At 39.6% G+C, this 72,089-nt stretch overlaps 1 protein-coding gene across 1 annotated transcript; it reads right to left on the bottom strand.

Annotated features, from left to right (window-relative positions):
• Positions 1-1,007: 1,007 nt before the first annotated feature.
• LOC139290266 (lysophosphatidylcholine acyltransferase 1) lies at positions 1,008-23,656 on the bottom strand. The gene is made up of 14 exons (XM_070911991.1): positions 23,534-23,656; positions 17,881-18,020; positions 16,765-16,979; positions 13,206-13,318; positions 12,570-12,630; positions 11,384-11,442; positions 5,882-5,916; positions 4,658-4,712; positions 4,388-4,470; positions 3,510-3,635; positions 2,724-2,877; positions 2,156-2,254; positions 1,455-1,596; positions 1,008-1,237 (listed from the first exon to the last, which is right to left on the bottom strand). Exons 1-14 carry the CDS (start codon positions 23,654-23,656, stop codon positions 1,008-1,010), a joined length of 1,635 nt encoding a protein of 544 aa, XP_070768092.1.
• Between the last annotated feature and the right edge of the window lie 48,433 nt (positions 23,657-72,089).

A 72,089-nucleotide genomic window follows, 5' to 3' on the forward strand; every position in this document is an offset into this window, starting at 1 on the left:
TCAACAATAAAAAAAAAAGACACTTGAATTTGCCGACCTGAAAGAAATAACATTGATGAAGTTAATGTGAATGCGGAATAACTGGGCAAAAGAGTACTGACTTAAGAAACAAAACAAAAAACATGCACATAACCCAGTGAGCGTCAAAAATGATGACATCATACAAGTTAAATTTTTCATTTTTGTCACTGAACCCTGAGCTAAATCAAATATATCATTGTGTGTGTGTGTATATATATATATATATATATATATATATAGGCTCATAGCAATTATGACTGTCAACTCACAGAGACCTGAGTTTACCTCAAATGTGGCTACTGTAGCTAAACACATCAAGTAGTCACACAATTGTCACTGGTACCCTCAGGCCTTCCTTCTTTAGATAAATAATCCTCAATACTGCTCAAAATGACATGAGCCCATGCATTCTGCACTTTCAGTTAAAAAGGCAGCTACCATTAAAGAGAGGAAATAGACAAAAGTTACAAATAAAAAGTTACAAATAAAAAGAGAATCTAACACTGATTTCACTAAGAATTAAGTATCTTCACTGTCCAGGGCTTGTGATTTTTCTTGCTTCCCTCATGTTGAAAACATGCACAGTTAGCACTATGTTGTAGGGAAAAGAACAAAAATAATAAAATTAACATTTGCCCCAGGACTTCTTATAAGTGCTTGCCCTTCAAGTATTCAAGCATTGTATCTGAAACAGCCATTGGTTGGCATTTGACGATCCTTGCTATGAAAAAAAAAAAAAGAGGAATTTATAACAAAATAAACTGTTACCAGACTGAAAATAACCTGGGACAAAATATGGACATATGGACAAAATACTAATAAAAAAGGGTAAGGTAAACTTCTTCATTTTTGTAGTTGTGGTTACTGAAATGTAGTCCCTTACTGTTTGAACAAGTTGCTAACTAACAACTACCCCCCACCCCCCCAGACAACAGCCTCTCACCAGGAGAGGTGTTAGTTTTCTCCCACTACATTTTGAAACCCTTTTAGTTGTGTTTCTTGAGGAGTCCATCTATTGTGCCGTGGTCGTTGGGGCTGAAGTCGGGGCAGATACCGTTGGCTGTTTTGGTGGTGGCAGTGCCTTGCAGGTTCGGGGAAGACAGGCTCGGCTTTGTTTGGTGGCCATGGCAGGGGGCGCTGTGGAGGCCCGTGTTTTCTGTGTACAGGTACTCGTCTGCAAAGTCTGGGTGCTGCTCCACAAAGCTTCTGAACTTGTCTGCGGAAAGACCACAGGAGGGCGCCAGAGACAAAGGCTTAAAAATTGCCCAGAGACATTCTGCACTTAAACTGAAGTGGCCCAGTTGTTGAATCTACTGCTCCTCATGAGAGGGTGAAAGAAGACTACTACTGTGATGAACAAGCAAAATTCAAAACAAAGATTAAATTCAGAGATATTTAAGTCAATCAGAGGTTTATTTTATTCGGTCTCTTACCAAATGTGATCTTCCCTGTGTCTCCAGCGTCGATGGCAGTAAACAGACGGGACACGCTGAGGTGAGTCACTCCTAAAGCCGTCTTCAGGATAACTGCCAACTCCATCTCTGTGATGGCACCGTCCTCCTCTGCCTCGAACATCTGGAAAAGATACAAAGAGAAAGAAATGCAGATGTCATCTCTTTCATTTGCCTTTCGGCATTCCACTCTGACAAGGTTGTCAGGTCAGGAGCCTGTTAAACTGTTAAGTGGGTGTTCTTTTCTCGAAAATAATTGGAGGTATTACAAATAAGAAATATGTGCTCAAAGGGTTTCAGGAGCCCTAAGGTAACAGAACTTGCTCAACTTTAAGAATTGAGAAGCAATTCAAGTGAAAACATGAAGATGACTCAAGCTTTAGCTATTTGGTTTTCATGCAACCACAACGTCAAGATTGGTTGCAATGATAACCCATGAATGCACATTGCATCTGATATTATGAAATGCAGATCTGAGCATGGACAATTGTGTAAACACGTGTCAGTACACTACGCACTAACGATGGAAAGAATTATTTCATTACTCTGCTATGCAAGACACAAGACATGGACACAAGTGGCATTTTAACGTAGCAAATGTCATGCTGATCCTGAACAAGCACAAACAACTCTCTCCTGCCTGGTGGTTAGATAAGCGTAGAAAAGCTTGAAACAGAACATACCTTGAAGGCCAATTTCATCGTTTCCAGAGTTTTGGCAGGTCTGCATACAACAGATAAGGCTATCACGTATTCTCTGATATCCATGCAGTTATCTTCATGCTGGAAAAGCGAGAGAACAACAACACGTTACGAAAGATGAAGACAGTGGATGTGAGCAAGACTACTTATGTATTTCACAGAAGTAGCTGCGGGTGATTGTTGTTTAGGTCATGAACACATTGCTGCAATAAAACCCTTATTGTTTGTTTGGGTACTACACTGTAAATGTATCCCCAAATGAAAAGCAAGGTGCTGTGATTAGTTTCAAAAGCATCTGGTGTTCAATCCAGCTTCCAGTCTTAACAGTGTTTTTATAGAAGCACTTTGTCAACTGAGCACTTGGAGTTTATTCATGCCCTAAACTGAAGCACATATTGCTTACTACACATATATCTCATCTCCAGTTATATATATATATATATATATATTATAGTATTGCAGCTCTACATTTGCAGTTATTTAGTAGTGGACACTGAGGAAGACTGTAGAGCTATCTTGGTTGTGAGTGAAAAATCTCCACAGTCTTTACCTCATCAAAAAGAGCAAACATGTCTCGCAGCATGTCTGAAACTGGCACATCGAGGAACTGAGCAAAGTCATCCAAGTCCAGCTTCTGTCCCTCCAGCTTCCTGGCTCTGTTCCCATACTCCTGCAGAACCTTCTCAGTGTTCCGGGGTTTCAACCTGACGACAGCAAGGGGATGAAACTTTATGTTAATTAATAACTTGTCCGTGGTGTGAAAAAGGAAATTTAGAAAAGCCACAATCAAAAAGAAAGAACAAAAAAAGAATTAAAACAATACAGTCAGTACAGCAGATACACTGTTTCTGTGTTAATCGTTGTATGATGTTGTTAGGCTGCATTATATTGAATAGTTTGCATTTGTTTTCTATCCTTCTCCTCCTTTTCTCTCCCCTGCACTGGCAGTGGGGAGGGAGGAGACACATGACTGTCTCCTCCAATACACACAGTGCTGCCAGTTACTTCTTTTCACCTGCCAGAGAGGACTTTCACCAAGAAACCGTACCGTGTGTGGAGATCGCACTGTCCCCCTCCAGGTCCCCTCCTGTGCAGGGCACCTGACCAACTAGTGTCACTAGAGTCACTAGCAAGGACACGATCCCCGACTGCCTTCCCACTCGTGCACATTACCAGTTTGCTGGAATGCGGAATCATGCCGAAGATACCACAGCCAAAAATTGATCCTGGGTCCCTGCGGTGTTTGGTGAGTATTTTAACCCCTCGTCTCACCCTTTTGCCCCTTACTTGGTTCTCTTTGATGGGAGCATTGCATTGGAAGGTTTAAGTGACTCACCCCAGTCTCCTGACGAGCTTGGCATACTCCAGCAGACAGGTGTCGACTGGCAGTCTCAGTTGGCCTTCTGCCATGGCCAGCTGGCAGTCTTCAAATGAATAGTCTGTGATGGGTACCCCCAGGGCTCTGAGCACAGAACAGAGGAGACCATGACGGGAAATCAGTATGTGCAAATCGATACAAACTTTGCTTAAGGATTGAAAGGCCAACGTAGTAGCCGATACGGCTACTTGGATGTTGAGAACAAGGTGTACATTTTTTTTGTCCATCTGCAGAACTTAAATTTCCCACCCCGGCCTTAAAGTAGTGAAGCACAGAGTGTGGGAGTGTATGAGATCACAGATAGTAAGTATAGCCTGTGTAACCTGCATAAGAGAGTTTATATAGATATTGCAGTACAGAATGTGAATAATGGTTGAGGTGTCATCCTCAAAGCAGGATGACATTTATGATCTCACACATGATTAATACTCATGCAGAGGAAACAATCAAGGAAATTAAACTGTTTATAAAAAAGTTTACATCAAATATTTTCTTATTGAACCATGATGAAACAAGACTGTGTCACTCATATCTGCCTTTATAACCCGTAAAACCCTGGCACCATCTTGTTCCCAGGTCAAATAACAGGATCTGACTTTGTTGACACAACAGCAAACACAGGCCTTCCCCTGCTTGTTGCTCTATGTGAAAGAGGTTTAAAAAAAGTCTATGCAGGTGATGAGCTCTATGTCCCCTCTAATTGCTGAGACAGACTGTATGTTGTGTTTGTTGTTTATAAGCAAATAACAAGCAAAATAAATTAGTCAACTTTGCTTTTTGTACATTTAAAAAGGATGAACAGCCACATATCATATGAACAACACATTTTAACTTACTTGGCCATGACACGTCTCACATTGATAGCAAAGAGAGCAGGGTTCTTTTTCTCCTCCTCTGAGGGTGTGTAGATAGGAAGGAACTGCAGAGAGAGACGACAAATACGAATTAGTCAAATCTCAGACGTCATAATAGACAGGAGCTTCCTTTCACATAGCAAACATTTAATAATTTGGAATACTGTAAGTGCAGTGGTCATCATGGGTAAATAGGACATGATCTACAGTCATATTAATACATGCAGTATGGAGCAATAGTTTCATGCTTACCTCGATCACAAACTCGTTGTGCAACTGGCAGAGGGTCAGCCACAAGATTTCAAACCTGGATAGTAACAAGACAGTGACGATCGTCAACAATGATACACAAAGAGCCTCGAGTGGGTGGGGTAAATGATAACACTGAGAATATACACTTTCGACACAAATGTTTGCATATTACAGTATTTACAGTTTACATAAAGCATAATTACTCAGATCTTTAATTTATTACTTTTAAAACTAAAACTGCAAGCGTTTATATGCACCACTCTTTTAGGGTATGATGCTCACAGCGATGCACACCTGGATGTGAACAGAGATCTCCAGGTATTTTCAATCAAGAACAAGACGCATCTAAGCTTAATTTAGAGCAACAGAGCAAAAGGTATACATATGTAAATGTGTTATTGCTATTAAACCAGTTTAACTGTAACATGTTTGGAAGGAAATGTCTCTTTATACTTGTGCATATGCTTGAGTTTGTGTCTTTTAGAGATTTAGTCAAATAGGGTATGGTTCTGTTCAGTTGAGCTGGGAAGCCAACCAACTGCATTCAAAGACCCACTATAATGATGGAAGGCGAACCAAAACAGGACATAGTATTCTGAGGACACCACAGAGACAGATAACAAGGGCAGTCTCTCTCCTCCAGCCATAACTAATCTGCTTCCAGTCTATTTGAGATCTCATTGTGGGGATTCTGGTTCAGACCACAATGTTCATTTTCGAAATGGTAGCCTGCACTTGAGCTGCAGAACGTAATCAATGACAACCTTTTACTCTGATACATGATAGTGGGTGTAAATTAAGAATCACACATTGTGCTTTGGCTAAAAAAATAAATACATTTAGGAGAAAAAAAAATATTGTTCATTTTCTTGAGAAGAACAGACACAGACACTATCACTAAGCCCACAAAAAAAGCCTATTTTTTTCATTTATATTCAATTTGTATTTTAGTCAGTATTGTTAAAGCCAAAAATGTTTAATGTTTTCGCGAATGATTTATCACCATTCATTATTTATCATATCATTATTTATCAGTAATTACTACATAATATTATGTTTGGACATTCTCTGTATATTTGAGCTTACGTAGGGGTTTATTTATTAACAGTTTTTACTTTTACTTAAAAAAATCCCACAGAATACAGATACATTTTTTTACTGTATCTTAACAGCAAGTACAAGCTGAAGCACACCATATATGAAATGAAGGAATTGTGTACTTACGCTCCAGGCCCTTGCCACGTCCATGTGATTGTGTCCTGTAAAAAGTACATGAAGTCAAGACATTATTAGACAGCCTGAAATAAAAACTAAGTCTGAGCCCGCTAGTCAAGATACTTCTATTTCGCATTTGTTTCAAATGTAATACTTTTTTTTCCCATTACAAATGATATCAGTTTAACAATTTCAGTGAAGAGTTGAATCTTTGAAAAATGTACAGGAATTTCTGAAAATCTTATCTCCTTGGTCTTGGCAAACCAACTGGTATAGCAAGTCTCTGAAGAATGGAGTGGTACTTCTCCTTGGTCAGGGTGTAGTCGGTTCAGTGCAGGTGTCCAACTCCAGAGTCAGACACCTGCACCGAATATTGAATATTCCCACCACCATGTTTCACTGTTGGTTTGATACACTGCAGTATCATTCTCTGTCCTATTCATCTCCTTACATACACCCTTCTGTTACTGCCATAAATCTCAAACTTGGATTCATCCGTAAATAGGAAAACACTGGTATTTCTTAGCCCATCCCAAGTGTTTGGCCATGTTTCTCCTTCTGAGAAGTGGTTTAGAAACTGCTACTCGTCCTCTGAGACCACTACAAGACAGCCTGCGTTCCTTAATTAGTTAATTCTGTATCTGTGATGAAGTTGCTTTTCTATCTATCAGGGAACTAAGCTTGATGTATTGATCTTCTGATGGTGTGGTCACTTTTGGTCTGCCTGATCGTGCTCTGGATACAACTGATCCCGTTTCTGCAAAGTGTTTTAGAGTTCCATGCACTGCCCCCTTAGAAACCTTTAGTCTAGCCATGATTTGACACTGAGAAAGCCCCTCTTTGCTTAGCATAACAGTTTGACTTCTGAAACTTTCACTTAGTTCTGATGCCATGTTTCCCACCATCACAATGCTACTTAGTAAGCAATGATCTGCTGGTGAACACTGGCTGCAATCTGAGTTAATAGAACGAGCCTCCGATGAAATCCGCGAGTGTCATCTGAACGCATGCTTCAATGGAAGGGATACAACTCAAAGAAATCAGACCTTTTGTAAGAAGGAGTTAAGTTGGCCCATGCCAATTTGATTGCGGACCTAAAAATAGTGCAGAATCAAAATATTTCTTCTTCATTTTACATGTCATAACTTCTTGTGTTTTTAAATGTTTCTGAATCCTCAAGCTGGAAATATTTGAGATTTTCAATGTAGCCTCAAACTTTTAGACCCCACTGTATATGAAGGGTGGTTGCATTTTTAGGCAAATTGTTAACGTCCTTCCTGCAGCTGTTTCATGCTTATTTGCACACCAAAAAACTGATTACTGTGTAGTAGGTCACCTAACCCTGTACTGCCTTAGACTGACTACTTAAAAACAGTAGTTTACATGCAGTTTGGATAATTAGATTCCTCAGCTACCTCCTATAAAAAAATGATTCCATTGTTTACATATTTTATATATTATTATTATTATTATTATTATTATAATAACACAAATGTGGACATTTAAAGTCCCAGCTCAGGACTCAGGAAATGTACTTGTTCTTTTAAAGGTCCCATATTGTAGAAAGTGATATTTCCATGTATTTTTTTTATTATAAAGCAGGTCTAGGTGCTACATATATACAGTGAAAGTATCAAAATGTTCAATCCACAGAGAAATGTACACAGCCCGTATTCAGAAACTGTGCGAGCCATCAGGACTTCCATAAGGCTGTAAGGCTGCATAAAGGCCCAGTATAAGACAAATAAGGAATGATGTGAATAATGCAAAGTTACTCTAGTGCAGGGGTATTCAACTAAAATTCAAAAGAGGTACAGTTAGAGAAAATGTCCTCAAGCAAAGGTCCGGAACAACATAATGTCTAACTTTGTGTTGTGATTTAGTGTGATATATACTGAAGTAGCCTAGCAGTTGTATCAACGTCTGCATGTAATCAACAACTGACTGTCAAATCAAATACAGAAAGTACAATTAAAAAACATTTTGACAATATCTATTGTCACTTAACATTGAAGTATACAGATATATAATACTGTAGATATGTATAATGTTCTTCTCTCATTAAGTAAAAGGGCTGCATTTAAAAATAAAAGTGAAAATAAATAAAATAGCTTTTGAAAAATTGTGCATCTTAAATTAAAGTGCTTAATTTTAGAAAAACAAAATAAAGTGTAGCAGCAGCTTGAGTTTCCCTTTTTCTTTGTTAACTGTTTCACAACTTGACTTAACAGTCTCAACCAATTTCACAATAAATAAATCTCAACACATTGTAACAATTGAACAGTTTTACAGTTTCTCTTTCTTTCCCTCTTATATCCCACTCCCCCACTTTCTGTTGTTCAGTGAGAGGATCGAGCTTGTCTCTCTTTCTCTCTCCCTGTGTCGTTCACTCGTCTTATCATCTGTCACTCGCCTCTCACCTCTCTCGTCTGTCTGTATTCAGAGTCGCAATGTTTATCGCCTGGAATGCACAGATTTGATTGGCTGAGTAGCATCACGTGGGCTGGCGTAACTCGTATGCAATTGGTCTGTGAGTTTCCTGAGCCGCTAAACCAGTGCCGTAAAGACCAGAAAAGCTGTGCCAGTTAAAATAGAAGCGCCCCGTCAAAATTTAAAATCCCTTAATATTTTATTGATTATAGGTCCAGTTCCGTATAGGACGGTGTCTGGGTCCGGACTTAGACTGCGGTCCGCCTGTTAGTGACCTATGCTCTAGTGGAATCCCAGAATAAAAATATAGAGCTTGTACTTTTTAAATTTAAAAAGTACAACCTGCATTCCTGTTTACATAGACATTTCTGAAATCAGGCTACTGCAAAAAGTGCAGAACACTAGAGTCAATAAAGTGCATGTAAACACACCAACTTAGCAAAATCATTTTTTATATTCAAAATGTGTGAAACAGTGACTCCACTGATTTCAACAGCCTAACCACCGTTTCAACTGACTTCAAATGTTTCAGAACATATAAGTTCTACCTCCTTCAGTAGAAGACGGTACAGGTTTGCTGGATTTATAAGGTCCTCGAACAATTCCTTCTCTCAGTGTCCTCAGTTAAAGTTGGTTTACACAACAAGCCTGAGCATTGCCTTGGACACTCTGAGTCATATCATGATTAGCCAGATTCCCAGTCAGGCTATCAGAAAGTTGCACGCTTCACTGGATTCTTCTCATAACCAGACTTAAACGACTTCAACTAAATCAGCCTCTTTGGCCTGCCAGGAGATGTATACTGGACCAAGAGTCCATCATACTACACAGAATATCAGGCACAAATGAGTGTAGCTGACAAACTCGACCTCATCCGAGCATCCAGAATTTGTGGCCTTTGTCTTGCACAAAGTTGCTGAAACTTGAACTGGGCAAACTCAATTAAAGCTTTAACTACATATAATTATTGCCATGAGCTGCTTTGGGAGCACAATGGGAAATACATTTGAATCAAATTAAACAAACAGATGTAAATGATTGATTCATGAATAAAACAAAATAATACAGTCGCTAAAACTGCTGCCGTGGCCATGTGAGTCCCATATGCCCGCAGAATGCATACTTGACTGCTGCAATGGAGAGGTGAGCAGGCAAAGGCCATCACTGAGCAAAGCACCCTGCAGAAAGTTCGAGTGTCACTTATGATCGCCCTGATTTTGCTTTTACAGACTAATTATTTTCATTTTATACCTTAACTGTTAATTATTAAGGCACTTATTTTAGTTTTTAAATTTAGATTCAGCCTATTTACCAATAGCCACTGTTTTTGTCCCATCACCCGACCATAGGTAGCAAAACCCTTTATTGTACCATTCCCTGCATATGGATAACCACTCGTGCTTGCCACACAGGCTCCGATCAGTGTTGCTAACATTATGCAATATGTATTGTTTTATGTCCAGGTGCTGAAAGAAGGGAGCCTGGGCTTGAACTCTCTCAAGCTCTAATTTTTAATTTGTTTCACAATTATTTCTGTCACTTTTCATGCGAACAACCAAACGCTACAATATGAATGCCTTCCAGGAGAGTCTGAAAATGTGCACCTTCATGCCCATATTTAAACAACATGGCGTCTCCCCTCTCTCTATGACGGTAAGCTTTTCACTCTGCCTTTGAGTATGCCGCCCGAAATAGGTATGAACACTTTTGATTCCAGACAAGGTCAACACATTCATTCCATTTGAACAGAACCCGACCCTCAGAGCAGAAATTACACAATATGACCACGACACCAAGTGGTGACTGAAGGAGGATCTCACAGTACCGTATGGGATTCTGTTGAGTTTGCAAAATGCTTCTGCATTACTCAGAACATTTTCTCCTTCATGGATACTATATATAACTGCAGTATATTTCTTTCCACCATGTGACTGGCAGAATCTTTACCTACCCACTGAGAGAGACTTTGGTAAGATGCCAAGCAGGCTACAGAGCATGCATAGTATACATACAGACACAGACTATAAAGCTCATGCAAAAGGCTCACAGAACTAACAGAGTGCTCACATTTTATTATTGCTGAAATTAGGTTTTGACTTGATACTTGATACTACTGCATAACATGCACCTGTAGAATGTTACATGCTCTTAGTCCTCTTCAGTGTTCAGTTTGTATCATATGTATTATGCTCTTAAATGTGCCACTGTCCAGGCTCAAAATAAAGGGGGACTGTGCTTTTACCAGTTTAACTCCAACACTATGGAATTGCCTCCCCCTCACTGTCAGGGCAGCTGAGTCTGTATCTCATTTAAAAAAAAAAAAAGAGAAAATTTTACAAACCCACCTGTACAGGCTGGCGTGTCTGCTTGTAATTCCATTGGTTTTATTTATCTTTTAATTTTGTAATTTTGTTTTATTTGTTCTTCTGCTTTTATTGTTGAGCATCATACATATATATATACATATATACATATATGTGTGTGTGTGTGTGTGTGTGTGTGTATATACACACATATACATACATACACACACAGTATTTATTGTATTTGTTACTGTTTTATGAATACTATTATGCATTGCTTTTATTGTTATATTGCTTTTATTATTGATCATCCATTATTGATCATAAATTGTATTTTACTGCTACCTTTCAGGCTGTATAGTATGATACATTTTATATTTGAACTGTGAAGCACTTTGGAACTGCTGTTTTGAAAAGTGCTATACAAATAAAGCTGCTTATTACTATTACTATTACTATTATTATTATTATTATTATTAAGCTACTATCTGCTAAATGAAAGTAAGAACAGACTATAGAAGATTGTTGATGGGCAGGTGTTGGGCCACTGATTCATCTTTACAAAAAACAGTGTCTGAATAATGGAATTTGTCACACAGTTAACCTGTGAATAAGGAGATATGTGTGGAGTCACTCCCAATCTATCCCCTATCTGTTAGATCTTACAAAGTAAGATTACTTGATTGATTGCGTAAAAAAAAAAAAAAAAAAAAAGATAGTGATTTTTCTACAAATAATTTTGCCATTAAGCTGTACTAGCATGTACTAACAGTCTTACCAGTTTATTAGGGTAACGAATCACCACAGGCTGCACTGGGACAGTTGGGATGAAGGCCCCTGCAAGAATAAGAAAGACATAAAAGATGCATTTCAATTTTTGACATACATGCATAAAATATACATTGTGTTGAGAACAATAGCACATAAATTTGAATATTAATTGCATGTTTGAAACAGTGCACCCAATAATGATATTTTACAGTCAGCCAAAAACACCAGTGTAATAAATTCAGAAATATAAATGCACTTATTTGGTGATTTAAACATCTGCCAAATAAAGTCCATCAGCCATAGATACAGCCAATCACGTAACCTTATTCCATACCTATTTATTATTTGTATGCCAGAGGTATGTCACAAGTCACAGTCTCAATGTCAGGTTAAACTTAGATTTAAATTTAAATAAATTCACATCATAATTCAAAACTTGGGAATGCCAACAATGATTATAGTTCTACTTCCTCAACAATTAAGACCACACTTTAAGGTAAATTGGACATTAATTCAGTGTGTAATTCAATTTAAGTAATACGTCAATATGCCCACTAGGTTGAGAATGAAATATCAGTGTATGCTATGAATAAACAGCTGGCAGCATGACTTCATCCGCCAAGTCAAGTTGTAGTTTACATCCATGTCTCTTTTTCTCTATATTGATGATACATATGTATGATTCCTGTGAATATACATTGTTTAACTGATAAATAAAGGATTATCATAGATAATCAGGTACACGTTTGATTACTATGTAAAGATGGATCCTTATAGAGTATAGCTCCACAAAATGTGGTGCTTTTGTTTTCTCCTGGAATTTTCAGATATGAAACCTCCCTATGAGCTGCAGTTGAAACTCACTCACTTACTCACAGGATCACGATTAGCTAGGCGCGCTCCATTATGTTGTTTGGAATATGATTCTGATGACGCTCGAAATTCAGAATGAGGCAGGAAGTGAGAGGCAGAATGGACGAGATGGAGAGAAGCCCGTACTGTGGTAGTTATTGTTTACTCATTGTGTCGCGCCAGTCAACGTGTGTGAAATCTGGAATCACTCGATTTGAAAGAAATTCCTTCCAGGCATTCCTGAGATATCGCATTCACAAGATTGTACGGACGGACGGATGGACAACCCAAAAGGATAATGTGTCTGCCCACTGCTAAAAATGATGATGGAAGAGCTTTACCTGGCTTAAAGGTGATTAGGCAGGATCTATTGGTGCATGTTCCCTCTGGAAAAATCATGATCTGTAGGAAAGAAGGAATTTACATTTAAAAAAAAACAAAACAGTGGCCATATCCAGTAAGGACAGCCTTTTCAAAATGTTACACAGCATAAATATGTTTTAACTCGCATTATATTGTTAGTGGCTATAAGTCAGATGTGCAGTTGTAAACAATGTTTTCTGCAACACTGGATTTTACTGGTAAAATGTCCATTTGTCTGGTCTGTAGCTTTGTCCTTTTCAGGGATGTCAAGCTCTTTGTCAAGCGTTTGCTCGGAATCTCACTATAGGGAATGCCTCCCCTCATACCTCACTCATGTTATCTGAGAACCGGGGTTACAGTTGTAACATTACTAATAAAATAGGTTATATAATAGTTTATCAATTTACTTTGTTTCATAACAACATGTCAGTACATAAACGTTAAATAATGTCTAAGATTATTGTTGGTTGTTATTATTGTGCTATTTGTCATAGATGTTGGAAAAAATCATGAAATGAAGTTAGTTAACGTTAAAATTGGGTGCTGCTGTGTGTATGTATGCCCACAAGTGGCTTTTTTTGTGTGTGTGTGCAGAAGAATTTCCATCCATTTACCTGAGGCCATTCCCCTCCAGAGTGGGCTCTGCGTTTGATCTCCTCCACAGTCTTCTTTCTGGAGTCCTGGTCTGACCGTGATACAAACACTGGCCTGATGTACTTAATCAAAGCTAGAAGCAAAAGAGAAGGCAGAGAAAATTCATATGAATACAAAAACGGTTATTATTTTTATTTCTTTTGACAGCTAAGCAACTAAGGATTCTCTGCATAGTCTGTATCTACTGTATTTACTGGTTCAGTGGAGTGGGAGGAGGGAACTCTAACTCAGACCTTTACAGGCAATGTCTGTATTGCCTCAAACAATAAATATTTTTACAATAAACATGATCATAACTTTAAAACAATGTAATACATTCAGTGGCATAAACACTTCACTGTGTAAGAAAAGCCGGCCAGGGAAGAGAGCAAAGCACCTCTTTATATCAACCACCTCTTTATATCAACCACCACTCGAATGGTGTCCTTAAACAACGCGCTTAAATCCAAATCACCCAGCAACGGAGCTTCACAGAGGTGAAGAGTGGAAGAATGTGGTTGTACTGAAACATTCTTGTGGTAATGTGACATTGATATAACTGTAAAGCACTGTTGAATAAAGAGCTTGTTATTTGGATACATACCAGAAAATACTGTTGTAAAGGCAAAACATTAGCCAAAAATATCTACGTATCAGCTTCAATACAACTTCTTTTTATTTTTTAATACTGGGTATCGCAAAGTAAGAGGGGATAACAGGCTATGTTTTATTACGGAAATTGTATAGGGTAGCTTAAAACAAAAATATATATCTTCCCATAAAGACTTGAAGCAGGGGTAAGCAGTCAACCAAACCCCTTCATATGTGGAAAAAAGTCATCAAAATGGTCTTATTTAGATGCTGTATCTTCTGTATTTAACACATGGTCATGGGTTCCTTGACGCTGGTTGCGTGAGTCAGATGAGTCTCACATGTTGATCACAAATACAAGAAAGGTCTGGCTTCCCTCTCTGATTACAGGCTGAGAAAATAAGGTAGATTCGGCTACAATGTTGACAATCCGGTCAGGGTTTTGGAGGCCAACGGGGTGATTTAAGAAATCCAAGTAATAAAAGCAAAAGGTATCAAAAGGATGTGATTGTGTGATGTTATTGTTGTACAAAATCTAACTATATGACCAATGTAATGCATTTTTCATACATTTGCAATACAATGATTGATGCTGATACAAGATAAAAATATTATCTATATTGATTTAAGTCACCGCCCAGTCAAACTGCATTTGCCTCACAAGTCAGACCAGAACATTTCACAACAAAAACACAATTGCAACAACCTGATTTCTAACTCAGAGTGTTTGAAATAACCTAACACACAATAGTCCTCTCACCACTATACAACTTCCATTTTTCTTAAGAGCAGTACGTTAGCCTGACCAAAAGTTCTCTCACTGAAGTGACACCAGTGCTATTAATTTCACTTCCCATAGCATAGCCACTTGATCATCTCAGACTAAGAAAAAGGGTCAGACTGAGAGTAATGCAATGAACACAAAGTTAACGCATTATGAGAGGAGACCTAAGCTCAATGATATTTGCATAGTGTGCAATCCGCAGGGCAAAGATTGAGGGTGTCTCTATCATTTGAGACCTATTAAGCATAGCTGAACTACAAAGGAAAAATGTCCAAGGAAATGAAAAGGGAACTGTGATCAGACAAAGACTAGGCTTAAATATTCTAGGTTAGATTTGCAGGGTTTTTATAGATGCTGGAAGTATTTTGCTGTACATCCCATCTTTATCGACACAGAAAAATTAGCAAAAATAATGTTTCTGGAGGCACTGAGACAGAGAGTCAAAAAGAAAGAGAGAGACACAACAAGTTAAGGAGAGTGAAGGTAACATAAGATGAAGAAAGAAGAGAGTGAGGACATGAGAAGAAGAAATTGATTCCAACTGTGAGCTGTCTGCCGACAGGAAGGGATTAGGGCTCTAGCTAGTACCCTGAGAGACACTCTACACACGTCACTGTGGCTGATCAGGTCTTAATGCTTATTCTGGATTCCATTTGCTTGGCAAGGCATTGATGCCTGGTTCCTACTGCAAGTCCAACAGGACTAGTCAAACTAAAGTTGAACAGGCACATTTTCAGCCCAACAATCCCTAAAATAAAATGAATCCTGAAATTGCCATGGAGTTTACAACAATGACAATCTGTCAATGACAAAATGGCTCTCAATCCTGCAATACAAGCAAGTGAGGCTGCAGTAACTTGGCAAGCTTCACTCAGCCTGGAGTTAACAAAGTGGCTAATTACTGACTTAGTAGGCAGAGCAGGAGGAGGAGAAAGAAAGGTTAAAATAACTTTTTACTGTATGTCCTGCTGCCAGGAGCATAAGAACAAATGCCTAAACTGGCAACTACAAAAGGTAACTGAACTTACAAGCCAGTTAATAGGATCTGCTGTTACACTAGTGTTGTGTACCGACTGCAACCGAGCAAGGCCTAGTTGACCTATGTATGTGGCTTTGGGTGGTGCACAGACAATAGTTCCAGTTAGCTATCTGAATGGTCCTACTGCTTGGTGGGATCCATCAGTGATAAAGTCCTTTTATAGTTCAGAGACAACAACGGCAGGTGGGTGATTTAATTTGGGTTACCACTTTCTGTAACATTATAAACCGATTGGCAGGAGTCAGAGGTGCAGGTTGAAACAAGATATGCAGAAACCGTGAGATTCAGGTATGATTTCAGTTCCCATGCTCTCATTTTCAACTTTTTTTCCTCCAGACATTAAAAATCAGTCATGGTTATCATTGGCAATTATGTCTGATAGGCTAACCTTTAATCTTAAAAAACAATTTTAAAGATGTTATAAGCTACTATTGAGTTATTTTCCTTTCCCAGTCTGAGTGTGATCATGTATCCAGAGGAGAATATTTGACTTCTTCTTCCTCATGTCATGGATGGTTTCATGAGTTAAACGTCATCAAGACTATGTAACAACACTGCAGAACTGAACTTTGAAAAATCGACCTAATGCGCCGAGTCAATGCTGACAAATCAGTGGTTTTATTTTTGAAAGTAACTTCTGCTTCCACTACAGCAAGGCATATGTATTTGTTTGTGTGTTTACACATTTCCTGGTACATATTACTGCTGGAAACATTTGCCAAGCTGTACTTGGCTTCAACTCATGTAAAAAAAAAAAATAATAATAATAAAATAATCTACAAAGTGGATTGGGCAATCCCCTCTCCTTACTGATGCAGCAGCAAAATCAGAGAAACTGTTCTGACCTGCTCTTCACAAAGTGGCTTTGCCTGCCTCAGAGCACATCTCAACACAAGGCGCATACTGTATATACTTAACTTTCCCTGGAACCAACACGTGGCTGAACAAGTTTGGGTAATAACTGCGCCTTTGCATATAGATTGTCAAATAGATTTCGCAATGCTGTCATGAAGAATCAGATCACTTTTTTTCAGATTGGAGTCACCTGTTTTCTACCTCACAATATAGGTCATAGTCATAAAAAGGTAACAGTGACAATCATATATCCTTGTATGCGTTTACTTACTGCCCCAGAGAGGTATATCCTTGCTCTCAGCCTTCATGACAATTGAAGCCATTGTCATTGTGACTGGGATGGCATCAAAATACGAAGAGTGGGGTGCCAGGGTGAGGATGGGTGCTTCTGCAGGTAATGCCCTTCGCCCTTTCACAGTCATCCAATGGAAACCTCCCGCAAACCACATGACCCGCATGATGATCTTGAGAATGATGTCCACCAGTCTGAAAACAAGATAAAGTATGTGTGAGGGGCATTTTTCATTTAAACTGCAGACATGGTAATATGATGGATGCATAGATACACGTGTGGGATTGTAATTGAGTAGATTAAACTATTCATACTCATAGCCACATCTTGGTTGCTAACCACTTGTGTCCTTTTCTGCATTTCACCTACTTGCTTTTTTCTTCCCTACTTGACCTGGACTCTCACCAACCTACCCACACATTTAAATTACAAGCATCATCTACACCCAAGTCTCCTATAAAGAATATGACATTATTCATGTTCATTAACCTTTCAGGTGGTGTTTTTAGTCTTTCGTATGAGACAAGTGCTCAAGACGAGGAGACCTGTAGCTGCTTTGGGAGTTTCTTGGACAGACTATTACACAATCAGGGAGTATGGAGCGCAAGACTGAGACAAACAACTGAACTACCAAAGCTCAAGAATGACTCTGAATAAAATGAGATAGGTAACATTATATTGTGATTTGTTAAACCTAAAACTGGACCTGTGACATGTTAGACATGTTAGCTCCCTTGTCAAAGCAGCATTCTTACAACCACCAGGTGTAACAGACTACTATAAAAAGTGTTACAATGAATGTATCAACTTATCAGTAAGCGGCCCATTGCACAAAATAGCCTTATCACAAAATCCTACAATACAGTGTTAGTGTTTGAAGTCAGAAAACATGTATGTGAAGTAGCATTTTTGAGCCATGTGATTTTCTGTGCATACTGAAATCAGCATTGTTGATTGTATGGCTAATTGCCCATAGCATTCTACCATTGCTGGTGTCAAATGTCGATATATTACTTGTAAGAATTACAGTGCTTCCTCAAATACAAAATTCACCTTTAAAGAAACAGACGCACATATGCATAACAAAGCACCCACCTCCTCCAGAGGCACTGGGGTTCGACGGTGGTCTCTGAGCGCCCAACTGAGGCCAGGAAGGCAAAAGGCCAAGCCAGCAGCATCATGAATGCAGCTATGAGTAGACGGATGGGGAACAGTGTGACAGTCATTAATGCAATCTGTAAGAGATTGAGGAAAAGAGAAAAGGAAAAGGGTTAAAGGAATAGATACAACAATACACATTTTGTCAGTCATTGAGGTACTGTTACAGTCTCAGTTTGACTTTAATCTATGCACTGTTAAACAGTTATTGACACTAACTCAACTTTTTCATTTACTAAACAATACATGCTTTTTAATGTGAAACCAAAAATCATCAAATATACCAAAAGTTTACTCACTTTTACTTACGAAAAATAGACTGACTTGTTTGATACTTTTTGTCAGGAGGAAAGTTGCAAGAACATACAGCAGCTGATTTTATTAAAGCACAATAAAAGAAAGCCAGTCGATAAACAATGATGGCTTCACCTTATGAAAAGCAATGACCTATTAGCAATTGGTGTAAAGAAAAGAAAAACAGCACACGTAGTTTAACTTCCTACATGTAATGAAGCCGGGAGAGGCATTTTCCCTTATGTATCTGCCCTCATGTCACAATATGGTCAATGTATATGTGCACTTCTTATAGCCACATTCGATAACATTATCATGTAAATGTTGCACATAGTATATCTTCCTAATTCTTGAAGGCTCTAACGAAGCCTGGCACTTCATTGTCTGGATCCAGTGGTGACTGTTTACTTTACAGCTTTTTGTGACTTCCTGATAGCAGCTCTTATCTTCTGTCAATATTTGTCTTGATAGCAACTCACTACTGGTGAGCAGGGAGTCTATCTGCACTATCTTATCAAGGGAGAGTTCTTGTCTGACCGTATGGTAAATGGTAAATCAATCAATTTAAAGCTTGCTTTTTAAACTACTGACAAACAATAAGCAGCAAACCCATTTTGGAAATGTAGCTGGAGAGTAGTTAATCTTCTTTTACACCCCCCCCCCCCCCCCCCCCAAAAAAAAAAAAAAACATACCCCTGGTCTTTGAAACAACCATGTCTACATTATGATGGTATAATCTACATTATAGATGTGTCTAGTTGGGTATGAGGTGAGGGAGTCGCAAAATTACATGCTTGCTGGAGAGCCACTGTATAATGCATTTGTTAAAAGATTTATTCAGACCCAAAGCATGATAATGTATGAATGTCACTAAGAATTAAAATAACGGCAATGCTACAAAAACAGAGAGAACTCAGGCATTGTACTAAAAGGCATCTTTAAATTCATGCAATAAGGCTTGTCACAGTCTTGAAAGTGAAAGAAAGAGAAAACAAAATAAACATTCATCTGGACTGAGGAAACTTTTTCAGGAATTGTATTGTCGCTGCCAACATAGGGCCTGTATTGCAACATTACTGTAAATGTACAAAATTAACTTGGCTGCTTGGTATCAAAATCACAGGCACAGACTCTAAAACAGCACAACTCCATGTTGACAGTGTAGACGTTTGTAGGCACTACTAACAAAATGCAAACCAACAACTGAAGTCAATTGTGAACCAAATGTACCCAGTCTGCTGTTATTATCTCTGCACTGATGAAAAAGGTCAAAACCAGTCTGCGTTTTTAACCATTAATAAAAAGGTTAGGAGAGTAGACCCTGTGTGTGTGTGAAAACAAGAGTCTCTTTCAGTGGCAGTTTCACACTAACCTCCAAGTAGACTACAGGTGTATTCTTTAATTATGAATGCATTGTTACACCAAGAGGACAATTCAATGCCTGTGGCCCATCATGTAACTATTAGCCATTTCTACTACTTTTTTTCCTGTTTTTCTTTTAACTGTGTAACCAGATCTATAGGTTGATATGTTTTTCAAATGAAAAACACACAAGCATGGTCACAAAACATGCTTTCCGTGAGACTTTATTGACTTTTCTTGACTACATCCACACTGAAATGGTGTGCTTTATTTAGCTCAACTTCCTGATTCAAACTGACAAGCGGTTAAACTCTTTGGTAGTAGAGACATGTGTATGAGCTTTGTATGTTTTCAAAACGCAGATCATTCCTTGTTGGACTGAGTTTAAAGTCAGGTAGTAGCTGCAGCAGAGTGTTTAGTTTCTTAAACTCATTGGACTCTGATGAATATGTATTCCTACTCTTTCGAGGAACATTTCAGTTGCCCACTTCTGATTCCAATGCACAGAAATACTGATCTATGTAGTGTGGGAATAAGCTATTGACTCATTGCAGCTTTGGCAGGATCAAAACAGATTTAGGTCCTTGTGGGGTTCCCCAATAAATCACACAAGGAATGTAAATTAGGCTTGTCAAAGCTGAGCTGGGAATTAAATCAACTTTAACATCAGCAGCTTGCCCTCTGACACCTTTCCAACTTTTAGGGTTTAGCGCTGGATTGGGACTGGAATGTTTGCTGATACGCGTAAATCTGTAACAAAAACACTGCAATCTGTTCTCACATTAGGTTTATGCCAATCAGCTCTGTAGATCAATTAATTAGCTCATCAAGGTGCAAAACTTCAAGAGCATCTTTATATGGATTGAAAGGTCGGGTTACTGAATTATAGTATAGCCTACTAATGAATTTGTGCAAGTCCCTGCAGCTGATCCCAGATTTGGGGCTATTACTCAGAAATATCCACCATATTAACCATTTTCTAGGCAGCAACCCCCTATGTCGCAAAAACAACTAATGGTCACAGGTTAGCAAAGAAGTGAAAGGTCTCCAGTTCCTCTAAATTGTATGGTCTACTGCACAGACTTGCACTTGATGTTGCAGAGCAACAATGTCAATTTGGCTTGTTACAAAGTGGATAGTTTGTGATTCAGCCTATTTGCTTTCAGGCCAGTAATGTAGCTTTATGTTCTAACACCAAGCATACTCTCATGGCCTGGGTTAATCTTATCCATCTCTGGCCGACCAACCCCCAAAACCTATGCCTAGGTTTCATTACAGTAATTGTAACACAGTTGAGACAATCCTGTGTCATCTCATTCAGTTCAATTCGTTTTTATTTTTATAGCGCCAAATCATAACAGAAGTTATCTCAGTGGACTTTTCATATAGAGCAGGTCCAGACCACACTCTTTATAATATTATTTACGACAGTCTGTCACTTAGCACCCTACTTTTACAATAGACCCAGGGCACATACTACAATCCCTTTTCTATTCGAACCCATAAACTGATTCTGTGGGGTCATCTGTCTGTTGTCTAGTCATCTGGTAGACAGACAGACAGAACTATCACTTTTTGCTCCAGTCTTCAGGGTTTCAGTTCAGATTGCGTCTTCCTCATGTTGCTTTGGATGTGAAAGCAAGAGCAGCAAAACATGCTGAAAACAGTCGTTATCAGTTACATCAGAACAAATGGGAAACTCAATTCAGTCACTTCATGACCCACTTTTGGTTCAGCACTTAGTGTTAACAAGAAACGGTTTAACGCGCCTAGCCTCTCTGACTTCTTAAATGCAAAGTTACAACAAGTGTATGCGTACAAAAATGGAAAGGCTGCTGAACAAAAAAAGCTCAGTTGCCAAGAACGTGACAATTAAATGCCAGAGTAGAGGAAAATGAGGGGCTTGTGTGTCATATTTTGGCCACATTACTCTGCTCATTTAAATGTGCATGTACAGTATAATAACAAAGTGGGGCAAACAAGCTTTCACAGCCATAGACTATGACCATGACTTTGATCCACCTGACATTCTATCTTTTTCCCCCTCTGTGAAAAGAGCCAGAGGGAAAGTTGTGTGTGTGTGAAACTCCCTAGGTCACTATTCTGACTTGTAACAAGACACGCTCTTATACCTGCTGTGCCAGAGGAGCGCCATTCATAAAACTGAGGCTCTCCCATTAGACTGAACTCTGTTACTGAAAATACCTCACAGCTGTGTCCCAATTCCACATTGTTTACTAATACTTAACAGTATACCTTGTGTACTTATCTTATTGGTAACCATTTTGGCAGTAATTACATGAGAAATGAATGTGCTTTACTGTTTTGCACTTACAGGGAATAACACAAGATATGCACTGCTGGATGTCAATCAAACTGCCACTTTGGAAAGCTGCTGCCAATTTCAAACTTGGAAGCTTTACAAAGAGAAGGCAACCCGGCTTCCCAAGATTCGATACATTTATTCATTTGTTTAAAAAACACATTTTAGAATGCATACAAGGCATTTTTAATTATATATTATCTATTTTTAGTGTTTTTTTCTAGTGTAAATGTTCTACATGCTCAAGCATGATAAGAAGTAGAATATAGTGTTCAACAGGGACACAGCTCTCAAAGCTCATCTAAATACCTATGCCACTGTATGTATGTTTCATTGAACCAGGATCTGTTAACTCAATGTACTGATTAACGGTAACCCATGGCTCAGGGTGGACACACACACACACACACACACACACACTTCCCTAACTATTTAAGCAATTCAAAGATTTCATATGAGGTGAGTAGTTCACCTCATATCGCCACATGTGGCTCCAAACAGCCCCAGTTAGAAAGATAGAAAGATAATCCAATGCTCATCCATATCCATGATGACAGCAGGTTCCCTTCATCAGTGCATAATGCCATATGTTGCAATATTTGCAAGAAAGACACAATTTTGACTGTCATGTGTGCAATATCAACACAATTTCGCTGTCTTGCAATGTCTCTGCAGGCTACATCCCACTGATACATTTTCATGGTTTTTGAGCAATTGCATAAAACCAGTGGCTGGAAGCTTGAAGTAGCTTGCAAGTTACCCACCTTTTGCAGAGAAACCTGAAAGCTCTAAATCTGATTATCAACAGAAATGACGGATGGCTGCACATCTGCCATATGCTGAAAAACTGTAAAACTTAGTCAGGCAAGTAATCTATTTTACACATGATTGGCATGTATGAACTCTAACAGCTGGGGAAAATATACCCAAATTGAAGATGGGGGGGGGGAATTAACATGACTGTCAGTTTTCCATCCCATTCTCCACCCTCCACATCCACACGTGTTGGTTGCTGGTTGAGGGGAACGCACCGTGATGACCAACAAAGCAGGAAAAATGCAAAGGAAGCTAGAAAACGGTGCCGTGTTTTAAATAATTGGCGCATTTAATTGTTCCCGCAAAAACATGAAATCTTGGTAAAAGCTACCACATAACATGCTCGTTTGTAATAGCTATGATAACAGTTAAAGAGCAACAAGCTAGGCCCATCCTGGACAGGCGGCCATGCTCAAATAGCTGTATTTCATTTTAGTGGACTGTTAGCGGATTCTTTGGCTTTTCATGTTTCATATGCTCATGTGGGAAATACATGCCGTTGCTGCAGTGAAATAACCTTTTTTAGATGCTCTCAGCCCTTTACAGCAGCATTATAGCAAGGCAGCAAGTCAACAAGACAGAAGGGAGAAAGCAACATGTATGTAGCTACTGTTAGCTGGCTAGCTAACACTAGCTCAGCTGACTACATGCAATCAGGAAAAACTGACAAGTTGCATGATGGTGACAGCCTCACCACTGTGTCGTACCAAGGTGTTAATGTTCTACAAACTACTGAAACAGCATGTTAACGTGTCTGTACAAGAGTAAATCATTTGCATGCAAACATAATATTACCTTTGCCTTTTCCAGAGGGGTGAATTTCAAGACGTGCACAAAAGGGTTTCTGAACGGAGGTGCTTGGTCCATCTTCTGCCCATCTCCTTCCATCGCACAATGTCTGTTACTCGACAACCTCATTCTTACAAGAAGTAAGGTTAGCCGAGGTTGCAGTGATATTCTTAATATTAAAAACAGAAAAGGGATTCAGCCAGAAAGGACGACTCTTCACGCAAAACGCAGTTCCCCTTATCGGTCTTGCACGGTGGCTAATTGAGGTGGCAGTGCAGGGTTATTACCGTTATCTTCCTGTCCCGGACAGCATGGAGGGATAATGGTTAGCTCGAGGATTAGCTGGGGGTATTTGAAGTCGCCGATATCTTTCTGCCTACAGTGCGCAGGACGCCTTCCTCCACACCGTGTTCCCCAACCAGTCCGCTAGCTCTGGATGCTAACGGAGCCACGATTCCTCTCCTCTGGCAGGGCGCATGCGCAAGATACATCCTTCATGTCCATATCATTATGTCTTGCAAGATGTGATGCTGCCTTCGAAACTGTCCAAAACATTGTAATTTCAAAATTACAGAATATATTTGCAATCTAAGCTAAGGTAAACCACTACAATAGCCGTAAAGCTTGTGTTTTGAGACTTTTGCTGTGAGTTGTTTTTTTTATCCAAAAAAAATGTCTCAATGGAAATGTAACCTTAACTGGACTAAAAGCTTTAAACATTAGGATTTCTTGCAGTGCTCTGTTGTGATATAGTGAACAGATATTTCTTTTATTTTGTAAAATCGACCTATATTACCACTGGTTGTTGTCATGTTTACCATAGCCAGCATTGCTGCAACTGGCAAATGTTTCTGAGATGTGTATTTTTTCCATTTGTATTCCCAGTTAATATTTTGGGGTTTGTACATTTGTTTTATTCTCTGTTTGAATTTCCCAGCATTGTTGCACATACTTCTGAGGGGATTTATGAGAAAATATAGTTAATCTCTATTGCCATTGGAAGATGCAATAACAGAGTACTGGAACGAAATATAGTATGTTGCAGCAATACAGCATGTGCAGCTCACTGTATCTCTGCCATTTATTTCTGAAACACAGCAGACTGTATTAAGCAACCAGACTTATTATTACTTGTTATACAGGCCCAATTCCTTTCAGATATAGAAAACAGGAACTAACCATTGCTGCAACTTACGTGTGGTGGGGTGTGTGGGTGTATGTGTGTGCAAAACCACACTAAATAAATAGGAATGGGAATAAACAGTAAATACAACTGGCTACCAAATGAATACATGCACAACTGTAGACGTAGACACACCTGCAGTTTACCCTGTCTTTGTGCAAACAGCAACAACTTTAATTACCTTGTTCCATCTCAGGATTACATATATTTATCAATATTTTTGATCAATATTCTGTTCGACAAACGATGTATGTTCCAACACATGCAAATGTGTATGTGTATGAATGAGTGTAGAAGACAAAATCAGAAGTCTGTGTTTGCAGGAATGTAAATATAATCAATTAATCGGTCTATCCATCTATCTAGTAGAGCACTCTGGTGGTTAAGGCTACTAATGAGGAGGCAGAACTGTCTGCTTTGCTTAGAACAAAAGGAAAGGTTATACCTATTATTAGCGGACCAGAACTGGTGTCCATCTCTTCATGTAGCAGAAGAGTGGGAGTCATAAAAGATGGTATTTATTATTGTATGGGTCAGTTAAAAATGTACTGTAAAGTGGGTTGTGTGGTCCACAAGAGCTGTATCTGTCCTTAGTGTGTGTGTGTGTGTGTGTGTGTGTGTGTGTGTGTGTGTGTACATGTGCATGTATGTGCACACATAAGTAATTGAGTGGGTGTAAAGCTCTGAGTGCAGTCATTGGTTCTGTGAAATGACTCACAAAGGCCAGATATGAATTTACATCATACATATTGTAATTATAGATGATATATATTTATAAATGGTTTATATGTCATTGCATAATTGCCGGAAACTATAAATTGTATACCGATGCTACAAGTTAACAGCTCATGTTTTAATCACGAAAGGTAATATACAGTATGTCTAAAGGACATCAGCGGTTCCTAAAGTCCAAATGTTTATCTTATTTTTATTTGAATGAATCCAAATACATGTGACTTTAATGGAGTTGATGAGGGCAGCTTTTTTACAGAATGGGCACCATTGATGCATTGCCTTTGTGAAAACCAATTTTTAAAAACATATTAATCAGTATGATACATATATTACACAGGGCATTTGACAGTTTTGCACTCATCTCATACAGAGGCCTGATATCTTTTGGCTTATTGCTTACATTTAGTAATGTGCCTTGCTCCATTTTAGTGGCTCTTCATAACTGATTATATGCTTCCCTCTAGTGGTAAAAAGCTCACACTACATTCAGCGATGCTATATCAGAATAAAAAGTATCCACATACTCACTGAATATGTATATGTATATATACACACACACACACACACACACACACACACACACACAAGCAGAGTTACAGATACAGCGCTTACTACATGAAGAGCTGGACACCAGTTCTAGTCTGCTAATAATAGTTATAACCTTTCCTTTTGCTGTAAGCAAAGCAGACGTGCTGCCACCTTATTAGCAGCCATAGCCATCAGAGTACATAGACACCAGTATATAGATAAGGTTTTTCAAAAGATGAACGGAATTTAAAGCATCTAGCCAGAAAAGAAAAATCTTCAGCCTTTTCAAGGATAGGAATAATGACTCATAACATACTGAGACACAAATTAAGTACAGATGAAACTAAGAGTTTTAGTATACAATAATGATGGCTTGCTGGTGCCACGCAAATAAACCTGCATTTATGGCTTATGATGCTGGGTTGATTTCCATCCTCAACATATAAGTATTGTAGGCTAAAATGATGTATGTGCCAGCAACAATTTACCCTTCTTTGAGTGGAATGTAACATGATCATCAGAAGTGACCCCTTTTCATCGTTATCTGTTGATTCTTAAAAATGACTTCAGGTCTCAATCATAACATTCTCCTTTACTGATTGCCTTTTTCATCATGCCAAGTTTAGTTATCATTCACAGTTGTGAGGGAGGGATTTGTGAAAGTGAAGTGTAAATGTGTGACTGCAACAGGATGTGAGTATAGAGGATATCATCAAAACTCAATATGATACCATTATGATAAAACACATTCATTTGCTCACACAATAAAGCTGTCAAAAGACCACAGAAGCCTGGTTGTCCCAAAAGGATTATCTCTCTGACATAACATTTTATTCGGCTGTCTTTTATTTGCCCACACAAGTATGTGACGAAGTGCTCATTATACTGAAGTACTGTAGTTCAGTAGGACAACTTGAAATCATAGCCTGACTTTTTGGAAATAAAAGTTTTTTCAAGACAAAGTTGCTTCAAATTAACTGCATTGTAGAGAAAACTGAAAGCAGCATTTATCTCTTACCACAGTGCTTTACTCCATTGCTTATAAGCTGAATTGTGCATGCACAACATTTTCTAGTCCCCGATTCACAAACCTAGTGATTGGACTACATGTTCATATAGGTACTCAAGCATGTGATGTGAACAAAGGGGCTGCATTTTGGAAGCTGTACTTTATTTATCACAGTTGATTTCTCCTTGTCCTCTCAGCAATCATGTTTTTGCTTACGTTTTTTGTAATTGCAAGTATGTCAAGATCAGCCAGTCAAACATACACATGTGCACAAACATGCATTTTGCAGGCATGGACACACAAACACACACACACACACACACGCACACCATTCAACTTCATATTTTAATTTGGGTGTAGAACATGTAGTCAAAGTGCCCTGTGGGCTGACCATATCAGGTTGTGACATTTGCATTTGACAGGAATCACATCAGACAGGGTTAATACTGGAGAAGATGGAGGGATAGAAAGAGGGGGAAAAAATAGCAGAAAAGGTTTCCTCCATTCCTCCTACACCCCCTTCCCTCTCTCTTTCCCTCCTTCAATCCCATAGCTGAGGTGCTTAAATTAAAAAGGAAGAAATGCAATTTAAAGACATGGGGTAAACAATCACAAAACACTTGTTTCAGGAGGAGACACAATTTCCTGGTGCCTTGTCCAATTTCTTATGGCCTGGAGGGCTGCCGCATGCGTTTTAACACCTGGTTCTACACCGCTGATTAAAATTGTAATGCCAGTGTTGAATCAATCCATATGACATTTTAGAAATACACAAGTATCAGGACATTTTATATATACAGCATTTTTTCTATTGTTTTTCATTTGGAAACAGAAAGGTGCAAGGTGGTGACTCGCACTGGGTGTCACTGCTATGCCTTCCAACTGTTTGAAGGGAAAAAGGGAAGTTTCAATATCCTAAACGAGTATGAATACGTCGCTATCATTGCTGTACATTGTATTTACTCAAAAGCCACATGTACGGTGTACTGCAAAACCTACAATTATCAACGTATTGTGGTATATATGGTAATCATCATCAAAAGGGGCCTAAGATTTATTGCTTTAGGGAAAGTCAGGGAGAATTTGGTGTATTTCCACTTCTCAGGGTGCATGTGAATGATGGCTAGCGCCTTGGGTGCCTATATCATCTCTGCCAATGTGCCTTTAAAACTGGATCCAAAATTGAGACAGCCTCTTGCACTTGGCCAAATCAGCTCAGGAAATTTGAAGACCGAATGTGGAACAAATGAAAGGAGAGACAGAGAGAGAAAGCCATGAAGCAGATCAGTGACAAAGACCAGGTTGAGAGTTAAAAGATAATTTTAGGGTAAAAATACAAATGAGAATGTGTTGCAGCAAGAATGAGCAGCAAGAACAAGTGACAGGGAAAGGGAAGAGAGAGAATGAGAACAAGAGAGAGAATGTCCAGATTTTTGTACCACTATTATATCAGTATACACCCCCTCAGGCCAAACATCTGAGGCAGAATGACAGACGGGCCGTTGTTTCTTCACACCACAGTAATGTTTTACCAGCCCCTGCGCCCATGTCAATCAATGGCCAGCATGTTCCAAAACATATTCAACACACAAAGAGAACACTTTGGCTTGAGGAAATGGATTGGGCGCAAGATTGGCAGGGGACTCTCTGGATGTGTCAATCACCAAAGGCCCTTTGTTTTACCCCTGTCCCAAGCTTCAAGAACAAAGAGGTGTCCTTTTGTGTCATTTGTCTTTGTGTGCGCTATAAACACATGAATTTTCTGTTTTACATTTGGCTGTGGGAGAAAACACTTTTATTTTCCAAGATTAAAAAGCTCAAACAAAAGTATAATACTGTCGATTCATCCCAGAGAGGGGATTTTGTCCAACAGGTAAAAGCGGAATTCATAACACTCATCTGTGTGCAGCATGCTTTTGTGAAAGCGCTAATCTACACATTTCATGATATGCTGATGATGAGTGCAGGATGGAGGGGAGGGGGGGGCAGTCAGATTCTTAGCGTTTGAAAACACAATTTCACACAACGGACATTTGAAATCTGAGAGAGCTGCTGGTCCCTTCTCTGGCATCAAATCTAAGCAGCTTCTCTCAGTTTTTTTTCTTCTCATCTCTCTCCTCTGGTCTCTTGTCCTTTCTTCCTTTCTGGCCTCTCCAGGTGCCGCGCTATCTCACAGCTAACACAGGAATCCATGAGCCGTGTACATCCACGGCCCTTTGAAAGAGGAAGCCACTTTTTGCCGCTCATCTTGGAAAGCACCTTCCATCGTCCTCTGTGTTCCTCAGGGAGATGAAGGAGGCTCCTGCTAGAAGAGCGGGTTTTGTAACCAAAGCCACATGCTGGGCAGGACAGCCAGTTGTAAGACAAGAAAGATCTTTGTGGTGAACACAAGTGCTTGGCTGTCCTCTTGCATGCCTGTCTGTCAGCGTTGCTTTGCCGTCTGGACACCTGTACAAGTGTAATTTTACACAGGCAAAAACAAAGACATGCTACACAGGGGGGCGTGTAAAGAGGGATTATACAGGCGTGTGTTTGTGTGTGTGTGTGTTGTCTTAAAGAATTCAGTAAGTGGTGCTGAGTGCCCTCTTCTGAAGGGTAATGTTTGATAGGGAAAATCATCACCCTCCATCTCAAAAGAGTCAGCCTTTCAGGAAGTGAAACTGATATACTGAACAAACCAATGTGACATTTGACACTTACGAAAAATGTTGCTGGAATATTCAAAAGGCGGCCTTTGACCTTCAGAGAAAGCTGAAGCTGAGGTGTGAGCACTGAGGGACTGAATGACTGAGAATTTTGGATTTTCAGCGTGCTTTGATCTTCTCTGTGTAAGCTTCACTTTCAGTGGTGTAAAACAGTGGTGTTCAAGCTTCTTGAAAGAAGGTAAAAGAAAGAAAGACTGAAGCGTTGAATAAACAGAGGAGGGACAAGAAATCGAGACAAAAGCCCGTTTGGGAATGAAAGGGGCGGTCATGGCTTTGGAATGTGACTAGATGATAGAGAGCAGGAAGAGGAAATAGATTACACACACACACAAACACAATACAGATATCCATGCCCTGTTGTTGTGCTATCATCAAGGGTCGAGTGTTGACAGAAACCACTGATCTGCCTCAGTGCTAAAACAGTGATAAGGCACTCGGACATCGGTGACCCATGTCTGTGTGTGTGTGTGTGTGTGTGTGTGTGTATGAGAGTGAAAGAGTAACGCACATAAAACCCAAGACTTTGCTATAGAAGGGAATACAGGGGCTACAGGCTATAATCACTTCCGTACTTTAAGTTCTTATTAACACTTTCATCTTCATCACTGATTTCTACAATGGTTGGAACGCTCCCTGGATCTCGCACCAGACTGTCGTGATGCACTGGTTGAGAACCAGATCTTTCAACAAGCATCACTGTGGTTTCTGAAGTATAAAACAACACTGCCAACATCATAGTGTGGCAGGTGTTGTGCTTCATAATTTAGTAGGAATAATCCATTATGTATATGATTTGGTTTAAACGATACTCACTAAAAGGCACACCCATCACTTCAGCGGTCCACATCTTCTGTTATCTGTGTGGTACTTTCAGACTAAGACCATGGAATAGACTATGCTTTGAAATTTGTTATTCTAATATCTTCCCGGAGTTTCTTTGTGCTTTGTCGTCTCGCAGGCTCCCGTGGATCGTGGTCCTGGTACGCCTGGCTGCTGCTGCCATGGGCCCGCTTGACTCTCATCACTACAGTTATTATTTTTAGTCATAGTTCTGTTACTATTAAAGCTGTTATTGCTATTATTAATCTCAGCTATTATTACAGCTGTAACTACTATTATCAGTCATATTTCCATTATTATTATAATTATAGCTGCTATGGCTACTGCTGCCATACATCTCTGCCTGTCTGGCTGCGTCTCTACCTCTCTCTCTCCCTCTCTCTCTCCCTCCAACCCAACCGGTCAAAGCAGATGACCGCCCACCTAGAGTCTGGTTCTGCTCGAGGTTTCTGCCTCTTAAAAGGAAGTTTTTCCTTGCTGCTGTTGCCAAAGTGCTTGCTCATTGTGGGAACTGTTGGGTCTCTGTAATAACATTATAAAGAGTCGGTCTAGACCTGCTCAATTTGTAAAGTGCCATGAGATGACTTTTGTTGTGAGTTGGCGCTATATAAATAAAATTGAATTGAATTGAATTAATATGGTAGATTTTGTGTTTTGGAGCAGATAGATGTAGACTTTTTGATGGTTAAAATGCAGGTTTATTTTATGTGTTAGCAAAGTCCGTTTTTTATTCATGGTCAATGAAGGAGTAGCATCACATATTGGGCTTATTTGCTTTCTTGCCAAGAGTTAGATGAGAAGATTGATACCACTCTCGTTTATGTAAGATAAATATGAAGCTATAGCCGGCAGCCAGTTAGCTTAGCTTAGCTTAGCACAAAGACTGGAAACAGGGAGAAACAGCTAATTCACACATTATTGTTTGTTTAATACATACAAAGTGTAAAAAATGTCATGTTGTGGTGTTATGGTGGGTTATACGCAGGACTATTTCTTTCTCGGGTGTGTTAACTTCCTAGAGATGTGTCATCACTGCGATGTTGGTAGACAACCAGCGGAGACGAGAAGTTACTGAGTCTGGCCAATATAATGAAATACCATGCCACAAAAGCGATATCAATATTCTTATCTAACTCCCGGCTAGAAAGAGAATGAATGTCAAACTATTTAGAAGCAACTAAACACATAAAGATGGTTGCATGAGTAGATCTAAATGTCACCTATTTTTATTCATTCTTAAGTATCCAAATGATGGCGTGTCATGGTGCCATATGGGTCTTAGACATGGAAATGGTTAATGGATTGCACTTATATGGCGTCTTTCTACCTTAGCGGGCAAAGTGCTTTACACTTCTCATTCACTCATTCACACAAGCACTCACACCCTGATGGCGGCGGAGTAGCCATGCCCATTGGGAGCCATTTTGGATGTCTTGCCCAAATGTCCTTGAGAGAGCAGTCTCTTCAAGGACACCTGAGCAAGACACTTAGACCATGTAACTGCAATGTTCCCGGTTTGAATGCGGCCCGGGACTCTTGTTTCCTCAGATTACCATGATTCTTGTAAAACTCTTTACTGTACACTATCAAAAAGAAAGGCAAACATAGGCTGCCTACAAAATCATCTTTAAAAATGTTTCCAAATGATTTTCAAATGAGTTCCTTCCCTTCCTACTTTCATCCCTGTCTCTGTCAGTCCCTCTTTCCTTCTAAACTGTACTTTCTCAGAGTATACATCACCACTATTTCAAAAGCAGCAACACAGGCAACATAATCAGCCTATCAAAGGAGAGCTCTGACTCAATTATATGACACATAGAGAACCAACACAAACATTATATCAACAGATAGGGCAAATGTCAAGTAGCCAAGGTTGGGCAGATATGGAACGAGAGACAGAGGGTGAATTCTTTTCTTGACATGCAGATTGAAAAGATGTAGACAAAAACAAAATTACCGCCCTTTGATACAAACAAGTGGTCAGGGAATGTGGGAATGTAAGAAGCGTGGGGGGCATGGGAGGATGAATTTGCAGTCAGCTTGGTGAAAGGCTCAAATGTTCTTGGTATGTTTTTTTTGGGGGGGGGAGTCTCCACATCTGTCAACACTGCAACAAATGTGTCCTTCTCTCTCTCTCTCTCTCTCTCTCTCTTGCTGGCTCTCTTGTCGTGTCCTGTTCTGTAAGGCAGATACTGTTTAGTCTAATTAACCATCTATGGTGATGACAAAGATATCAAAGCAATGGGATTTTGATTTCACGCTCTCTTCATTTTCCTGTTGGACTTTTCTGTCTCTTTCCCGCAGTCATTTCCTCATCTTCTCCGGGGCATTTAGTTCAAATCTCTACTGTGGTGGTGACAACCCAGAGTTTAGAGATTATGACTGTAGGGCAGCCAATCCTCAAACTTGAAAATATGAATGTAGAATGTGAATGAGTAAGAAGAAGAAGAAGAAGAATCCCCTTTCTTTTTAAACCAACTGAGCTGCGCAGTATAACATTAGCTTTTTCTGGAAATGTTACATTTTTGCTACAGCACCAACCTTTATTACAATATTGAGCAATCTCCCTCAGTTCATTGGTCTCATTCAGTGTTTATTTTACTTCTGTCAAGTTTCGTTGATTTAATGCATCATCTAAAGATGAGCTTTGGAGATTTTTCATGTCTTCATATTGTGTATTTGCTTTTGCTTTGCATGCACACTTGAGGTACATATGGTATGAGTGATGTTTAACTATGCCATATATTAATGTATTTTTGTACAAGGGAGTTTAGGACCTTATTTTTTATAAATTACCAGCCTATTTTGTACATGGCATATACAAAATAGGCAACATAAACAGTAAGCATATGCTACATATCAAGTCTAATCTAACATGTGTAATGAAAATAAACATGTAAAATGTTGTAGGACATCCGTATGAAACAGGTCATAATTAAATGCTGATTTTGCATCATGTATGGTTCAAATAAACTTCAAAAAAAACTTTCTATGTTATGTCTCACCTAACTACACCCATGTGGGTGAATGTGAAAAAAGTAGTCATATCTTTGTTTTTGGTTTAATTCACCTTAGTGATAGAAGTTTCTTTCTAGATACATGTATGTGCTGTCAGCTGCTACAAAACGGGGTATGTCATACAGTTTTATTTTTTGTTGCAGTACTAGCTGTGAGCAAATGGAGGAGCTCTAGTGATGTTCTTTTGACCACTTGGGAAGACCACTGGGAGGACCGCAAGACAAACATTGTGTCTGTGTGTGTGTGTGTGTGTGTGTGTGTGTGTGAACATATATATCTGCATGAATATGTGTATAAGCCTCTTTACTGTATGCATATATGTGTTACTACTGCATGTACAGTATGTGTGCATCCCCCTGCACAAATTTACACATGCATTTGTGCACATTGTTTTGTTTTTGTGTGTCTCTGCATGGGGCCAAGTGTGGCTTTATGTGTATGTTTATGCATGTATTTACAGTATTTCCATGTCCCAACATCTATTTTTGTGTACAGTTGGGTGAATTACAGTACATCAACTAAAAACAATATCTAACAATACTTACTGGTATTTACTGGCTTTGGTCACAGGTGAAATGTTGCTGCTGTCTCTTGACTTTAGAACAAGAAAAAAAATCAGCTATAGGTAATAACCACATACATACACAGCCACAAGTATTGATTGGCAGTGTCAAAGAACCATGGAAACTCTGGATTTTCTCAGAACTGCGCTACCATATGTTGGACAAGTTTTTATTTTGACTTTACAGATTGGCATAGGCTGCTGGATTAAGAAAAAATAAATAAACAGAAACAATCACATTATTTGAAATGTATTTGTAATTCCATGAAAGTGCTTAATAGGTGAACAAGCATGCATATTAAATGTGGAGGCGATTGTATATATTGGGGGACTTATTTAGACAAAAAAAAATATTTAGAAAAGTCAAATAGTCAGAAATCAATATGATTACATTGGGATTGAAAACAGAATTCTGGTATTGATCAGCAAGTAAAAGTGATAGTTATGGTGTCACCTTCTGGAAAGTCAGGACACTTCTTTTGCTTGAAAAGTCAGCAAGATTCTGAAACTATCAGTAAAGTTTGGCTGTCTTTTGTTTGGAGGTATCTGGATGATGATGACAAAGATGAAGAAAAACATTAGGGTCCTAGAACTTACTGAACCTGTACTAAAGGGCCACACAATACTACCAATCTTGATGGAGATTTGGCACAGCTTAGCTTTTTACATGAATTCAATATGTATCTGCTTTTACCAAGCACAAGTGATTCTCTAATTCTCAGAACTGACTCCTGAAGAGAACAGAATTCAGTAAAAAACGACTTAGAAAGTTAAATCCAGTTATATAATTAAACCGCACAAACTGCAAGAGTCTAAATCATCCTGTATGTAATAGAGTAATTTATGTAGTAGTGTAATTATAGCTTAAATAATGTGTGCTATGCATAAATGAGAAAAAAGAGAACAGCATTTGTCCATCATAACAGACTTAAATGAGGGAGACTCAGACGGCAGTTCAACAAAGACATACTGCCGAGGAAAGTAAAGACGTGAAGGTCAAGTGTGCATTTGACTCTGGTGACTCGGGGTGACACGTTCCATAACAAAAAAAATATATATTATTCTTGAAAAACCTCTCACAAGTGTTTTGTAAAGGAAAAATAAAACCTATGAGAGGATTGTATATAGTTTTGAAGAAGTAAATGTAATTTTCCACTGTGGCTGCATACAATGACATTCAACGGCAGACAGATTATCAAAGCAGAAACATCCTTTCTCTACATCTGAAGCCCAGCTGTCTTGCAGCTCTTACATGGTGTTAGAACTGTCCCAGCACAATGGTTGACATTGGTCTTGCAGCAAAGAAAACAATGGCCCTACATGCTCCTATCAAACTCTTACTTAAATCCCCCCTTTTACCCCGCTTTCATTCTGTGTCATTCTGCCTTGTATCTGGCCAGGACTTACAAGTCTCCGGCTGTGACATAAGGGATTCCATGTTGTCCACTCCTAACAGATTACACAAGGACGTAAGACAAAGGAACAGCAACACGGCCTGTGCATTTATTTGCCTTCGTAAGGAGAGAGAGAGAGAGAGAGAAGGAAGGGAGTTGAGAGGGTGATGGGAGTGGGAGAAAAGGAGAGAGTGAGGGAGAGAAAGTGGAAGAAAAAAGAGAAAGAAGTAGTTATTTATGGATATGGATATTTATGGACAAACAAACAGAATAATACTAAAAGAAAAAAGGAGGAAAAGGGGGAAGAATTTCCTTTTTCTCTCTCCGGTTATCGCTGGTCCAGGCCAGCATCTTTATTCTACCAGGAGAAAATGCTAATCATCAATCTCAGGCTGAATGCTACGTCTCTGTTTAATAGCTGATAGGGAGTCTCCACAGGCTGCTTTGCTTCTTTGTTTAAAATGACATATAATGGGACTGAGCCTTATCAGTGTCTCAATGCATTCTCTCTCTCTCTCTCTCTCTCTCTCTCTCTCTCTCTCTCTCTCTCTCTCTGGGATTGTGGTCCAGTGTAGAGGAATAGGGAACAGAAAGCCACGATTGATTTTAAGCCAGGGATAACTTAATCCATCAATTTAACATGAAATGAATATGCAAGAGTGAGGAGGGGGTGGGGTGGAGGGGTTGGCAGGGCATCGGCCAACCTCTTCAACAATAACAAAAGAGGAGAACAAATAGAGAGAGAGAGAGAGGGAGAGAGAGGGAGACATAATGGATGGGGATGTGTTTGATATTATTAGTTGCTACTTCAAAAAAAGCATACTCTCATCTTCAAGGCAAATCCATCACTAGATGTTTTGGTATTCACCATATTTCAGAATGACAAATAAGATGTACCAGAGCCAAATCACAATCACAATTCATTGTAGCATGTACGAATAAATCTACTGATGAAAATACATCACCATTGTAACATCACTGAAGATGAATCTGCAGACCTGTAAGGGAAACACTCACAATGCCTTGTATGTATGTAGGACTGCTTCAGTAACCAGACCCTGGTCTGCCGAGAGATATGTGGATGAAAGATTGTGCTATTGGTTAAATATTGAAAAAGACAACACTGACTCGTACCCTGCAGAGTTTTTAACCACTAGTAGCCCTATGGAGCAATGTTTTTACGTGTGGGTCCCTGTTTTGTTTGTTCTTGTACATTGTGCACGAGGACACACACATTCTTGCTAATTTTTTCACACTATTCCCCTCATCTACAGGTGGTGGTAATGCACCAAGAAACGCCAGCAAAAAGCAGGTGAAGAAGAAGACTTCAAGTAAACATGCAGCTTTCAAACTTTTCAGAAAAATCTACTTTCTTAATGTTTTACAAAGAAGCAAATGCATTCAACACATTTGTTAGACCTCAAGGACAAACACAATGAAACTTTGTTTTTGTACAAGAAAAACTCTACAGGCCATCTTTAAGGTAGCCCTCAACCTTACATATGGGATACAGGACCAAATGCCAGTCTCTGGTGTCCTATGCTTTGTGCGCAACACCATTCACTTCTCGTTTTTGGTGATTTGCCACCTTTGGTTGTAAATGGTCATTGCTTTTGTGTTTTGCATTACATCTCCCTGTGATCTCACAGCAGTGGCTCTACTTGTATGCCACCACTGGACTGACAGAAGCGCTCAACACCCCAAATAGCTGTATCAGTTTTCTATCTGTGCAGCCATGGTGGATTTTGCTAAATATGCTACTGTAAATTCTTCTTTTATACTGTCAATGTATTCCAAATAAACATTCGTAGCTATGATGCATCACTTCCTACGGAGAAGAGGACTTTCTCTGTAAAAGACGAGCCTGACACCAGGTTTTAGACTAACAATTGTGAAGGTTTTGTGGTATCAGCTGGTGATGGATAAGTACAAAACAGACGTTAATTTATATAAATAAGTTGCAGCGTTACAGTGATGAAGGAGGATGGTGGAAGATGTTTTCTAAATTTACACGGACTTAGCTGTTGAATAGCATCCCTAAAACTTAACAACTAAAGTTAACAACTTCTGGTTTGGTATATAAGGGTGGGGAATTATGACAATGATATCAATACAATACACAGACTTAAAAGGAAGAGACAGACAGTCTGAGAGGCCAGAGTACTGATTATATAACCTGATGATGCCTTGATGTTTATGTTGGAAAGGGACTGAGATAGACCCACATTCACCCTCCAAGAAGGGAAGAGTACATATGTTTCTATACACAGGTATAAGTCACAAATCATTCCTTCACTCCACTACCCAGCTTAAACTGGCAATTATTCATACAATATAAACCCATAAACATGCATGACTGGCCATTAGGTTCTGGTGATCCTCACCATCAAAAAGTCCCACATTACATTGCTTGCTTCCTGTATTACTGTGAAACTGCTATCTCAGATTTATCATGGTTAAAATCAAGCACACATATTTAGTTACTTTATGCCCTTTTTGATGCTCTGTTGACACACTAGTGGATCTGATTATCCAATTTATCTGCTGGGATTTAAAAAAAAAAAAGCCTACTGCCAGGCTGCTCTTAACTGTTCTGAAAAAGTCAATGAACATAGGAGTAAGGTGTTGTCGCCTTTGTGTTTTTATTGAATTAACTGTATCTGTTTGTTTCCGCTGGCCTGAGAGCAACCTCACTCTTGTGAGTCCTCACTTAAGGGCATTTTTCTTTATTGACTCTCTTTTCATTCTAGTTCCTGGCAGAAGCAGGCTGCTTTTAAATGACAAAAGCTTAATACATAATATAGCAAAATCAATTTATTTTTCCAGAATATGTCAGAAATTCATTTTAGTACCCTTACATTTAAGTACAGGGGTTTTAAAAAGTTTGCAAACTTGAGTACTGACCCTGCCTAAGTAATGACTAAATCTAAATCAAATAATCTAGCTCGATATTCCATTTCCTCACCGTCATGCACTTACAGGTTGCTAGTGTTTATGGTGGTTTCGGGTCAGCTGCTTGTCTGTCACATGATCAGGAAGGAAGAAAAACATTAACATTGAACATGGGCTGGAGCAGATGAAAGCTCTTGGCCTGACTGTCAGTGCTCTGAGGTGATGAGAGATGTCATTACTTATTCATGAGTCCTAAATGCAGAGCAGAGGAGATGGGCATGGCTGACCCTGAATCAGACAGGGTGGGTTACGTGTGTGTGTGTGTGGTGGGGGATATTAGATGAAAGCAGTGTGATTGAATCAAACTCAGTGCGCCAGCTGTGATGTTGACTTTATCTACAGGGCCATCTAAGATAAACAAAGAGCAATCTTTATTTATAAAATATGTTATTTGGTCATGCCCAAACTCTTTTGAGAGGGAAGGGTAGAAGGGGAGTTTGAGAGTGTGTTTTGTCTCTGTGGCTCTTTAAGGATATTCACCTTTGATTAGTGCTCGGGATACACTATTGGTAGACATACATTTGTGTAAAAATCTTCTCACTAAATCTTTGGTTTTACATTTTTTAGCCCATTAAAAGATTTCAGATTGATGGGATGAGAATGAGAAAGGAATATTGGACATTTCTCCAAAACCCACAACTATGCTCAATGACAATACATATACACATATTTACAAAGTGTATATGTAAAATATTTGTGCATTGCAACTGTGGTATGGTTTCAGGTTAGAAAAAGATTGTGGTTATGGTGATTGAACATTGGTTCGGTTAAGGCAACTAAAACACTTGGTTTAAGTTACAGTAGGAAAAGATTGTAGGTGAGGTTAAAAAGAGGGGAAATGTCAATTGTAGGTCTGTGACGAGAGCCAAACTCTGCATGAAAGTTGGACCCATCTCACACCCATCCCCCACCCCTAGTTTTACATTCTTTCTACCCGCCTCACCACAGGGCACACTGCTTCCCTCATTGGCACTAAATGTAGATGATACCATATGAATGCAGTTCCCAGGCACATTTGCTTCTTGTTATCTAATTTAAATTTGTAAAAGACATTTTTTTTTTTTTATAAATGAATCTTCCTAATATGGAGCCATTATTAATTATTACTTATATTTATGCAATTCATTCTTTGTAATACATTTGTTAGCTGGGACTTTCCTTTGTTCCAAGGAATCTACAACATAAAAAAAAAGACATATATACGAGGTAATACAACACAACACAAGGTACACCACAGTAGTTAAAACATATCTCAGCCAACTCAGTGGTTTCTGAGGCCCACAGCAGGATGGTCACCCCTCATGGACTGCCCTGTATCGTATCACCTATACACGTGGACATCGTTTGCACTGTTTTATACACTTTATATAACTGCTTTTAGACTGAAATTTCCCCACTGGGATAAATGAAGAGCTACCTTACCTTATATCAAAATAGTTGAAATATTGATTTTACAGTGTCATTAGTTGCTTTAATTAAACAACAAGATACTTCTTAATCAAACTCATTTTGTTATCAAGTAAAAGGGACACTTTCCTGCTTTTGAATACTACATATAACCTGTTAAATGGCTTGGAACTGAATACAGTTTTTCATTCTCTTTGCCCGGTGAACACGAGGAGACACCTGTTCATGTTTTCTCCTGACACTTTGTTTGAACTCTCCACTCCTCCTCCCTCCTCTGCTGAGTTGAATTACAGTGGAATTCTTTGGCAGGATATTTTGAGTGAACAGCATCTTTTAGGATCCATATCCAGTTATCCAGTGACTCAATTTCCTGCTGAATGCAGCTCTTGTGTGATCAGAGACCTGTACACAGCTGAGGGCGCTAGTGTTTCAAAGCAGCTGGAAATGACCTGTCATCAGAGGTTGGTGGGATGAAGATAATGGATGGGTATTATGGGTTGTATCTGAAAGCTTAGGAACATCATACACACTTAACACATGTGCGCACACATTTTGTGTGTTTCATTGTGATACCTGAGGATTAGGCTGGTTTGGAAAACTCAAGCCAGACAGCTGAACTGGTACAATGTTACTTTGTTAACACACACCATAAGACAAATGACCAAAGTGAACTCAACATCATATCCATGAATTACAAGTTTGACTTTATAGGGCTGAGTCAGCTGCAGCTCTCTGACCTCTACTATAGGCAGGTCCTAAGGAAAGCCTAGGCCATAGTGGACTGTCACCCCCTGCAGAGGGAGTTTGAGCTCCTACCTTCAGGCCGTAGATACAGAGTTCCGGGCTCAGAGGACAAAAAAATAATCAAAAGAAAGTCTGTCTGCACAGCAATTAGCAGCCTGAATTTGCGTGATCTCTGCACCTAGGCACTTTATATATTTGGCACTCAGCTGTTTTTTGTTCTTGTGATGTCTAGATTGTTGCATTATGTGAATATGCTTTTCATGATGAATATGTCTTTTTTTTGTATACCTGGCTGCAACCCCCTAGTGGGATAATAAAGTTTGACTACTACTGAGCCCTCGCAAGTGCAGTGAGCATTGATTTCATATAGCTGGCCGTGGATAAAAAAATGTAAACTCAGTCAGGCTTGTCGCTAGACAGATGATAGCAGGTAAAAAAACAGTGTTGCCCCATGTTCCCAACCTGATTTACAAACTCTCCGCTCTGTTTTCTATCTACCAGACTCCCGAGCAAACAGGCCAAAGAGGTTACACTACAGGAAATGAACTCAATATCACGTAACTATTTCTATTTGATAGAGGTGTAAAATATGCACGGCTGGACTCCGTGGGACAATCCCGCCACACTATTATTGACTATTCATTTTTCCCTGCTTGTCATTGATGTATGTGGGCAGAGGAATAAGTAATGCATATGTAACCTATAGCATATATACTCCTTTTTAAATATACATTGGCCAAGAAGTAAGAAGCTGCCCCAGTGATTTTTCCACAGTCCTTATCTGCATTTGCAGGTTGCCCACATACATCAATGTTTATGAAGCCAAGGCCAGTGTAATTCTAGTACATTTATCCAGCTGGAACACACACACATGCGTGTAGACATACACATGGAAACATACAGACACAAGCACACACACTTAGAGGGACTTTTCCATTATGCCATGAATAATCTCTGGCATGGCCAGTATGTTTTTTTTTTTGCTCCTTTTCTTAATATCCAACCCAGACAAAAATCTTGAATTATTTTCAGAGAAAAGAAATCCCAAATATTTTATAGGAGATAACGCGAAGATAGGCTTAGGGAGGCTCCTGGCTGGGCGTCACTGGAAGATAACTAGGTTTTATTAATGACCTGACAGTGGAACGGGCTAAAGTAATTAGGCTCTTCCCTCTCTCCTTCTCTTCTGCCCTCCTTCCCTCTTTCTGCCTCGATAGATGGGCGAGCAAATTTTGGTGATAGTTTGATAACCAAAGGGACACCAGCATCCTGTGGACAACACAGCAAAAAAACAGGAGCAAAATGAATGAGTGCAGGAAAAAAGAGGAATGCCATTGATGTTATCGAAGTTCACTCGATTTGCTGCAGAGAAAGCAAGGCGCCTATCGGTTACACTCACCTGTGAATGGTTAATTGTCCGGCACATGCATATGGGCGAGTCATTAATAACATTTGACTAATGGTTTAATTCTCTCTCTCTCTCTCTCTCTCTCTCTCTCTCTCTCTCTCTCTCTCTCTCTCTCTCTTCCTTATTGCCATACTATATTATACCTATATTGTATGTTTTCGCCTTAGCTGGTAAGAGTATAGCCACAGCAAGTAAGGCTCTCATTCACAACAATCTTAACGTAACATTTAACTTCTCTGTTCACTCATCCAAAGCCATTACCTCCCACGGCAAAAGAAAAAGTGTATTCTCATTGTCCATTCTGTTGATTTACACAAAATAATTCAAGTTCATGTATTTCAGTCACTATTTAGCTTTGCACACCCAGACCCTCATCAGAGGACACTGCAATAAGCCCACTTAAAAGAGATTTAGATTCCAGCTTAATATTAATAGTGTTTGATAATGTTTCAAACATTTTAATATGTAAATCTGACACAGCAGTATTTCTTTATCAGATTTTTGGGGCTTCATGCATTTTCAAATCTTTTTGAATAAGGTATCAGTACAGTACAGGACAGTGAACGGCTGTAAAAACAGGCTAAAATATCATTCATACTAATGTGTGCATTTGTGAGAACTGTGATGAGATGGGAGCATGAGACTTATCACTTGCTGCTTCATTTTCCTCTTGGAAATAAAAAAATCAAACAAGAGAAAAAAAGGATGTGACTTTTTGTCAAAAACAGGCCGCTTAAGTTAACATTTGCAAAACATACTTTTCACTCGCCATAGTCTGTGAAATAACATTCTTACTCGTGTAAAAATAGCAAATTTTCACTGGCAACAATGTGAAATTGATGTCATCGTTCTTAGCTGTCCATGATGACAACCACCTATGACAAAATTACTGGGTGCAGAAAATCATAAAACATGTAGTATACAACGTGATACATTGTGCTGCTGCAGTCGCAGAATACATTCCCAGCCTAGCTAATAAAAATAGCATATGATAAAATCACCAGACAAAGAATATGTCATATAATTATCTCCTGAAGACGAGCCACCCCTGTGGGGGCAGCTATCCCTTTTAAAGCCCCATTTGTCTTTTGATCCATTAGCAGAAACATCTGCAGTATCTGTCTATCTCTCACAGCAGCTGTAGAGTGGAGAGGAAGAGTCTGAGATACATTAAGACAGCCAGTTGATCTGTTAAGTGTTTAAATGTGGTGCTATCCATCCCCTGGGTGCTCAACCTGACCCTCAGACTGTGTGTGTGTGTGTGTGTGTGTGTGTGTGTGTGTGAGGAATGTACAACTGTGTGTCTGTGATGAAAACTTGTGTGTGTGTGTTTGACAATGTTTCTGAATATGTATACGTCTCTGTGAATGTGTATTTGTGTATGTTCAGACTATTTTTGCACGAGTGCATGAACGTGTGTGTGTGTGTGTGTGTGTGTCAGACAAGGCTATCAGGCAGACAGACAGAGAGTAGCAGTGAGTCACTCCAGATAGATCCAATGTCCACTTATCACAAAAGAGAGGATAAGGAGATTATCTCTAAATCAAAGGTTGCCAGTGCTTTCTGAACCGGATGGACAGGCTTGTCTCTACTCCTACTGTCTCTTGCTCCCTATCTTGTCCTTGCTGCCCAATTTTCTCTTTCTTTCTTGCTCATGTCTTTCTGTCTCCTTGTCTCCTTTCCTCTTCCTCTCATTTTATTATTTTTGTCTCTCTCATTCTCCCTTGGTTCTGAGTCTTTTCAACACTAATCTTACTCACTTACTAACCCTAACCCGAGACGAGCTGCAGTTCACTTGTCTCACCCTGAATGGACAGCTTCCTCCCCGAAGGAGCTTTGTAAATGTGTCAAGTTCAAGCTTGTTCCACCAGGGAGTTGGTGGAAAGTTGGGATTAGGACTTTAAATGCAATCCGCTGTAAAAAAAAAAATAGAGCAATATTCTGACTTTACTTCCACAGAGTTTAGCTTTGCTTATAGTTCTGAGGAATGTTTTAGAAGTGTGGACTTAAAGGTTTATTGGTCTGGCATTGACACCATTAAATGCACAGACAGTGAATGGTATTGGAATTTGTCCACAGGACTGTGTGTGCGTATGTACCTGTGCGCTTGTTATGTGTAGTTAGTTATGTGTATGTCTATGCAGGAGGGAGCACAGATTTTTTTTATGTATTTCTATGTGTATGTGACTTTGGTCAGTCAGACATACAAATATAGTTGTTAGAAAACAGCTGGTGAGGTGCTTTAGAAGCACACTGTCAGTATGCATGTATTGTTCTGTGCTGTTTATCACCTTGTAATTAAGTCACTGTGATGGTGTGTGGAGATGCATAATGTCCATATAATCAAGTCGATATAACATTTTCTTCGAGTGTGTGTATGTGTGTAAAATCCATGAAGCCATAATTGCCTCAATTTGCAGTCTTAGGTTTGTAACAAGACAGACTTGATGTTCTTCACCCAGTACAATGATGGACCCTTGATTTAAGATGTAGTACAGCGGTTTAGCTTTAGTGCGTGTGTTAGACAGACAAGATGTTCTACAGCCTTTACAATGACAGATCTGTGGTCGGAGATGCACAACACAACTAGTGTGTGTGTGTGTGTGTGTGTGTGTGTGTTCCTGAGTGTGATGGATCAGCCTCGGGTTGACATGATGTCCAACAGGAGTGTAGTACAAGCTCCAAGAAACCATGTTGCTTCTGGTCTACATGCTCTGTGCATTTGCTCAGCTAACTAGGTTTCCTCTTGTGGTAAGCAACCAGCACTTTCAACCTCCAGGCAGCTTTCTTTCCTTTCTGGCATCCTTCCAATAACAGGGACATCATGCAATCCAAGGCGATAATACTAAAAAGTATGGTCTCAAAAACTACCATAGATTTTGAGTCAACTCCTCTCTGACACACACAATCCCAACAAACATTTAACATTGTACACAATCCATGTTTTTACACACATTATATTTGGTAAAGGCAAACCTTTGACAGCACAGTTGTCACATATACTTCCTAGACATATTACCTCTGTCGCCATCATTTAGGTACAACAATCACAGTTTAATAATGCAATATAGATTTCGCAGGAGTTCTTGTGTGTTTATTTGTGATTTTTATGTGTTTAGGGTGGGTAATTAGGGCAGAAAAGTTGCTGGATGAAATATATTTTCCATGCGCTGACCTGCTACAGCTGCCTGCCATCGCAACTCAAATCCCCACAGAAAAGCTTGGTCTCTTTTCCTCCTCAATTTACTTTGCCTACAAGGGCTGGATAGTCCCTGCAGAGCTTCACTACAATGCAACACACACACACACACACACACACACACACAAAGGGCCATTATAAAATGCCAATTTATATTTCATATGTTCCTGTTTGAATCTGTTTGGGCCACACAGTTACAAATGGAGGCGACGTGGTTAAAGTATTTATGCTATGCAACCCAACAGTCTATCTATTAGTAATACGGAGGAGTGAAGGGAAACATATTCTTTGTCTTATATCCCATTTGTTGTCAGGATGGATTCACTCATTCAGCAAGATGCCATACAGGGATAACAAGGGGCAGAGAGGAGAGGGTGTGTGTGTGTGTGTGTGTGTGTGTGTGTGTGTGTGTGTGTAGCCTACTCACCAGTGTTTACAGGGAGAACTTTACGCCCAGGCCACAACGCCTACCTTGCCGAACTGCTGCAGCTTGCATGCACGTGGTATCCACACAGGCAGCGTTGCCTTTGATAATGGCCATCAATAAAAGCCTTGTTAACAAATAAAGGGATTCTGACCACAGAAACGTTAAAGCACTTTTAATTTGAAACGGATACAGGAAGTGTTGAGTTGAAAAAATAAGAATATGTATATAACGTATATAATATAACATGGTGTGGCCCGGGCGTAACTTGCCTATGTGAGTGTTGGTTGGGTGGAGGCAGGACTAAAGGGGAAATGTGTGTAATTGTTAATTGTGTAATCATATGTTTTCAGGGTATGTTTCACTGTGTTCTTTGTGTTCTCTTCTACTGTATGTCTACCTGTCCAGTATCTACACATGGGAAGTACAGGAGATAAATAAGGTGCACCAAATAATTGATTATTTCTACATGTTTATATATGTTCATCATTATTTATATATGGTTTGGTATTCATTCTTCCTACACAAGTGCAGTTAATACATAAATAAAATGTGTGCAGTTGAACAACTGTCACTGCTTTGAAGACCATTTAAATCATGGTACATAGGTGAACCTGTGACACATGCTGCAAAGAACAGATTTTTGCAAATCAGGAATCATAGAAGTACATGAAGTGCTTATGGAGTTACTGTTGTACTATTGCTTCATATACTTTGGGGAATCCTCAGCGCCACAGCAGACAAAAAGAAGTACATTTACAATAATTATAACAATAAAGAAGAAATGTACAAACCATAAATCCCATCCAATTCTAGCATAGAAAGAACACACCATTAAAGTGTAGTCCACAGCCCAAATAATGACCACATAGCGATCACTTTTACTTGATGTAATCAGGATTTCTGTTCTTCCTCTGACTCACACTTGTACTGTATATTCCGGTAGCATTGACTCTATTTGTTGAATCACTTTAGGAAACAGTCAAACTAATGTAACAACAGTGGTAGTAGTTGGGCAAACATCATGTAAACAGGGAGAACTGGATGCTGCATTAGGCCAAATGACAGTTAAATCTAAGACATGCAGTGCTGGTAGCGATATGCCAAGTAGCAGACAGCAAAACAAAAGGAGAGATGTTTACAATAGTGTGACAATGAGGCATGCCAAAGAGAAAGGTAAGAATTAATAGATACAAAATGAAATCTTGCTTGGGATGCATGTTTACCTCTGGTTAAATGCATATTAAATGACAGGGCGGAACTTCAAAATAAAAGCAAATAAAATTTCAAAGCCAGGATGAGGTGCACAGGGGCATATTGTAATGACAACATGCTGGAACATAAGTTAAAAGTCTTTCAGAATTTATATAACATGGAAGCAACATTATTTTGCATGTAAGTGAAGAGGAGAATTTGCATGAGATATGAATTACTTATGAGGGCACAACACAAGTTTTTTAGTACTGTAGGCACCAATCACAATTAATTATTTCTATTGTTAATTTTTTATTGTCTCAACACACGACTGAGAAAATGCATTAGTCACTTAGCATCCATTTAATTTTTCATGGCAAGCTGCTTGGAAGAAAAAAAAATACAGTCACCAAAGAGAAAACAACAAAATGGAACCACATGATGCAGCTACATACAGTTGTCACAGAAGGTAGCCTTCAGAATTAACTGTGAGTTTTAAACCCAGCTAAGTTTATTCACATTCATTTTTGTACTTAACTAAATTGGAAAAATTTTATTGTAAGGTGTAGGTTACAGTAGGTTTACTGTCATCGTTTTATTCTATTTATTCTAACAGCTGACTGCCTCTCAAAGTAGCTGTACATTGCATAAGATGTTACAGATAAGAATGCAAATCACTAAAACTGTACCTTACAAATGACATTTGAATGAACATTTTTGGTAGAATTATGTTTAAAAGCATGTGTTCTTCAGATAATTAAATATTTTAAAATGTGACCAAATGTATGCTTCATCCCAGTAATAATGTCTTCTCTCATTCAGCACTAATAGGAGGGAAACGGGCTTGGCCTCTCTCAATTTTGCCCATAATATTACCAGGCTAACTGTGTGTGACAGGCCCCATGCATATTAAAGGCGTTCTTTTTAGTGTCAAGCCATGATGATGATTTGTCTGAAAATATGCTCAATTAGCTATTAATCCTTTACCTCTGTGCAATTAGCATTCTTTATGGAGGAGAGGGAGGTGGGTGCCTGGTTATAACAGTTTGGTTCCAGAGGTACAGGAGGTTTTCAATCTGATCAATAATACAGGCCTTAATGAGGCGCAACCTGCCCCCAACTGGGAAGATTTCATCCAAAATTCATTAATTTCCTGTTTTATTAATCTGGAACCACAAGCTGAGATGTTCAAAGCTGCAGGAAGGCCAGGACCTGCGGTGCAGGCAAAGAGGGCAAATAATTGAGAGGGAAAGAGACAGAGGAATTATGTATGCATGTTTGCCAACACTTCATCAGGAGCCCCTACCATCCCTATCTTCAAAGTTATCTGGAAAGTCACTAAACTCCAAGGAACTGTAATCAACCACACACAAAGATGCCTTTCATCTGTATTTCCATTGAAACATGCAGATTGGAAAGGTTAAACTGCAGTAAAATATGTCCTTCATCGTTTTAGTTACGTGTCATAAAAGTGTGATAATAGTCAACTCTGGTTTATTGTACAATAAAAAGGTGTTAGGTATAGAGGGTGACACTGCAGTATGTGGCAGCACACATACAGGGGATAGGCACCAATATCAGGAACACCTTCAAACTTTTGTCAAGCTTATTTGCATCAGAGCTTTGTGTCCATCCCAATATGTATTAATAAGTATGTGTATGGCTGTCTTGTTGTAGTAATACTACTCAGTTGTAGACAAGACAACAGCAAATGATTTACTCATCATTCAAACTCATTATTAGATCCTAAGTCTGGAATGGTGTGTGTGTTTGAGTGTGTGTGTGTGTGAAAGGGAGAGAGCGAGAGAGAGTATGAAGGATCAGACATATTGTACTGTATGGCACTAAATTGATTTTAACTTTCTAGATCCAGCTTCTGCACACTGTTCACATACATTCATGCAATTCATTGTTTGCATTCACATGAGTGGAAACCAACTCACACACACACACGCACACACACAGTCACAGTTTTGTACATTTCCATTCATTTATTTGGCGTAGGATGCCGTCCCAAGGTCACGGGGCGTCATGTTTTTAAACTGACAGGGTTTTTGCATCCACACTGTGAGGAAGAGGAAAGTAGGGAGAGGATGGGAGAGACAGAGGGGAGTGAAGAGCCAGGGGAAAGAATGTGGAGAAAATGGAGATGGAAATGATGGAGAGACAGAGACAGAGAGAGATGGGGGAAGCAGTGGGTAATGTGTGGCGGTATATATAAAAATGTGGTTTCTCTGACAATTTATTTGTGCTAACTTTGCCAAAAATACAAAGAAAAGAAGGACATAACTAAGAAAATGTAACATAACAACATCCTTCTTATGTGTCAGTGCAATGGGCAAGATCAGGTCCATGACAGTCTTCCTGTTTGTAAATAAGGAAGAAGCAACAAAGTCAGCGATCAAGGTTTTCATAAAAAACAATGTGTTTAATGACTACACATCAGGAGCTCCTCTGAAAAAGTTGTCCAGTATTTTAAACCCTTTCATTTGTATCTAGTAAGGGTTCGGCCTTGTGTGCTCTTTGAACACATCTTTTTTTTAAGTACACCCTTCTCCATGCTCCTGGACCTCCCATGGCTGCCCTTGCCTCCATTTGCATTCATTTTCATGATTGCTCCATGCCTGTCTCTCTCTCCCTGCCTCGCCCTCCTATTACCTGCCTGTCCACTTGACTTTGCGTCAGTCTACAGACAGAATTCACTATATTCCCCTCCTTTTCAAAACCACAGGCATGGTTGAGGGGAGCTGTAGTCGAAATCGTTCAAGTGTGCTCGTTCACTTTTTTTAGGGGCTTGTCATTTCACGATTCTACCTTTTCCAACGTTGCTGTCGGATAGAAGGGGATTAATAGGCATCACCTCAGTGCTCTTCAGACCTGATTTTTTTCTTTGCCTTTGAAAATATTAATATAAATTCATTTTTCTTGCTGAATTTATGTATTTTAAAACGTCTTTCCTGACCGAGAGCATATCAATGACATTTAACAATCAAGGCAATGAAAGGCAAGCTCTACACAGGTGAGATTCAGACAAATATTTTTGCTTTTCATTGACACCACCTTCTTCAAAAACTGGCATTTTATAAAGCAGTGTTACTGCAACCTTTTTTACAGCCTTCAAGCTATTTTAGACCTGCGATACTCCCGACACTACATTGTCTTAAAGCACAGTGTATTAGAGTAAGATGGACCCATACAATACTTGATAAACCTCAAAGTGGAAGTTGAAATCAATAAAATGTTGGTTTCAGAATTCTTCATAACATACAGCACAGTTGAGATGGTTGCCTTTGTGTCAGTAAAATACAGAGCAACAGATTGAAAACTAACTATCTCTCCTGAATACTACAGCACTTATAGTCATACTCATCATATGAGTTAAGGGAGAGACTATTTCCTTTCTTGCATCTTGATTTCAGTGTAATGCAACACATTGTTTTAAACAAGACTAAGAGTCAACTGCCATGCAAGTGGCTCAGTGAGGCTGTTAACCTCTGTGGTGCTTTGAGCTGCTGTAAATGCCAAGGTTAGCATGCTAATATTCTCACAATAACAATACTAACATACTGATGTTTAGCAGGTATAACTTGGACCAAAGTGGCCCTAGACCCATGCTCCAATCATGGCAAAAAATGAAAGTCCTTTTTCCAACATAGATACATGGCCAGGTTATTTGAATTGCTTCAATTTCAAAATCGGTGTCAATTTAGAATAGCTTGAGAATAACTTCTTACTTTTTCTTTCTTCATTCTCTTTTGAAATAAAGATAAAACAAAGATCACCACTATCATCCACAAAAGCATGGGCACTGGAAATTCAGAATTAATATTCACTGCTGTATGTGCACAACCAGAAATGAGAGAGCAGAGTTTGGTGTTGACCGAGTTGTACTGGAGTGTCAGACATAAACATTAATTTAAATGAAAGCACACAGCAAGTTAATGGCTCAGTTGCTGTGTTACAGGAAGATTGCAGACACCAATACGTACTGTAAATATGCAAGCATGCATACACACAAGTTTTTATTACTGTACTTGTTAAGGTACAACACTTGAAAACAGGTGCAACTGACAACATCACATCCTCACTTGCAAAACTAGTCCTTACTGGAGTTTTAAAGCTCACAGGTTCTCATTAAGAGTACTGGGACACACACACATGCTATTTGTGATGTACAGTATCATACCACTCTCATGTCAGGGAACTTATCAAAGCCTGGCCATATTGTGAAGTGCCTATGGTATAAAAAATAAAATCACTGTCATTATAATATTCATGAGTTTTCACATTTCCCCTCCCCCCTTTCTGTTCTCCTCTTCTCTCCTTCCTTCATTCCCTTTCCTCTCTTACTGCCCCTCTCTCTCTCCTCTCTCCTGAATGCCAGAGGTGACAGACAGAGACTTTCTTGTCTCTTCTCCACAGCTCTTAAATAGAGAAAAGGTTAATTCCTTCAGTGCGTACAGAACTCATTTCAACCACCGGGGTTATATCCCTGCCCCCGTCTTTTAAAGACAATGTTTGAATTTTTAAAACCTACACGTCCTAACCAATTTAACTCCAGCTGATCATTCTACAAAAGCACATGGTGCAATAAAAAATGCATCGCAACCAATCTTGGAGAAGTTTTTAATGGTTGGGATGGAGAAACAGAAACAAATGTATCTCATGTTCATAATGAGGCGGAATCTGGCGTCTGAGAAAACATCAAACTTTAAATGTTGGTTAAATTCTACCAAATTTAACCAAGATGTCAAGTAACATGCCTGGGTTGTCTTTATGAACTGGTAGGGCTGTCCAAATAAATTTGAACTAACTTTTCATTCATTCTAATTCAAACAGAAATGCAGCCTTCGCTACATGCCCATTCAAATGTAGGCTGTCCTAAACTAGGTTGGGCAGCTGTGGCTCAGGAGGCTGAGGCTTACAGGAGCAAGTGAGCGGCTCGTCCATTAATCTCAAAGCCGGCGGTTCAATCCTCAGCTCCTCCTGTTCACATGTCAAAGTGTCCTTGAGCAAGACACTGAACCCCAAGTTGCTTCCAATGGGCAGGCCACTGCCTTGCATTGGTGTGTGTGAATCGGTGAGTGAGAGGCAAAATTGTAAAGTCCTGTAAGGTATCCATGTAAATGCTGTCCATTTACCATTTACCAAAGTCAACAAAATATGCTGTTGGCCAATGCTGTCCAGCATGGCACATATGTGTTTTCTGATCTGGAGCCACTATCAACAGGACTATATTGCTGTTTCCAAACTAAAGCCGTTTTCTGATCTTACTCCCCTATAGTTAAAGTGTAATTGAGTTTAGGCAAATATGAACTTGGTTAGGGTTAAAACATTGTGCTTTGGGTTAAAATAACTACTTTGTTGAGGTTAGGGCACCTTCATCATCATGGTTCCAATGATAACCACTTGACTACGGTTAGGGAATGACCTCGGTCATGGTTGTGGGAAAAGAGCAGTGATCTCCCTTGTTGAAGTCCAAAGTTTTGTTGACCCATCCGTCCACTCGAACCTCCTCCCTATATGGACTTTGCGGCTCTGTAACAATGTCACATTACTTCCTCCTATGCAACTGTTTGACAAGAGTCAGAATTACTGTGGGGCCCTGTCATTTGAACGAAAACACATTGTTTTGGGGAATTTGCTGAAACAAGTGATGCTGTCATTTTTCTTTAAGGCAGTTACGTTTTTCGATGTCAGTATGCAGATGGACAGTGAATAAGTCAAGGCAGTTTTTAACAAACAACCAAGGATTTATTTGAACTTGCTGGTTAGCAGCCCCGGTTCACCTAACTCTGTGGCACCCTGTTGGCGCAGTAATTACAGTACATACTGTACAATGTAACTGCAATGTCCTGGTTAAGTTGTTGTTATATGTAATTCACGTCAACTATCTAACAAAGCTTAAATGTCACCAAAATGATAAGGTTTTCATCTTATGGCAGGAGTAGCCACTACCATTTTTTTTAACATGGGAAAATATGATCTATTTTATCCAACATGTGTTTACACTGTACTTTAAACTGTATTCAAACTCTCACCATCTCTCACTCACATACTGCTTCACCTACTCAGTGTCTCTCTTTTGTATCACACACTCACGCATACACAGGACCTATCTCAGTCTCTTTTGCTGTCTCTGTCTCTCCTTATCTCCGGCTCTTTCTAACAAATAAGACGACAACAAGCAGAAAAGTCTGCCGGACGCACACACGCCTTCACCCAGCCGCCCCTGCTGCAGCATCTCTGCACCGCAAACAAGCATCTGGTTGTTATCGCTCTTCGCCATGCTTGCTGAGCAAAGTTTAAGCTGATTCGGTGACAACCCAAACTGAGCCACCCCGGCATTTCCTTACAGCGAGGCCCCTAATCTGCCAGACTGGGGGAGAGACAGAGAGTGGTCCGCTCTCTAATTCGACAGAGAAGCGAGGCTTGAAACAGCACAATTAAAAAGATACTGTTGTGTTTACACTCGCTGGCCTGTGTAACTGCTGAATGGAGGACATAAACAGCTTAGCTGCAGCCAGTGTAAGTGGCCAGCATGGGCCTCCTCCCGCTGAATGCGAGAAGAGCTACTGTATTTTGTCACACTGCATTTGACAGGAATTTGAAATCTGCTGCATTATGCACTGCCCACAATAAACCTTGTGTTGTTTGAAAAGCCGGCATTAGAGAGCAGAAAACTGGCATCAGAGAAGGGAAATAATTTGATCTTGTCTAATCTGACTGAGGGGGGAAATATTGTAATCCCTTCCGTGCTCTGTGATTTCATATGTGCATGTGCCTGCATCTGGCTGTGTGTTTGTGCAAGTTTGTGCACATGTGCTTATGTGGGGTTGTGCACATGCATTTTGTTACCATCCAAGACAGAGGTTTGTATAATTCTGATATTTGGTCCTTGGTGAAATTGTTGATATAGCCTTTTCTGTTGAGGTTCCCATAGGTGTTTCTCGTACAGCAGATAATAACAGGAGACTGATTTGGAGCTGGAAATCCATTGTACATACACACAAACACATAGTCCCGCTCAGTCCTCGCGGGCCCATCAGAGCTCCATTGTAAAAGCTTCTGGTTTTATGAGGAGTGCAGATGTAAATCCTCACATTCTCTGTGATATCTCTTTGGCATCCTGTTGTCTCTATCTTTGATCACCTATCTTCTGGGAAGCGATGAGCGCTAAGAGCCAGAAACCGCCAACAACAGACACATTAGGACTGTTGTATTTATACCCGATGCAGAAACAATGGACCCGTGTCAGGGCGATTGTTTCCCCCAGCGACTCTCAGGGAAGGCTTTGAAAACTGAAAAACAAAAAACTTTCTGTTTCACACAAGCCTGTTCCATCTTTCGCCACCATTGTTGTTCCTCTTTGATAACAGGCTTGAACAAAGCCCAAAACTAATCTCACATGCTTTAATTCATTACAATCCTGGATCAAAAAAATGGACATTTTTGGATTGTTGTTCGAACAAACTCTTTGTTGCTTTTTTTTCATGCCAAAATTTGATGTTCAGTCATTGTTTTTTGCTGTTTTGTTAGATGAAAGCTACTCTACAAAGTTATGGTGGCATAATAGGTATTCAGGTGTTGTGAGAAAGGGGCCTTTTCTCACTTTGTCCTTGTTGCTGGAGGGATCAGGGGAATGATTAGCAGGGCGCACTCACCCGGGGAGAGGAGACAATGAGCGGAGTAGATTGTCTTGTGTACGACGATAAACTAAGAGGCTCATTATTATCTGTAGAGTGATAAACCACATGGATGGTTCAGATATAATGCTTATACAGCTGCTGTGTGGTTTGGTCTCATGCTTCAATCTGAGCACATTCCACTGGATTAAAGCATGAACTTTTAGTTGAAATCACTGTAATAGTTTTCAGAGGCAATGTATAACTACTTTGTACAGCCAGTCATACAAAGCAGCAGTAAATACAGCCTTAACCACAGCACAGCTTTAGATTGTTTTTGTCTTTTACTGCTGTTAAGGCGGAAGTAAAAATGATCCTGCCCTACAAGCTGTGGTCTGGTTTTCCTATTAAAGTACTTTCTCTAATTGTTTATAGTTATTTAAATAGTTTTTGTTTATTTTGAGCAAATCAAGGAGCCTATATTAAGAATTCAAATAATTAGGTGACTCAAAATAACTACAAATAAGCCGTACCTTATCCCTTCTGACATTAAAAAACACAAAAACTCACAGAAAAATATGTGATTCCTACTATCTGGCTATCTTGCTAATCCTGCTTCTTGAAATGCTCTTGCAGATCGGGAGCGTTGTGTGACTTATTTACCTGTCCAGCCTCTCTGTGTACAGCGTTGTCAACAAGATGTTAGCACTCAAAGGGGAAAATAACTGCAAATATAAACATGGTGAGGTACATCTCGAGCTGGAACAAACCTGCTTTTCTGACAGCTTGACAGTCACCTGAGGGTGAAACAGATTCCAAAATCACTGTCCAACCGGCCACACGTTGTCTTGCTTTGTCTGACTTATTCACACACACATAAACAGATACACACACACGCACACATATGCACACACACGCACACACAGCAGTCCGCAGAGGGGCCAAGCAGGAAAAGAGGCTGTCTCTGGCTGGGCAGCTGTACGGTCAAGCAGAAATATCTGGATGTTTCCCCTCCAGCAAACTGTTAGTATCAGTGGTGACAGACAGACAGTCTGACAGTCAGACTCTCTCTCTCTCTCTCTCTCTCACACACACGCACACACACACTCGTACAAACGCACAATGATCGACAGAGAGATGGACAGACAAGACTGACACATTCTGTACATTGCATGTAGGCAGAGAGAGGTACATAAACACAGTGATGCAGATTCCCTCTACACACACACACACACACACACACACACACACACACACACACACAAAGACACACCAATTAAATCCTTCATTTTATCCTTTAAGGCACAGATTTTAAGAGATCTGTTGTGGTCCTTGAGACAACTTGCCTCTGTTGAAATTATTTTACATGTAAGTTTGCTCACATATTTTGGATGTTGATAAAAATCAGATATACACTTTTCACATTATATAATTCAAGTACCTGTAAGAACAAAAAAAATATGACAATCCTGCCATTTTTACCTGCTCTAAAACCTTAAATTCAAGTCATCAAACTTCATGCACTCCTCCAATTCTGTAGTTCCCCTTTCAAACCATAGAGGTCACTGTTGCTTTACATACTACTTAAAACAGACTGGCTCAATGTAAACCTCCCTCTGTCCCTCATAAAGTATCTTGATCCACATTTTTCTTACAGAAATGCCGCTTACTCTTTCATTAAATGTCTTACAATGTTATTTAAGGTGTGATGTATGGAGAGGTAGATTTCTGCATGTGGTTTTCAGATTCTGGCTGTTGCACACATGAGGGAGTGTCTAAATTGTAAGGGAGCATAAGCACTTAAAGCGTAACCTCAAACTAACCCCAAACACTTTGCAGAGCACTTAAGTCTCACTTCATGTGGTTGAACTTGCTACAAGAAACATACCTCAAGTTTTTAGCTGTCAGTATAGAAACCCTATTGATGTACTACACCTGTTTCAAAAAACAAAACCCAACAGTTAAGATCAGTGTTACATGCAAGTGAGTATCAAGCACTATAAGCCCACAAGCAAAGGTGGCTAGGTCTTAAACTCCTTAAAGTAAAATGTACATTTTGATTAATAAATGCACAAAGGTATTAGCAGTAAAATGTAGATAAAAATAAACAAAACATTCCAATATAATCCTACTAAAAGGGAACCAACTGTTCCTGAAAAAAGTGACCGTGCAACTAGATGAAAGTCTATTTGATTTGAAGACCAAAAACAACTTGGAATTCATGTCTTGACAGCAGCTCTAGCTTTAGGCAATGATTTTGAGTGTATAGCTCACACTCATCTCTGACTCTTCTGTGGAAACTCCTGTCAGTACTACTCACCTGAAAAAACAGCATGTTTACACTGGCAGTCATACAACACATAAAACATGATCATAAATGTATTTGTTATCATTCATTTTAGTAGTGTCTATTTTATTTGCAATTTGTAATGCATATGAAGCATTTGAAAAAAAAAGTGATATTGACTTCCTGATGCAGAAAGTGTTTCTGTTCTCTTGTGCATATAACTATGATGTGATTTTATGATCACCACCAAAAGATCGAAACAAAAAAGAAACGTACAAAAAGGAAACCATGCCATGTGTGATCAAGCACAGTCTCTGTCTCTGAAAGACACACACACACACACACACACACACACACCTCCAACCCAGTCTGCTTGCATACAGTATATGCTTACATACTGAAGCCACCAGACAGGCAAGTGTGTGTCTGTGTGTAAGGCCTCCGTAACCCAGACATGGTTTGTAAAAGTATACAAAGTGTGCAAGTGTCCATGGGACATGCTAAGCAAGTTCAACACACCTCTATACACGCTGACAACCATGCCCACATTTAACACATGAACTGCAAGTGCCAAACGTTCAGGCTCTGCTGGCTTGTTCTGGGGGTTTGCGCCCACACACACACACACACACACACACACACAAACACACAATGTGTCTCACGGAAGAACTCACTAGAGACTTTGTGGCTTGGTATTTGGCCCATCAACATTTCCTCTCTGCCCCTCTCTCCTGAAGTGTCATTTCCATTGCCTGACAAACACAAAGGCGGGATCCTCTCTCTGCCCACTGAATCTGTTAAAATAAATAAATATATCTTCACTCCACTGTACACCAGTTAATTATCTGTTTCACTGAGTGGCAGACTGTCTCCACCTTTCTTTCTGCTTGCATGTTTCCACACACACACAGAAACAGAGTGATAGAGAGGGAGGGAGAAAGCGAGAGATGGCAGACTGCCACAGTGGCTTTCATTGTGAACTTGTTTAGTCAAAATAACGAGTCGGAGGATTATGAAAGACTGTAATTAGGTGTTGCCGAATGATTGTGCAAAAGAGTGAGTGACTGCGCGGCGTACTCCTGACTTACCTTGTTAAAAAGTCCTTAAGGTGAGCTGGCATGTCATTCAGGCTGTAATGCCTTACACCTAGCAGGGGAGTTTTAAGTCATTTTGGCATGTAATTATCAAAGGAACACTTTGTGATAGATGGCAGAGTCAACGACGGAGAGATCAAGGGAGCAGGAGGAAAAGAGGGAGCGAGACACCCCGTCTGAAGCTCATCATAATTAGAGGATTTCTCTGACTTTGATCCAACGGATAAGAGTTTTCTCATGAATCCTTTTTAAAGTTGATATATTAGACCTGTACCTGAGACACATCTGTGCAACTGTCAAACAAGCTATTCTAATTAGCTTTCAAAGGGAAAACTTACTAAATGCTAACCTTTGGTGGTAACAAAGCGCTGAAGTCAAATTGTGTGAAAGTAAAATAAAATAACAAATAAAGCTTTGTGTATGGCAATAAGCATTTTTGGTGTTGTGATTTATTAATATGCCATTGTACTCTTAAGCCTATTACCCAAATTCAGGCATTAAGTTCAGCAGGTCCTAAAATGAGAATATCGTAGGACTTACTGAAATGATTAAGTAATCTTGAATGTTAGTTTACAGCCTACTGTATTTGGGGTCATGACCCAAGATGTCCATAAATACTGTTTCATTTACCTCAGGTCTTTCAGTAATCTCCACGCTAAGAACAGCAGGCATGCAGGAGCGATTAAAAAGAGATGTGAGGGAGGTTTTGAGAGGGACGAACCAAGTGAGAAAAGGTTGCTATAAAAACTAATTTGTAACACATGGAGTATAGGTCCTACAGTAGCCTACATTGTTTATACTTTGTATGGAAAATGAGGACATCACTCTATTGAAAGTCCTCGGGCTCAGCCAGAAAGTAGCATGACAAAAATCATCCAAATGTCATCTCGAAGTATGCGGTTCTAGAGGCTGGGTGACATAGGGAGTCCTCGCAGGGCTAGTTGGTGAACTACTGTTGCTAGCATATTAAACGCTAACACATTAGCCAGCCAGGAACATCCTAGCGTTGGTCAGTCACAATAGCTCTCCCACTTTCTTTCCTTTTCCCCTGTACTGTGCTATTTACTCCCACCTGGAATTTTGTTCTCAAGATTGTATATCATTTCATTCAATAAAGAGTTTTTTACGTTGACAGCGTTTATACCATTGAGTTCTGTCTCCGAAGTGCTTTCAAGTGATTCCTCCTATGGTGAGCAGTTTATACTCCAACAGAGGAGGTTAAATACCATATTGGCCCAAATATGATAAAATAATGATTAAAATATTTGTTTAAGGCCTGTTTGGAAAGTTTCCCTGAGATACTATTAATCTGAGTTCTCAACCTTCAAGCCTTAAAAGTGAAACATGAGATAATACCATTAAAGCAGAACCAAAAGCCCACATTTCTGTAGCTTGTCTATCAGTCACATACTGACACACTCCCCTGTCAGGCTCTTGGAAGCGGTCAAAACTATTTTCTCTGGCAATTAGCCTTTTTCAGCTCCTCATCATCTATGACAGCTGTAATTCTTTACTGCTTGACACCCCATTCAGTCCTTTGTCTGTTTCTGCAGTAGAGATGTCGGGAGATGCTTTGGACTTCTTTCCTCCGTGGCAGCAAAACATGTTACACACACCTTCAGAAACTGCTGTAGGTTAAGCTGGGCTAACGAAACACTTGTAGTGCTGGCTATCTCTAAGAAGCACTATGAACAAAGTTGAAGACACTAGCATAGCAACATTAAGTCTACAAACAACCCATAATGCTCATAACGCTAACACTCTGCAGGAGCCAGTGTTACACTGGTACTCTCTCTATCTACTGATCAAGGTGATTCCACAGGAATTAAATGATTTTGCAGCAAAATGTTACAGTTTTAAAAGCTGGTGTGACCCAGCCTTTAAAAAGTTCAACATTCCTTGTAAGACCTACAACTTCCTCAAGTTTTCATATTGTTTCACCAGAGAAAATATTTGGAAAATGTTGCTTCCCTAGAGTAAAAGATTGAAGACTATTCTACAGAATCAACTTCTACATTTCTATGCTGTAATATACCCATTCTCTCTCACGGTTGAGAGCTATCATTGAACTGCTGCCATGCAGAGGAAAGGGCATAATGATTCAACTCAGAGATGCTAGCCAAATCTGTTCTGTACATATGCATGGCATTCCTGTTTAGAGGATGTGTAAATATAGGACAGAGGTTAGTTCAAACACAGAGACCTGTGCAACCTTTCACTCTCTAATCGGCAACATTTTCACTACGTGGGAGTGGGAGGGAGAGGGGACATGAAAAATTCACAGAGTACAGTTAGGACAAAATATCCAATTATTGCATGTGAGGAACTGTTTTAATGTCTTACAGTAACATTTAGATTATCAAAGGCCCATAATTAAGAAAAAAAATAAAGCCTCCCCTACTATTTATCCTTTGAGGATAAATTCATACAGATCTATACTGCAGTGTCAATTTTCTTTCTATTTCCTTTTCCTTTCTTTCCTTTCCCTTTCCTGTCTGTTTCATCTTCAAACAGATTTCAACATAAATCCCCAATTCTGTTCAAAGGAAATAACCATTTATTGTCAGGATTTACTTAAAATTAAATACAACAAAGACATTTCTGGGAACATTCCTTTAACAATACAGGAGAAATGCCAGGCCACGCTGAAAACACAATACATTACACACTCTGAGAGAGACGTGCCAGGGGACAAACACTTTCTACTTTTTTCTTTATCCAAGTCATATTTATTTTATTAGGTGTATTCTCCATAGGCTTCACGGTGGCAGGATAGCCATGCGCTCAGACACTCACTCATGTACACACACATACACACACGCGACAGGACCCCAGATGTCCACTGGTGCATGTAGTGTTTCTTTTTTTTTTTTTTTCCTCTTGGAGTTTTTATTTTTTTCGTTCATCCAGGGAGGATAACAAACAGCAGCAGCCAGACATAATTAGTATTGGAGAAGACACAAAGAGTAGCTCCTAATGACTACAAACATCTATGTGGTTGACTTTTGTATATGTAATTGAAAGGGGGTAAAAAATCAATAGCATTCAATGAAAACTAATTGCGAGAAGTGAGAGTGGGGAGCTGTTAGGCGTCTATTAGAGGAGGCAACAGCAAACCACTATGAAGATCCTTCAGTCAGTTAGAAAAGCGCTCTGAGCGCAAATTTGTGTGAAACTGTGCATGAAAAATGGCTGAATAAAATACCCATAATTCTTCTATTATTTAGTAACTTTCAGGCAACATGGAGTGATGGGAAGAGATAGAAAACAAGGAGGAAGAGAGAGGCATTGTCTCAGAATTGTTGCTGTTGGTGGTGTTGCAGAGTGTTTGGTGAAAGAAAAGGTTTTAACTTTTCAAATTCTTATTTTTGGAATTTAATGTTCAATTGCATGGGTGTTTTGTCAAAAACTCATACATGCCTCGAGATGTGAGTGACCCATTACTAATGCAACATACTGTAGATTGAGCTACAATTAAAATAGTATGGTCTTTAAGTTTTCAGATCATACAAAATAAAAAATAAAAAGATTAAACAAAGTAAACCCCAATTTTATTTTTGCTATTGATACTGTATTTGTCCTCTAAACACTTAAAGATATCAAAACATGTTATTTTCAAAAAGGTAGTGATATCTCTCAATGTACATACATACATTAGACATGCAAACTAAATGCAAAAAGTGAGTTAGTTAAAAAAAATGAAAAAAAACATTTCTTTGTTTTTGGTGTTGACCTTTTTTCTGCTTCACCTTGTAATCATCCATTCTCCATCTTTCTGCTTTCTATATTTCCAACAACAACAACAACAACACACAGTCAGTGTGTTTGAAAACAGTTCTGGCCTACAAACCTATAAATCCTGCAAAATATCACACATTTACTGAAGTGATTATTCCTATGCAGACTGAATAAACAGGATATCGATGGTGTCAAAGTCAAACACCCGGGCCATCAGGAGGATAGATACTGGCTACAGACATCTGCCAAGTTCACAGGGGTGCATGTTTACACTGTGAGTTGAAGCCTGGAGCAACAAAGGGCAAGCACTGACAAGCAAATGAACACATTTTTATCATGGAAAGGGACCCTAATAAGCCTTTAACTCATGCCATATAGTGTGTTTACAGTATAGCAATCATTCTACAACTCTTATCAGTTGGTACATTACAGCCCACTTATGTAAAACTTTACATTTTACACATTTTCAGAGACACCATATTGTCAGCACTTTCCCGAGGTCTTGGCTCAGTTACACTTCAAACATCACCTGTGGTCCTGTACACACACACAGAAGCACACACACACACACACACACATACACACACTCACAATTACACAGAGATTATGGAGAGGCCACTGCACAACAACCACAGCCGGTCCACACTCATACACACACATGCACATACACAATGTCAGTTGGCCGTGGTCGTTGGCAGTGGCCTTGCCATAATCTCTCTCTAATTATATACACAGCCAGGCTTACTGTTTCGATGCAGAGACCTGAGAAAATACAACCTACTAATCTTATTTGCACACAGCGGCAATAACCTGCCGGGGTGAGGGGAGAGGAGAGGAGAGGAAGAAATTACAGAGGAGAAAAAGAGAGTAGGATTAGGCTGACAATCATTACTCACTTTTTATTTCATTATAATTTGACGTGTATTTTTTCTATTTTCATTGTATTACTCAAACCATGATGATATTCACTTGTCTACTTAAATTCAGCAAGGATGTGAACAATGTATTTGAATTTAATGAATTAAAACATTTGTTTGTTATTATGATGCGACATCAACATACTAGTAATACCTCTCTCCAGCTCTAGTTATGAGCAGTGTCAATGACAGTATTTCCATTTTGACCCTCCTTTCTCCGACTGTGTATAGTCTATATGGAGAACGGCTGAGTCTTTGTTTCCACTTGGATGCCTTGTGATAGAATATATTCCTTCGCCAAAGGAGGTGCAATGCAGACAGGGTGTCTCACACAGAGACACACACACACACAGATCTGCACAGCCACACACACTATGTAAATAATGCATGTGTCTTAAAGGGTTTCACCCCACCACAGCTGGCCCACTTCAATTAGAACACTTTGCACTCATCTTTTCTCTCCTTTCTCGTGCGCCCTTTCCCTCCTCTCAGTATGTGTGCTTTGGTACTGTTTGCACAGAAAATTTCAACTATAGTAAAATTGGTTTTGTCTATATGGTTTATCCATTATACAGTAATAGTCCACATTGAGATGCATTTAATGACATTCTGTCATACAACCCTCCTCGCTTCATCACAAGTTTATGCATGTGACAATAAGCTTAATAAATGTAAAATGTGTACATGTGGAAATATATACACATAGACACTAATTGTGCCTCATTGTCTCTTAGATGTTCTGCTTCATTCTTACACAATTATATTATTTTTGTTGTAATTATTAAGGAGTGTTAACTTGCTCAGAGAAGCCACTGAAACACTTGTTTGATCTGCTGTGCAACATGTTAACCTGTGCCACAATATCCCCTGCTGTGGTGTTTAATTTTATTTCCAGCTGGTCCTCGGTTCCAAGGTGAGGTTGCATTTGAATATCAAGTCCTCTATGTTCCCCTAAATCTCACTGGCTTAAAACTTGCATAATGTTTAAGCTTACTTTATCTTCCTCTCTCTATTTCTGTCCCTGTCTCCTGATCTCTTAAATTTAGTGGAGGCCTTGCGTGACCCTTGCTTCTCAACTTTACCACTTTCTCTTTGACTGCACCCCCCACCTCCACGTCTTTACTTCCACTCACCATAAGTGGAGGCCCTGGCCTGGTCTAGTCTCCTCCAAACACATCTAATTACCCCAATGCCAAGCATTTCCCATCCATCACATTATCTTTCAGAGACGAGGTATTAGCGCTCCCCGTCCCGTCAGCCAATTACCTGCTGCCTTCTGCTTGAGTCACCTGCATTGCAAATGTGACCTTTACTTAGAGGGCTGATTGCATGTTTCCTAGAGTGTGTGAGAGAACGCAGGGTTTTGAAGTGTGTGTGTGTGTGTGTGGGAGAGAGCATGTGATCTCCAAAAGAGTGTGTTAAGAGAATGAAAGTGTGCAAGTGCGTGTGTGTGTGTGTGTGTGTGTGTGTGTGTGTGTGTGAATGTAAGTGTTCAAACATATTATCTAAGAGCCTGCATATGCTGCAGATGTGCATTTGTATGTGTGTTATGGTTGTGCATGCGTGTATGTATGAAATGCAGACATATACTGTGTGTGTGAGTGTGAAATGCCTGAAGGCCCCATGCGTGTGTGTGTGTGTGTGTGTGACTGGGGCAGTGAACAAACCCCTCTCAGACACCCCTCTGACCCCCCTCACCCACCCTCATGTGACGGGCTGTCGTGAATGTTAATGTTCTGTGATGGCTGTGGAGCAAATAAGTGTTTCTGACACAGTACAGGCTCCCATTACAGGAGCAGGCCAAATGGGCTCGCTAGTGCCTTAATGAGCAGGCAGGTCAGTCAGCCGCAGCCACTGTACCAGTCCCACACACTGCTTATGCAGGGACGAACCTCAACACCCCTCGACCAGACCCAGAGAATAACCGACTTCCGCTGCCGTCTCCTTGTTTAAGTTTTACTGATATACCTTTAAGGAATTTCCTCTGTTAATTTGAAAACAAGGCATTCCCCTCTTTACTCCTAGAAAAGTTTACCCTTTTGAGCAAGCAACATGTCTACTACCAATATACAGACACTTCCCTCAGTGTTGACACCATGTTTTCAGTTGCAACTACAAGTCTGAATTTTACAAGTTAAATGTTGCCAGTATTTAATGTGAAGTGAATGTTAAATCAAATACATGAAACAAAAGTGTTTGAGGAAAATATAGTGTGGCTCTCTCTCTTTTCTGTGGTAGTGAAAGGATATAATTATATTTTACTGGTGTAATATCTATTTCTAATATCTATATCTATATCTTTAGATAAAAGCCAGTCAGCAATGGTGCTGCATATAACAAATCAAATCACTGTTATGACTTTTATTTCTTGAGAGAGTACCTCTCAGAAATATATAAACATGCCCAAATATTTTTGTTCTGTACCAGGATGACCAACAACATCAACACATACAGATAGTCTGTACGAAGGAAAGCCCCAAATAAGGAACTGAGAAAACAATTTATTTTTTACATTGAAATCCAAACATTTTGCTGCAGAGGTAATTTTGAAGTGAGTAAATGTCACCTGTCAAATAAAGCACAAAAAGACAAATTGGGAATGCCTGCAAAAGATTCCACTGAATGGCAAACAAAGAGCCTTGTCCATCGTAGAGTCCCAGTTAGCCTGACGGCCTGTGGACACTGTAAACTCAGTCACAACCAGTTCAGTGCAGCTACAAGCCTGTGAACAAAGAAGCTGTCTCTACCCTCTCCCTCTGGATTGTCAAGAGAAAGTACAGCTTGTAGGTTGAGTCAAACGGTTATTTCTGAAAAAGGGTGGGGAGCACATCGCTTGGCTGACTCATCATAATTTAGAGGGAAAATGAATCCCCCTTCTTCCACCTGAGCAGGGGAGAGATAGAAAGAAAAGCTGAGAGGAAGGAGAGGGAAGGGTGAAGATAGAGAAGCCGGGAAGTGGACATTAGGCTTGATTGAGACGCATGGTAGACGGAGAATCACCTAGCGCGTCAGAGCACATCCTCACAGTTGGCCGGGCTGTCTCTCAAAACTCTCCAAATAGTCTAAAGTCGACCTGTTGGAGTTACTGAATCGTCACACTACATGTTGTAGCCCAAGAGCAATGGGCCCACAAAGGTGTCTCTTTTCCTCTCTCTGCGGGACTTGTTAGAGGTGCTATTTTGGAACCTTTCTGCCTTCATTCTTGCTGCTGCAAAACACCTTAAGGTGTACCACATACTTTATAAAATTCTGGTTACTGTTGAAAAGCAGTCCAAGGGAAATTGTTGGATTTGAACTATAAACTGTTTTCATAGCAGCGAGTGCAAGAGCAACAACTGGTTTTCATGCATGACCAAAAAGCTACACCTGTGTTCATGCTCATGGTACAGAACACAGTCTTTGCCATCTTTGGCATGATCAAATTCATGGTTTATCTAATATGTATACTGATGATGAGCATGTGCTTTGTATAAGCAAGACAACAGCAGAACTAATGCTTATGCACATCTGCTGGTGATGTGGATACTTCATATCAACACAGACATGCAACAAAGGCTGGAGTCACTGAAGGATGGATGGGAGATGCTTACTGCAATGGAAACATAGTATATAAATATAGTTTATATAAACTTGCCATGCAATATGGCTTGGTTTGGTTTCTGAGATACCAGCTTTCGTAGGACTATTAACATTCTTCACTAAAAACAATGATTTCTGCATTACTGTGAGTCAGATGACACCAATATACCATTTTCAGATAATGGAAGTGCCAATGCCGAAACTTTTCCCTATAATGAGACTCAAAAGGTCACAGCAGCACTCAAAGGGAAAAACCTGCACATGCAAACAAGACAGATAAAAGACCACAGATAATTTACTGAAAAACTAATTGGCAAACAGTCCGACAAGACACCGGATTGTTAGACATTAAAGCGTGACATCATGACTGTTGGGCTGCAACCCAATCACCAGACAAGAACGTCGATGTTGGACGATTTGGCAAAACTCTCAATTACGTTCAGTGTCAAAGTTTTTTTTTGTGTGTACAAATAATGCCAACATTTTTCCAAATTCCTGCTTTCTGCAATATCTGCACTTTGGTATGTTTAAGGTTTGGGAAATATTGTGGTTATGACCCAACCCTTTTCCACCTACACTTTGCCAGATTGCCTAGTTTGCATCCACCCGAGCTTTCGAGCCTTTGTTTTTCCTGCCTGACGTTCGAATTGATGATTCTCTGCATAAAGCCCTACATTTTCCCTGCCTTCCAGGTTTTGAACCTTGCCTGCATTTTAACTCAGTAAACGTGAACTTTTATCTTAATCTGACTGCCTTTGTGTAGTGCTTTTGGCTTCAAGTCTACTGTTTCTCTGAGCCATTACAGTTGGAATCACTTAACAGGCAACCACCACCCTAACCTCCACACCATTACACCTTGGCATTGGACATAAATCATGAGGTGCAGAATCATCCAATATGAATGTAATTCCTAGGATGCTGGGCTGGACTATTGACATGTGTTCATACTTAAGCCAACAATTAAAAAGTACAGTGCCATGGTGCACATACCCATACTGTAGCCAATGATCAAGGGGAGTTTAGGCTACCGTTGTGTGTTTTACTAGAACAGTCATGCTGAAACATTACGGTTGGCTGAATTTAATTTCAACTTGCCTAAGAGCAAACTGTTAAACCACTGCCACCACTGAGCAAACTAATTTGCATCAAAGCACATGATCAGACAAGCACCAACAATAATGATCAGCAACCATGCAGCTGGACAAGCCTGTTATGGCTAATGAGAAATAGCAACAGTCTGCAGCATTATGCATTTCCATATTACTATGTTTGACTTGGTGGTTTTGTACAATTTAAGTTAAGTCATGTTGATTTTGGTTTTATGGAGCTTTATAGGGAGTTCTGGCTCATTGTTTAACTGTCTGGCCCGCAACTTTACTGTTCTGGTGTTGTTCTTGGCTGCAGCAGGCAGCTGTTTTCAATGACAAAGCTCTAAAAGCGCACTGTACACTACCTGCAGCCAAAAAAACAGCAGGCAGACCCAGTTACGACTAGCTGGTGAACATAGTGGAGCATTTAGCTGCTAAAGAACCAGATATTGAGTTGGTAGAGATCAAAAACAGAGATAAAAGGAAAGTGAATATTGGACATACATTCATCAGGTGGCCACAGACATGACTCCAATGAATGCTAATGTTGTTCCGTAACTGCTGGATGTGTAAATAAGCAACTATTTGCTAACATGTTCGCCATATCAACTTAAAAGGGGATGACTGTCAATGTGATGCACACAGCTTGTGTCCGCTGCCCCCCAAAATATGACCCAAAAAATCAGTTATTGCAGGTTCAGTGCAATTAAGTGCCATGAGTAACCCACACTTAACTTCTTTATCATGCTTTAGTTGCTATGAGTGGATATGGTGGGACAACCAATGAAAAGGATTGTCGGTGAACATTTTGCTGATACATTCGAGACCATCATTTTGCAACTTGGCAATGCATTAATTCATGTATCATGATAAAGACATTATCAAATCACCATTACATTTCTTTCTAAGTGTATTTTGTAAATTTGAAGCATATACATGTAATTTCTAGGAGACATGCACAGGATACTCTGAGGTCAGTGTGCAAATTGTATCAGTAAAGAAAAGATGAGCAAATTGTGTAATAACAAGTTACTAATGCTATTGCTACAAGTTGCACATTGCTATTAATTCAGTTCCTGCTGCACTGGTGCACAGTTATAAATGCACTGTAAAACAGGTTGAAACATCAGGTTGATATTAAGCTGTTCAATAGACTTTCCAGTGTGTAGATGTTTAAAGTTTGGTTTCAAGTATAAATTTCTGTCTCTTATGGAGGTCTAGAACAACAACAGCCAAGGATCACCTCAGATTTCTCCTAAGTGATTTTCTAAAGGACATTTATTGAACAAAAGAGTGTCCAATACTGCACACCTGCCCAGCACTTAAAAAAAACAACCTTTTATATCCAGAGAAACCTGAGGGCCTCATTTGTATGTTTTGTTGGCCCTCCTGAACACAATGGGAAATGGAAGCAAAGGTCAGTGTTAAGTCTCCCCTGGCTTTTGTTCTTTAAAACAACAATATTGTATTGATCTGTGCTGAATCATAAACACAAATGTGTTGGTAAAACACAGTCTCTTTTGACCTTTAGCAATTACTTCTACATGGCTTTAGCAGTACTGTAGATGAAGAAACAATGTCCAACTCATTTCTTTCGTTTTTTCAACCTTTTTGTGTGTAACTATACCTTCATCTTACTCAAGTTCAGCTGGCTTACATAACCATAGATGTTAGTTAAATTTCACAGGTGCTGCTCTTCACAATGTAATCACAGTAAACACATTACGACTACAAGATACTGTGGCATAGCAGACATACATCCGTTCCACAAGTACCTCTTAGGGCAACAAGATTTACTCAGCATTACTGCTTCAACCATATGCAAACACCTTATCGCCAAAGACATTTGAATATGTTTTGACCTTTCATTATCTGTTGGTGGGTGTTTGGTCATCAAATCTCCAAACAAAGCATCTTAAACTAGGGAATATTTGGTCTTTGTTTCCTCCATTAAATTGCATCAAAGCTGCCTGAATATCCTCAGTTTTAGGAATGAGTGTGCTACTGCTCTAATGTTGGATATCTCATAAACTTGGGAGATACTGGGATTATACCATAAACATTCACAATCTAGCCTCATAATGATCACAGAGCGAACAACTCAGACACCTTGCTTATTGAATCGTGGTTATCTGGTGGTGAGCTTAACTGAGTCGAAGTTGTCCGACAGAGTTGAAGTGTGTTGTGATGACCCATAATTAGACCCTCTTGACCTTTCCTCTGACCTTAAGAGGGTGTGAGATTACAATCCTGAACTTTTTTTTCGGGGGGGGGGGGACTACAACCACTGGTAAGCATAGTAAGGGAAGCAAGTAAACCAAACCAAACTAATTTTGGAAATTTCTCAATGTGAGTATTTTGAGAAGAGATGGAACCCTTTAAACAAAGGAACATTTCACAATAAAATAACATTTTATTGTGTTTTTATCCATGGAAGTCTAATATGAAAAATAGTACTTGATATGGGTAGCATTTTTCTATCTATAACATACACCCTCAAAGTTCAGTGCGTCAGACTGAGACGACTGAGATGGTGAAAAGCGATGCCCCTCAGACTAAAACCTCTTGACCTGTGGAACCACTCCAGGGAGGCGATGATAGAGGCCTGATAGAGGCCAGTCACTGGGGCCTAAAGTCACATCCTAGACATGTCCTTTTGGCAGCAGGGCTCTGAACACAGCCACAAATACTCACACATGATCTCACACACACACACACACAAACACCATGGCCATATCTCCAAACAGCGGAGGAAGAATAAGAGGAGGCACTTCAGATTTTAAAGTAGAGGGTTAAATATTCTACACCTCATGCTGACAGCTGTGGAGGGACGACCTGGTGGCTGGTGAATGATGCAACTCTCACGCATCAAAAACATGGAACTTACTGCAGCCACAAAATCCCAAAATTTTATTTTAAAGTGTGTAAAGTGCTCTACTTTGGTCGTCTCTTCTCTATTTGACTCTATGAACCACTGATCTACTTGGTCTATTATTCTGTGTTATATCAATATTATTCATTTGCTAAGATCAGCCATGCCAAGCATTCACATCAACTGACATTTAGATGTAATTTAATGTTTTGAAATGATATGCTTACACACCTACAGGCTGTTTTGTTTATTGTAGCTGTGGATTTATATTTTCTAATAATAATGCGCTTCATTTTAATTGGAATAAAAGGCCATTGCATTGATTCTTGAAAGGGGCATTCAGGCCATAACAGCATTGCGCCTTTTGTGTGTGTGTGTGTGTGTGTGTGTGTGAGTGTGGTCTCTCCACACTGCTCTTTGTGTGAGGTCATGCTTCATATTTTCATTTAAGCTTTGATCACATTACCGCTATTCTCACCATATTAATGTTAGTCAATGAATAGATTAAATATTCAATTAAGACTGATGCATGTGTGTGTGTCCTGCAAGCATTTGAACGTGATTCTGTGTGTGTGTACGTTGATGTGTAATGATGTGTAAATATATTTATGGCTCAGGGTCACAGTGGTATTAACCTGACCCAGACTCTCTCTCTCTCTCTGGGGAAGCTGCTGATTGTTCTGTGTTTCAGTCGGCTTCTGTGTGCCTTCCACCACTATAAACAGAGCATGTGTGTTTGACAGGATGCTTGTTTAATGGAAAGGTAAGGAAGGAAGAAGTACCAATTGGTTCAATAACTTTTAGGATACCATTTGAAAAAGTGTATCATGAGACAATCATGTTGCACATGACTGGTGGATGTTTTTCTTTCCAGACAGTGAGATAAAGCTGTGTTTGAATCCCTTTGACTCAGCTACCACACCGGCAGGACTACATACTGCGCTCACTGATGTGCTGCTTTTACCAAGTGGGGAAGGTATTCAGTTAAATGTCCCATCAGTCAGGCATATGCCAAAGGCCTACATCTTATTCAAGTTTTAAACCTCTAATTGGTAACGTTTAAAAGGCGTTTAAGAGTGCCCTTTCTTCTCCCTTTTCTCATTTCCCATTTAATGTGTTGTGTCAAAGTCTATTACCTCAGTTGGACGTTTCTGTCCCTTAAGTTGAAAAAAAGGAGGGGGGGACAGGGAGAGAGTGAGAAAGAGAGGGGTGGTGGGGGGGTTGAAAAAAAAAAAAGAAGCCATCAGCTGAGGTTTGCCAGGTCGATAAAGCTTTTAGATTTGGAGATGTTTTCAGGGGGAGCCCATTTCCTGCGGCTAAGAGTTGTTAATGGAGCTTAAGGAATTATCTTATGACTCTCGGGTTGAGAGCAGTTTATTTCTGCCCGGACCCCTGCTCCTGTGTCGGAGTGGCTGAATATGCTGCTGTCAGACCCGCTTAATGAAAAGTAACGCGTCGCTGATTACAGTTTTATTTGGTCTCTATGTAAAAAGCTCCTGTTAATTTACCATCCCGCTCCCTCTGTGTGTTCGTATTTGCCACGGCTGAATGATTTAGTTATAGCTGGCTCTCTCTCTCTCTCTCTCTCTCTCTCTCTCTCTCTCTCTCTCTCTCCTCTCTGTCTTACTTCATGTCTCTTTCCCTCAGATAAAAAAGCCACTTGGTTCGGAGGTCTAATAAAATCTGTCTTCATGCTAAATTAATTAAACGCCGGAGCTATATTGTTTTATCTGTGGGGACTTAAACCCTGGCCTATTTTTTCTATCAGTGGCTATGAAAAATTAAATACACACTTTCGCATGTAGGCTAATAAACATGCCTGCGTGAAGGAAAATGTGAATAAAAATACCCCCTATAAAGAATAAGTAGCTATTACCCCTGACTGCACCTGTCAGACATCTATTCCTTGACCGTATTTATGTCTTTCCTCCTATTTATTTTGCGGTCATGTCAACTTTGCTTTAGAAATGCTGCAGGCAAGGTTTTTCCGAGCTAAGAAAGCAAATACAAACATACATCCTGACTCCGATTTATAGAAAATCCCTTTTGTCCACCATAGC

The sequence above is a fragment of the Enoplosus armatus genome, chromosome 9 (genome assembly GCF_043641665.1).
Source record: "Enoplosus armatus isolate fEnoArm2 chromosome 9, fEnoArm2.hap1, whole genome shotgun sequence".
Lineage (NCBI taxonomy): Eukaryota > Metazoa > Chordata > Actinopteri > Centrarchiformes > Enoplosidae > Enoplosus > Enoplosus armatus.

Bases quoted from the DNA above. Each gene is read 5' to 3' on its own strand.
- LOC139290266 (XM_070911991.1), bottom strand. From the start codon at position 23,656: ATGAGGTTGTCGAGTAACAGACATTGTGCGATGGAAGGAGATGGGCAG. The intron at 18,021-23,533 runs GTAATATTATGT...AATCTCTTACAG, and splicing joins CCCCTCTGGAAAAGGCAAAG to ATTGCATTAATGACTGTCAC. The intron at 3,636-4,387 runs GTAAGTTAAAAT...TTCTGTGCTCAG, and splicing joins GTGAGACGTGTCATGGCCAA to AGCCCTGGGGGTACCCATCA.